The 59,501-nt window shown below is 34.1% G+C and overlaps 5 protein-coding genes across 6 annotated transcripts; 2 read left to right on the forward strand and 3 right to left on the reverse strand.

Annotated features, from left to right (window-relative positions):
* The first annotated feature begins 20,829 nt into the window (after nucleotides 1–20,829).
* Nucleotides 20,830–32,268, forward strand: LOC108781373 (uncharacterized). The gene is made up of 8 exons (XM_018549328.1): nucleotides 20,830–20,979; nucleotides 22,690–23,145; nucleotides 26,486–26,874; nucleotides 28,417–28,911; nucleotides 29,105–29,453; nucleotides 29,878–30,704; nucleotides 31,036–31,205; nucleotides 31,531–32,268. Exons 1-8 carry the CDS (start codon nucleotides 20,830–20,832, stop codon nucleotides 31,770–31,772), a joined length of 3,078 nt encoding a protein of 1,025 aa, XP_018404830.1. The 3' UTR covers nucleotides 31,773–32,268.
* Nucleotides 32,269–34,284: 2,016 nt separating this feature from the next.
* LOC108781374 (UPF0587 protein C1orf123 homolog) lies at nucleotides 34,285–37,955 on the reverse strand. 2 transcript variants are annotated; one of them, XR_001940940.1, is made up of 4 exons: nucleotides 37,775–37,955; nucleotides 37,463–37,690; nucleotides 35,746–36,371; nucleotides 34,285–35,382 (listed from the first exon to the last, which is right to left on the reverse strand). XR_001940940.1 is itself a non-coding variant. In XM_018549329.1 (3 exons), exon 3 carries the CDS (start codon nucleotides 36,341–36,343, stop codon nucleotides 35,858–35,860), a length of 486 nt encoding a protein of 161 aa, XP_018404831.1. In that variant the 5' UTR covers nucleotides 36,344–36,371; nucleotides 37,463–37,690; nucleotides 37,775–37,955; the 3' UTR covers nucleotides 35,530–35,857. The 2 variants fall into 2 exon arrangements, 1 of the variants encoding a protein (XP_018404831.1); XM_018549329.1 differs by lacking the exon at nucleotides 34,285–35,382 and having other exon boundaries at nucleotides 35,530–36,371.
* Nucleotides 37,956–38,063: 108 nt separating this feature from the next.
* On the forward strand, nucleotides 38,064–44,229 carry LOC108781375 (nodal modulator 3). Its single transcript, XM_018549330.1, has 14 exons — nucleotides 38,064–38,215; nucleotides 38,318–38,417; nucleotides 38,704–38,832; nucleotides 39,244–39,410; nucleotides 39,495–39,648; nucleotides 40,304–40,709; nucleotides 40,794–41,070; nucleotides 41,164–41,345; nucleotides 41,614–42,061; nucleotides 42,212–42,404; nucleotides 42,470–42,615; nucleotides 42,692–42,815; nucleotides 42,879–43,241; nucleotides 43,334–44,229. The coding sequence occupies exons 1-14, from the start codon at nucleotides 38,073–38,075 to the stop codon at nucleotides 44,042–44,044; spliced, it is 3,543 nt and encodes a 1,180-aa protein (XP_018404832.1). The 5' UTR covers nucleotides 38,064–38,072; the 3' UTR covers nucleotides 44,045–44,229.
* Nucleotides 44,230–44,547: 318 nt separating this feature from the next.
* On the reverse strand, nucleotides 44,548–46,117 carry Obp11 (odorant binding protein 11). Its single transcript, XM_018549332.1, has 6 exons — nucleotides 45,985–46,117; nucleotides 45,820–45,910; nucleotides 45,202–45,284; nucleotides 45,010–45,112; nucleotides 44,746–44,810; nucleotides 44,548–44,661 (listed from the first exon to the last, which is right to left on the reverse strand). The coding sequence occupies exons 1-6, from the start codon at nucleotides 46,060–46,062 to the stop codon at nucleotides 44,644–44,646; spliced, it is 438 nt and encodes a 145-aa protein (XP_018404834.1). The 5' UTR covers nucleotides 46,063–46,117; the 3' UTR covers nucleotides 44,548–44,643.
* A 2,701-nt stretch (nucleotides 46,118–48,818) lies between these two features.
* Obp10 (odorant binding protein 10) lies at nucleotides 48,819–52,299 on the reverse strand. Its single transcript, XM_018549331.1, has 6 exons — nucleotides 51,988–52,299; nucleotides 51,072–51,159; nucleotides 50,501–50,553; nucleotides 49,952–50,108; nucleotides 49,091–49,155; nucleotides 48,819–49,016 (listed from the first exon to the last, which is right to left on the reverse strand). Exons 1-6 carry the CDS (start codon nucleotides 52,045–52,047, stop codon nucleotides 48,999–49,001), a joined length of 441 nt encoding a protein of 146 aa, XP_018404833.1. The 5' UTR covers nucleotides 52,048–52,299; the 3' UTR covers nucleotides 48,819–48,998.
* Between the last annotated feature and the right edge of the window lie 7,202 nt (nucleotides 52,300–59,501).

Here is a 59,501-nt window from a genome sequence, read left to right on the forward strand (position 1 = left end):
ATATATATATATTAGAGAAATAATCATTCCTTCCTTCTGTGTATGCGAATACTAATATTTATATTTAAAAATATCTCCACGAAAACGAAATTCTTCTTTTTTTTATCATTATAATTTTATACCTGAAACTTAAAACTTACACTGAAAAAAAAATAGTTAAATTAAATTGAAATACGTACATAATAATCAGACTAGTGAAATATTAACGATTTATAATTTTGGTTAGAATAATCATACAAAATTAGTTGCATCAATTCTAATAAAATTCTAGTATAACATAAAACATTTAACTTTTAATTCAAATATCACATTATTTAATTATAATAACCAGACGTTCCTTTTTATTAATATTTTTTTAAGAATGTATAGTTTTTAGATGTATAGTCTCTCTCTCTCTCTCTCTCTCTCTCTCTCTCTCTCTCTCTCTCTCTCTTTCTACAAAAAATGACTGTAATTGGAAATTTATACCTTTCATATAAAAATGAATATTATATACAATACATATGAAAAAGTTCAATCAATATTTACATTCAACAATTACTTTTACATTTAAATAAAAATTTTCTGATATTTTATAATATCTTAATTATTTTTAAAAATGTCTTATTAAAATTATTTTTGTTTCAAGTTATAAATCGCCGTCAAACTTTCTGTATTACTTTCAAATGTACAATACAGAAAATTTGTAATTTCTACTTAATTTTTTCACTTTGTTAAAAAAAACATGTAATATGCATCCTTCACTACAAGAGAAAAAAACCTATAGGTACATATCATGTGTTACTCCAATTATGAGTGTGCTTTTTTTCTTATAGTCATAACAATAACCACACACACATAGTTACTTCAATATTATTTCTTACATACACACTAACCATACTCTAACCCATATCATACCTAAATATTCTAGTTGTATATAAATATTTGAGTAAGTATAATAACCGCGGCAACTCTGTTTACTTCTATTCTGTTTACTTCCCCTAAAATTTGCTTAACCATACATATCTTGTTAATTCAACCATGATTGTTTTTTCTCTGTGTAGAAACTAAAAGTAGGATTATGATAATAACCCTCTCCAAATAACTTAGTTTACATTTTCTAAAATTAACTGGTCGCGTGCATATGTATTCGTTCCATATATATTGATACAATTTGCATCGTCACGAGTTTTGCGAACGGCAACGCGATATCCTGGCAACGGGTGATAAATGCGTGGGGTTGCCCTGAAAATGGCGCGAAGGGATGGGCATGCGAAAAAGAATTCGCACCCTCCTTTCGTTTTAACGAAGCGCCATTTATGGAGGCGCGATGAAAAGTCTTCTCTCCTTCCACGGCGGCTGGCATGCTATTTTTTTTATTTATTGTCATGCTGAATCGTGTTCGTCGGCATTTAAGGCGCTTTGGTATATTCATGAGAGAACCTGGTTGTTCTATTATTCGACAACAATAATTCCACTATTGCACTTCTCCTTTTTCGCGCAATATCTTTCGCCTGCAATTGTGGCACGCTACGCGAGAGAGTGGACTCTATGAATTTTTCAAGGCAGCGCGGGGATCGCGGGGATGTCACTTTGCATTGCATGCCGTCCGTTTCCATATTGAATAACACTTCGGCAATCCTCCCTATCGTTACTTTTCATCGTTTACCTTTAAGACTTAGTTTCAGACATTGAGTATGGGGGGAGGACTTTTATGCATCATCGTCTCGACGCACCTGCGATAATCTTCCTCCGAAGAGGAAGTTCGCGTTTAAAGCTCGCGAGAGCTTCAACTTCCTCACATAAACGCATCCCATCCACCGTGATTCACATTATTTATGTAACGATTTAAATTTTTAATCACGCGCGTCATATTTAATGTTAAGCTCTACGTCGTTCTATTTCAAACTTTACATGTGTTTGACATGAAAATACAGCGTTATCTCGAACTAAAAGTCAGACCGTACTTAATGTTGAATATAAGTACGAGACTTTGTTTTTATAGTTCTATTTTCCTCCCCTTAGAAGGGGTCGGGTTTTCTGTCGTGAAATATTCACACGCGCGGTACAAACTGCGAAGATATGATTCCCGGGATCGCGTTTGGACCTTGTTTTCGCTGAGAGGCCGTAAAACGAAGGAAAATGCATACCCTGGGGAGCCGCCCTTCTACTGACTCTTTCTCTGGCACATCCCTTTTCGACCCTTTATGCAGATAGTTTCACTGGCTTTCAACCACGCAACTCGTGAAAGTCTACCGAGAGGCTTCGGCCGAATTTCCCGGCCTCGGATCTCGTGAGAAATTCAACATGCGCCTCTCGTGCGCCTCTCATGCGCGAGAGTTATACTTGTCGCGAGAGTATGAGAGCGCGGAAGTTGTTCGCCGAAGGCAGATACGATACCGTGACATAAAGGGAGGAATATAAGCAGCTACGAGAACGATGAAAGTTGGAATTGGCAGACGAAATTACGTGAGACCATTTCGAACGACTGCCGATGCGAGTTGAAATGTCTCCTCAAACGTTTATAGTCGCTTTAAAGGGAAACATTCCTTTGGAGTTCTTATTTGCATTCTCTTTTCTTCCCTTTAATCCAAAAGATCCAAAATTTCGTAGCACTGTTTTCTATGTAAAATTATTTTTTCTCTTCATAATATTACTTTTTTTATTTCAACTTTTTCTTAAGTTTTCTTTCTTTCTTTTCAATGCAAAACTTTAAAGTATCGTCTATATTATTAATTTTTTTTCTTAATAATTATATATATATATATTACTATTTTATTTAAATTTTCTCTTGAGATTTTTCATCTTGATGTATTTTGTAGTATGCTTGCATTACGTATTGCTTTATATTTTAATTTCGTTTTAGCATAGAGATTTTAAGATTATCATAACATCCTTTATTAATATACAAAAAATTTAATTTACTACTTAAAAAAGAATTTGAGATGACAAATGTATTCTGCTTTTCATCATTTAATAGCGATATGCACATAACAATGGTTTTATTAGATGCAGAAAATTAGGTACGCAGAAATATATCTGTGTCCCGAAATTCGCAAATTAAAATACCACAATAAGAAAGTTTTCAAACAATTAAATAAAAAAACGATTTGTAAATTTTTATTTTAAGCATAATTGTTTATAAAATAGAAGTTATACATATAAACTGTAAAAATGTTTGCAACTTATGTATTTAGCAAAGAGACGTTATTGCCGGAAAATCTCTCTAAAACGTGCGGCGCGGTCGGCAAGCAATTTTTGCGCGAATTCCACGCTTTCATTGCGACAGGGAAAAATGTCGCATCCCGGTGAAAGAAGCACAAATATTATTCTGCGATACGCTAGTTACATGACACTCTTTGTTTTCGAGTTACATCTCGCTGGAAACGTATACGACGCGGATTTCTCTATCGGATACCATGGGGACATATCGTGATGACGGAATAATAAAAGCGCGCAGAATTCCGAGATGATGGAAATGTAAATTTTGTGGTACCGCGAGGTCCTTCGGGGACTTATTCCGACTCTGGGATTCGCTTCCGATCGAGTATGCGTTTTACATTCCACTCTGTCATCCGCTTCGTGATAAATTGAACGATAAAAAATAGACGAGGTCCCGCGAACGGACAGCCGAGAGAACTCTGCAGCTTATATTAGAATTATCACGATCGATGTTGTTTAAATTAAAATTTATGGCTCTTGCATATTAGAATACATTCCCCCGTGCGAATAAGTGCTCTTTAATCATAGCTTTAGCGTAACGCCAATAGCAGCGGATGAGATTGAATTATAACAAAACGAATTGCTTTTGAATAATTAATTGCAACATTTGTGACACATGGAAACAACGATTTTGTTGAAATATCTAAAAATTTAGCGAGATTTAGGTCTGGAAATAATTTTGTGGACTATCAAAATATATGTAGGATGCACAAGCTGGTTTTATTAAACTTTAATTCTAATAAAACTTTAAATGTTCCACTCTACATTTTTTAATTAGTCCAACAAAATTAGTTTTAGAAGTTCAACAAAATTATTTTCTGATTTTATTTTATTTTTTAGGTTTTAGACTTGAGTGTTATTTAAAAGTTTTACAATGTGTGATGTATACACACACATTGAAAAAAAGATTTTACTGAAATATCTACAAGTTTAACTAGACAGAAATCTGAAAATAATTTTGTTCGACCATCAAAATATTTTTACAGAAAACTTAAATATGAACAGAAATTTTTATATTCTAGAAACCGCAGCTTACAAGCGTCCTCCATATAATAATTATTTTGATAGTTTAATAAAATTATTTTCTTATCTCCCCAGCTGAATTTTCAGCTACTTCAACAAAACTGTTTTTTTCCGAGTATTATTGTCGAATATTCCACCGTAGTCGATTTATAGAGTGTACAATCAAATTCGGAAGTATCGCTTTGACAGAACCGCGTGGTAACGCAAAGCTGCTATCCATTTGCTCTTAACGAGCGTTATTTGCTCGACCACCGTGGCAACGCTATTGGATCTTTGTGTACATTGGTCGTGTAACTGATAGATAATTATTTCATCGCCCACACATTTTGGGGCCCACGCATGTCCCGTATATATTTCTCCCGTAGTTTAATCCTCAACTATAGATCCTGTAGGATTTAGGTTGTCTCGGTATATTACAATGCCGCACCCCTCATATACGCACGCACATTTTCTACCCCGCCATTTTTCATCGCACCCAGCCGGGGAATCATCAGACGGATTCGTAATATCGGAATATAGGTCTTTCTCGACCACGTCATCGTTCACCCCTCATTATTACATAATTGTAGCTTTCCGATGCTCTTATCGTAATAAAAATTTCTTTACATAGCGAGCGCTTTGGGAGGATTTTATAGATTGATTCTGATTGATCAATATAAACCGATTGCTCTCTATGTTAAAAAGAAAATATAATGTTGAATGGAAATCGTCTCGAATATTAAATGAAAATTACTTTAAAAGGTTGAAGCGGTTGTGAAGAAAAGGACGAAATTATAAGACTATTTCCTTTACGTCGACATAGAAATGAGGCTGCTGAAATGAAAATATGATATCGAATAAAGATTGTCTGTATGGAACATTGATTGAAAATTAGTTTAAGGTAAAAGACGGAGTTATAAAGTATTCTCGAATTTTCTTTTTGCATCGATGTTAAAGATAAGATTGCTAAAAAAAATTAAAATAAAAATTTATTACTTCAGCTTATACTAAAATAAACTAGAAATATACTACTCAAGTTTACATTAACATAAAATTATAATATCGATTAAAAATTGTTTTGAATATTAATTGAAAGTTACTTTAAAGGATTAAACTTTAAAAAAAGAAATTGTAAGAGTATTCTCTCTGCATCGATCCGCAAAAATTGTTAAAATAAAAATATAATATAGAATATACAAATTATGAGCATTGAATGAATATTGATAGAAAATTATACTTTAAAGGACTCAAATGAAGACAGGAACAACGTTGTAAAGGTATTTTACCTTTACATCAACGCAGAAATGTCGCGTCAAATCACATCTCGCGTTAAGAGAGAAAGCAATGTGTCGCGTTGAAGGAAAGTTCACAGGAAAGAAAGCAGCTTTATCGTCGTCGAGGAGAATCCGCAGTGACGCTCGTCAGGAGAGAATCTCGCACTTCGCCCGACACGACGCGAACGAACAATTGTAATACTCGCCGAAAAAGGTGCCTCTCTCATTCCTCTCCTCTGCTCGTGGCAACACACTTACGCAACTCGTAACTCCCTGTGTCTCGCAAATTCGCGCCAACTAATTCGCTTCCCTTCGTTCCGTTGTTAACTCTTCTAGCTCGTAAGTATGGTAGGTAACTCACTTCTCACGGAAACTCCCCCGAAGCACTTCCCCGAAACTCCGGTCGAAGTTTTCGGACTCGTCGAAGTGCCGAACTACGCTACGGACTCGCCTCACTTTGAACTTGAATGCTTTTTAACGAGCATCATTAGTAACTTCGCGACCGAAGGATTCGCAGTTGCAATTAATTCGAGAAGCGCCGTTCGGATTCGCTCCTCCTGCATTCAGGCTCCGCCGACAAAGGGAAGTTTCCCCGATGAGCGAGGCGTGCTTTATTAGTCTTTAGATAATGTTGTTTTTAATTAACAAGTTTGTTTCGCTTGCAGTTAGCAGCACGGATCTGCTGCGGAGCGTAAACAGCAACGCTCACGAAATTTGTATGGGCAATCTTTGAGATTAACGTCAGTATTCAAGTTAACTGGCGAACTTCGTAATTTCTCTCATTCTATCATTCATTCGCAGTCAGTTTAATCTCCATTTTACATGCCCGTAGTATTTCTTGATCGGGGTATTTCCGATTGTTCTTCGGAAATGAAAGGAACACATCCGCGATGTCAAATCCGCAGATGGGAATCGTAATCCCTATGCGTATTTTAAAACGGCTTTCCAGCGAAACGCGTCGTCTCTACAAGATAAACATATGCGTCACTCGATCGTGTAGAGAAGTTAATAGCGTCGCGTTGCTTTCAACACGCAGATATGTCGTCGAAAAAAAAAAAAACAAATATACGTAACGTATTCATTTTTCCTAATTACTGTCGGCTATTTGTTCCCAGTAATTTTTCGAGCCTCTCCCTCGTGTCTGTCATCAGGGCGTCGATCCCCACGTATTTAATCGCAGATTTTATGATGGAACAACGTATGGAATCTAAATTGGGGCCACTTCGCTCCTCGTCGTTCGAGCTGACAAAAATTAAACGGAGTTTCTAATTAAAGCGTATTCCTCGCCGAGCGTGAGTCACGCCCCGCGCTATCCTCGGAGCGGATTTTTCGCATTGCCGCACCCGCGAGAGCCTGACGTGTCGTCATCGTCGGGGAATCACCCCCTGGGAAACGAAGGGATCTTCTCGTCGCGATGAAGTGTCAAAAGTGAGGACACTCGGTATCCCAAGCGCGCACCCAGGAAATTGCCGACGTTCTAATGATTTATTTTATAGGCCCCATAATTCTCTCTTGATAAGATTCTATATTGTATAATATTCTTTCAAACTTTCTTCATAAAAATTTATTTAAAAATGAAATATTTAGAAGGACGAAAAAGAATCAAGTTCTTGCTATAAAAGTATGTTTCTTATTTTCTACTTTAATTATTATAAAAACGAATTTTATTATTATAACAATATCAATTTTAATTGAATACAGATTTTGTATTATATTATATTTTATATCTATATTTATCTATAATATTAATTTTTGTCGAATAAAACTTTTGCTTATTAAATAAACAAGTAATATTAAATACTCGGTGATAATTACTTAATTTTTTATGTAAATGTATTTTTACATTTTATTTAAAATCATTATTATTATCAATATAATATGCATTATCGATTGCTTCCTGATTTTTATTGACATTTGAGAATATTATGGATATGAATTCACGATTTTCTGAAAAAAGTAGAAACCAAATAAATATTAAAATGGAATAAGCACGTTAAACAGTTTTATCACATATGATATGATGGTATATTTCTTAAAAAATAAAAATAAATTTTAAATAAAAAATAATCAAATTAAGAAAGAAAATATGTCCAAGCCAAAAAAAAACAATATCTATTTTACAATTCATATTTTCTCGGCGCTTGCAGTATAAAAACATTTCATGTGACTTTTTTGAATTAAACCAATTTTATTATTTATATTTTATTGTGTTTATATTCGTCTCCGCTTGACTTTAATCGAGAACAAGGATCAGTTGGCACCCGCAATCGTTGTTATATCATAAAATATCGTCCGGAGGTAATCCACCCTTCCCAAAAAGCCCCTCCTCTTATAAGGAATGTCTGTTGAATCGGCAGCATAGCTCCCTTGGGCTAAAGGGTGGTTCCTCGCGAACACTGGTACAACCAGAACGGAAGAATGTGTTTCGGCCGAGAGGAACTTTAAATCACATCGCAAACGTATAGTCAGCACCATTATTTCCAACTTCTTTCAACTCTCTTAAAGTTTGGCGAGCCTCTGCTGACAAAAGCCAGTTTCTCCGGTTTAAAGAAAAGACATGAATTATCTCTTTATCATTACGTAAATCTCCTTTTAGAAATGGACGTTTATTTTTAGTGCATAGCGATCGATAGTTGCACTGAAAGCTATTCCACACAGGCGTGTTCTCGCGTTACTTAATTAAGTAATTAAGTACGCGTGCCTTGACTACAACGCGCTCCGTTGTTGAGTGCTGCAAGAGCGATCCGTAACACAGAGAAAAAGTTATTTGATCATTATGCATGCATACATTCCAACTGCTGCAAGTAGGGATGGGCGATTTTTATCGATTAATCGAATACACCGATTATTTTTTTTTAATTTATCAACGAGTTGTGCAACTGCGCCCCTCGCTCGCGTGCGAGATGAAACGGCCGCGAAGACAGCTAGATTCTGAATTAACATGAATATTCCGTACATTCTCCTGACTGTGTGTTGCTTCGTTCCTACTTATGCATTCTCGGAATTTCGAGTTTCGCAAGCTCGAGATCAGCGAAATTCTGAACTTCGGATAGAATTTTTTCAATCTGCAAAATCTCGGATATTTTAGAACTTCTTTCGTACTCATTTCACGTATTATAGTTGCGATTGCGATCGTTTGTACATTAGATGACATTTAAAGCATTTTTCATTTCTAGTGTTTCGAACTTTTAGAAATATATGAACGTTGAATTTCAAGAATCGTCACACACGAAAAGAGAGAGAGAAGAGAGAATTTTACTGAAGTGAAGGAATCTCAAGCAATGCTGCAACAAGTTTTGGCATTCTAACAATCAGTTTGGTTGCTAGAATGCCTACTTAATTATTTTGATGTCCAAATTATTTTTAGATCTGTATCCAGCTGAATTTTTAGATACTTCAGCAAAGCCATCCTTTTCGTATAAATATTTTACATTTTTAATTTGTAAAATCGTGGATATCTTTATTTTTTTCGAATTTGCATTTCGTATCTTCATCTTCCAGTTGTGCACATTTGGTCTGCACTTAGAGATCTTCTGTAAGAATCTGAATATGATAAAGTCTCCTTTGATTGGTCCACCATTTTGAACGATTCTTGAGAGAGAAAGAGAGAGAGAAGAAAAAGATAGAATAGAAGGAAAAAGAGAAAGAAAGAGTAAATGTCCTCTCGCAGATATGAAGGCTACCTGGCAGATTTTTGTTGAAACTAGTATATCCTGCAAATGAAACTGTGGCTCGTGTCCAGACTTTTATTAAAGAGTCTCTAGTCTACCTTCTTCTATGGTTACGGAAAACACTTTTACAGCGGGCAAACGTTATCATCGTTTCGTTTCCCCCTCGGACCGAAAGAAGGGTGTCGGTCGTCGAATCCGTGCGGAACTCCGGCACATCAAGGGGTCGAGTTCCGTCCCGCCACACTGCAGTGTCAGTGAATTTAACCACTCCCTTCAGCCAGTAGCTTGGCACCTTTATTTCCGGCGACATGGGGTCCCGTGGGATGTCCGGGGAGGGAATCCCAGCGGCGCTGCCACCGCCATAATTTCCGTCCGCTTTTAATCCGTCGCACGTGCGTCCCGCAGGAAGAGTCGGCTGACTTCTCGCCGCCAGGAAGGTCTCGCAGAAGGAAGAAACGGAAATGCGACATGGCTGTAGAATCGGAGCCGTTATTTTTCCAATGATACCTCTCTCCGGAGACCGCGACTCAATCTTAAACGATGGTTTACGGAAAGAATGAGTTTACTGCAGTATAGCTGAAGTGTATCTAAAAATTTAGCTATATACTTAAAAATTTTGTTGGACCATCAAAAGAATTGTATAGGACGCTTGAGCTGTGGTTGCTAAAATATTAAATTTTTTTTGCAGCATTGCTCAAATTTTCTACATAATTATTTTGATAATCTAATAAAATTATTTTAGATCTATATATACAAATTTTTAATTATACTTCAGCCATGTTTCAGCAAAATCGTACTTTCTGTGTAAATAGTCTGTTAAATTTGTTTTGCTTATATGCGACGTGAATCTTTCAAAGATCTCTTCGTTCTAAATATCTTCAACATTACAGGTACTTAAAAGTACCATACAACTTTGATCATAAGTATAAAACATACATTAACGTAAACGTTTTATGTGTAACAGAAAATGAATTAAAAATAGTTTTATTAATTAAAAAATAAATACTTATTTTTAAAACAGTTTTAATATTCTATATATATTCCTTTGGCTTTTATCATTTACCGCTTTTTCCAAGAAAATGTAATAAATTGAGGATGCTTTATATTTATGGTTAAGACTGTATAAGGTTTTCTACTTTTCTACTTTTTAAGAGTTAAAAACTCGTAGACTTTAGCTTTAAAACTCGAATGTTCCCAAATTTCAAAGTTTTCCGACAGATTTAAAGTCACAAACTTGTGTTTTGAGGATCGCAATATCGGAGATCCAACATTTCTCAGTTCCACAAGTCCTCGATGACTTCTTCAAGAATGTTGAAGTAAGTTTTTCGAGAAAGATTCAATAAAATACTCAAGATTTAAATAGTCCAATTAGTCGATAACATCGAATTTTCTAGATTTTCATCATTTCCACTGTCTTATTTACGGAATTGGATTTCGAGAAATGTTTCTAAAAATCGTAGTAAACGTCGGCATAAATATTAATATTATTCAGCACGGTAGGAAATGAAATTTTCATACGCTCATGCGGACTTGATCGCGTGCGCGCGGATGTGTAATACGCGCAAAATCGTTGATCAAGATCCAACGAGAAATCTTGAGTTACCTTGCCTGTAATACCGCCGAAACGATGTTACACTAAGCCGTACACATGTACCAGGCGTGTACGTGTGTACCTGATAAGGGTGACATTTGCATATACACGATTAGCGTACAAGTCGTAGATCATACGACGCTTAAGTTATTTCCTCTTTATTACGGAAGCAATTTAGATGAAAAATCGCCTCACGCTAGCACATGTAGAAACGAATCCAGAAATGTTTTATGCACAATTTATCTTATGCGATATTATACTTTGATGGATAAAAGTTCAAATGAAGTTCAAGACGAACTGAAATTAAATTGCTAAAATCTTCTCTGTATAGCAAATTTATTAATAGCAAATTCGAATGGAGACACTAATACACATTAAAATTCTTGTATATTGATCTAATTTGAATGTAAAAGTGAAATATATATATAATACAAAAATATCTTAAATTAAATAATAAAACTTCTAATATATAATACATATTTTACGGAACAACATATAAAATGTATTGAGGATTTTAAGGTTTCATATACCTACCTATATTTATTTAAATGGAAAATATGCACTTTTATCAAAATTTATTATAAAATATATGTTAGATATGATTTGGTAAGAATTAGAAAAAATCGTATATTTTTAAGAGTTTTTCTCATTTAGTTGTACCTTTTTATCGATACAACTACTTCTACACAAAAAGAACGATTTTACCTGTGAGAGAGAGAGAGAGAGAGAGAGAGAGGGAGGGAGGGAGGGAAAGCTCAAACATAATGTGTGATGCTGCTATAGTTAAAAACAATGGTTTTACTGAAATATCTAAAAATTTAGTTAGATTTGGGAATAATTTTCTTGCATCATTAAAATAATTATGTAGAAAAATCAGTCATGTGATGAGCAACTTCTTTATTCTAGCAAAACTAGCTTAATTGTTTTATATGTATATTACTATATTATTGATAATCCGATAAAATTATTTTCAGATCTGTATTTAACTAAATTTTTATATAATAGATACTTCAGTAAAACTGTTGTTTTCACATTGCGTTGTCTGAATGCATAGAAGCAACATTTACATCTTCAATAATTTACAGTACCTCTTATACTAATTCTCAACGCTTAAATTATAAGAATTTAATCATATCTGACAAAGAATTTCCATTTTATACTTTTGACGTTTAGAATAATTAACAGCAATGAAAGTCAAGAATACTTACAGCGATTTACATCAAATTAATTTTATCTAATGTATTCACACACTTCTCAGGCTTTGTTATTTTTGCATTGAAAATGACTCGATCGGTGTCGAAACGTCTGTACATATATTCCTATTTTGTATATTAAACATTATTATCTGTACATTATTAGCTCTTTACCCTTCACTTGTTATATTTATTTTATTCTTATAGAACCTTATATAATTATTTATTATTGTATATTTATTTTTAATATTTTTAAAAATATTGTTTTTCACTTTCCTAATTTTATTAACAAGAATTGTTAACTCGATGCTTCGATGTTCTAAGCAAAGCAAAATAGGCTGCAGATTAGAGTTTGAGAATTTATCGTTAAAGTTAAGATAGGGAATACCGAGACACCCTGTACGTGTCTCATGCATATTAATCGACGCGACGAGACGTTGATCCGCCTTAACAAAGGCGAACCTTGGACCAAAGGACTGTCGAAAGGTACAAATCAGTCGATACAAATTTTACGACGACGTTTCTACATGCAAACGTTGATTATTACAGCCGTGAAACAGGCACTACTAATTACACGCACATGACCGATGTCACGTGTCGTGAATTAATTGTGTTCAGCGGGCACGCGATGTTACTGTCATTTACACAGCTTCTAAGAGTTGTTAAGTAAAGGGTCATAAATTTTCGTCGAATCGTGAATCCCGTCCTCGGATCGCTACTCTCAGTAATTAACGCGTCGTTGTATGTCGTTTGTTACAAGCCAGTGTCGGAATTCCCCGGGCATTTGTTAAATTAAAAAAAAAAGGCGGAAACGAGGAAAATCTCCCGCAGGCAGACAACACTCGCAAAAATTACATTTCGAAAGTGCTATAAATTTAAAAGATACAGTGTTCCAATAACATATCAATATTGTTTTTATACGCATTTTCCAATCTGAAAAGTTAATTAAAGATACATGTAAGATTTTTAGTATTAAATATAATGATTTAAGGGATCGATCAAGAATTTTGGGAAATATTATATGATTCTATGTAGAAGATGCAAAAACTTATTTTATTTTAAAGTGTATTTTTTTATTTACATATATTTTATTTTAAAAAAAAGAAGAAAGAAGGTTATAGAAACTTATTTTATGTTTTTTCTCTTTTTTGTTACATGTATTAAAAAATTTTATGATATTTTTAAAACATTTGATTAATTCCTTAAGAAAGTAAATGACTAGTTATTACACACATTTTCTAAATTAAACCGAGAAACCCGTGCTCCAGACGTTCGTTTAGATTAAAAAAAGGTATAAAAGGAGAAAGAGGCAAGGATCTGCAGGTGGCACCACCGCGAAAATAAAAGTTAAATTACGTAAGTGCGCACCATGTGTTCCAAAAAAAGGAAAGAGGCGGTTATAGCGTAATCAATTGGCACTTACAATTAATCTTTTTGTGTAAAAATTTAAGCAGAAATTTCTTAGCAGTTTTACGTATTTATTTATTTTAAGAATTAAGAAGAGAATTATATATATATTTATACTCTATATAAATTATTTAATTAGATTTAATCCGTGCATATAGTAAAAACATTTTTTGTGTTAGAAACAATTCTCCCAAGTTCTCCTTGTTAAAGTTTTTCATTAAATTTTTAACATAACCGAGTGTTAACTTAATATAATGTAATTAGATTAATTGAATAAAATGTGTTAATTTAACATATTATAAATTTAATGACAAAAATATCTAATTCTTACAAATTGTATCAGTATTGCATTTTTGTGTTAATTGTTTATATATTTAATATTTGTGTTATTTTTTAATATATTTATTTTGTTTGAATTAACACAGAAGTTTAAGTAAATTGTTTGAGACATGTATGAAATGTGTTAAATTTAATCAAATTTTTGTGTAAGGAAATATGCTTTAGCAATAAAGTACAGGGATATACTATTTCAAATCTCCCTATATACGAAGATATATTCCTCTCCTGAAATTTCGAATGCAGCTACATTTTGTGATATGGAAAATCACTAAGTTCCATACAAGTACTCTGAAATTCTATCCGTGTATACCGGGGAATACCGTACACGCATTAGGGCAATTTCCATTTCACCGAGGGGAAATGCTAGGCGACCACTCCGCAACGGGGTACGATGATTAATGGCCGATATGTTACGCCAAAAGTTCCTTAATATTCCGTGTATTCCCGGCATTTCGATTTACGTATCGTGAACGGCAACGTTAGCAATGGTAATTCCGCGTTCATTTTGACGCCCTTTAGCAGTAGCTTCTAAATTATTTCTCCATACTAAAGGAAGTTGCTCCTCGATATATTTGGATACGTAATACGTCTACATATTACATCTAATAAACTCCTTACTTTAAGACCTCTTAAGGCAGATTACATCTTAAATAACAGCTGCGAAGACCATTCTTCCCTAATACTTAATAGGTTAAGTATTATTTCAAGAGTACATCAGATATATACTGTACGATTTAGATAAGCGGATTACACTTCTGTGGTGACCCCCTCACGGTAATCTCGCGCTGACTCGACGAACTTTCGACGACCGCGAAAGAAGCAAAATATTTCCGCGAGAACCAGCATGTCTCTCCGGCCGGGCGATAAGCCTCGCTTTAATCAAGTCAGAAGTTACCCTGATATCATCGTTATTACACACCGGCTCGACCACGATAAATTATAGGGGCTGGCATTATATAGGGTACACAGGGGGTGCACTCACTTGAAACCCCCCTCCCCCTCCTTCCCCGTCGCAGGAACCGTCCGTTTGCCGGAACTCTAACGAGACTAACGAGCTCTTGTCTCTGACCATTCACCGATACTGCGATACTGCCGTACATCCTGGCCAAAGGAACCCTCGTTAACCCTGAAAACTACCTCTCGTTCGGCCTCCTCTAACTTCATCTCGACATTTCCATTGGAGTGTAACGATGTGTCATATATTAGTTTAATCCTTTGAGCCACCGGAGCACTTTCACCTTTGAAATAGAGAGTATATCGAATTAGTTTTAGCTGTCTTGACGATTGACATACTCGTATTGCGCATCAGTTGTACATAAAGCGCAAAATACATGAATTAATAATATATTAAATTGAAAAATTTGTATTAAGTTTTACTTCGAAGATAAAATAAATGTGTAAAGAAAGAGAAAATTATAGTAAAATGAGAAGAAATAGTAAGATGATGAAATATCAGACATATAATAAAATACTAATATTATACTAGATATATTATACACAAAAAAAATGGTTTTGTTGAAATATCTAAATTTAACTAGACGTATATTTGAAAATAATTTTATTAGACCATCGATTAATTGTTTAAACATCCTACAGAATGTTAAAACATTTGCTTTTAAAAATAATTATCCGGAAAATTCAAGCGTGATGAACAATGCATTAAAAAAAATCAATAAAACTATTTTCAGATTTTCATCTAGCTAAATTTTTAATTATATTTAAAGTATACTTTAGCAAAATGGTTTCTTCAATACTAATATAAAATATGAGAAAATGCTTAAAATTACACATTAATTGCATTTTATTTTCTAAAATAAATTTCTTAAATATTTAATTTTTATGGAGAATTCACTTTTTCCGACTGCGTGTACTTATTCAACAATCATCCTTCTGCATGTGGAGTCGTCATTTTCAGAAAAACAATAATTTAAAGGAATAATCAGTATCTCAATTGAATGATCGAGATATAGAGGTAGATGAAAAGAGATAGAGAAAGGGAGAGGGTTCAAACCACTCCGTAATTGTCAAACTGTACAAACTTCATGAATACATGCAAGTGGTTCAAAGTGAACCGCTTTGTTCGCGCAAAGTCAATATGACGGCGGCGTAGAGAAGAAGGGGGATGAAGTATGGGGACCGTGGTCCCAGACTAACGAGGATTCCTCTCCAGGTTCCGGGGGTTGGTTATCCTTCTAGATGTCCTTAAATTTCGCCGAAACATTATGGAAATGAAATCCCGGGACTTGGCGATGACGGCGAAGACGAGGGCGAGGGCAAGGACGAAGGACTAGGATGGCGAATTTAACTGCGTTATAACTTGCGCGTTAGCATACGCAATCGGATCATCACGACCGGCGGGCGAGCGAGCGACGTCTTAACGAGCGTCGCGATGCCAGATGCGATTAAGAGATCTAACGAATACTCGTTCGCGGCAGTTCGCAGCAAGTAGAGGGAAAGATATTCGACGTCACTTGATATAACGTCTTGAAAGCGCTTTTAATCAAGAAATTTCCCTCAAATGAGAGATAAACCCTCTGACAAATCTGAAATTTCGATATTATACATCGTCTTTAGCTAAATGATTTTTGCTCGACAGTTCGCTCTAGATATTAAATTACAATTCTATAATATCGTAATTATAAATGTATAATACCATAAATATAATTTAATTTAAATTGTAAAATCTACCGTAAAATGAAGTTATTTTCACTCACAATCAGTCGGAACTTTGACCTAAATTTAAAAAATTGCTTAGAATGCATAAAACATTCAAGACTTATGTTCCAATTTTAACGTGCATACGTCTTGCCTCTTTGGACATAATCAAAAAAGTTACTCTAGCTTACACACGGAAAGATTTTTCTGAAATAAGATAACAATTTATTCAGACACAGACAGGTTTGAAAATAATTTTGTTAAATTATCAAAATAATTGACACTCTAGTTGGTTGTTAGATTATTAAAATTGTTTACTCTTTATATTTGAGTTTTTTAGACATAAATAAATATTTTGGTAGTTTAACTAAATTATTTTCAGATCTGTATCTATAGTTCAATTTTTATAGATACTTCAGCACTCATTCGTTTTTTCTATGTGGAAGTAACTTTGTTAAACCATCAAAATAATTATATAAGACATTCAAATTAGTTACTAAAATATCGCAATTTTAAATGTTGGATAATTACTTTGATGATCTAATAAAATTATTTTCACACACAAATCTACACTGTAAAAAATAAAATGTTAATTTTAACTCAAAAACGTTGAGTATATTTTCTAAGACATGCAAAAATGTTAAAATTAACATTTTTGTGTTAATTTTAACATTTTTGCATGCTTAGAAAATATACTCAACGTCTTTGAGTTAAAATTAACATTTTATTTTTTACAGTGTATAGATTCAATTTTTAATACTATAGCAAAACCATTCTTTCCGTATGATATTAAAAAAATTCTTATCTTCTAATCTTTTAGTTGCAATTTTCTTTTTGAATATTTATTCGCCTTTGGAAATGATTTTTCTAGCCAAGATATAATTAACATTTTTTGAATAAGACTTGATTCTCTTCTTTACGCCGCGCCGTCTAGATAAGAGCCACGTACTTCCTTAGAGTCGAGCTATAGAAATCTTCGTCTTACAGGATATCAATGCTTTCGGTCGTTTTATGTTCGGGTTTTTAATCGTAGTTTTCCAAGCGAAGCTCGATTCATCCATTCTCCAGTCACGATGCCGCCATCCCCGCGGAAATTCGTCGCGTTCGATTCGAGGACGCCGTCGTTGTCGCCCGTCGTCATCATCGTCGTCAATTCGTCTTCCGGTTTCTGCTCACGTAGAACGAAACCTCCAAGTTGGAGGCAGACGAAAGATGCGCAGGACGATTCAATCGCGACGATGACGCGGGCGCGGTCGACGAAATATTTATTTCACGAAAAGCCCTTTCTGGTCTGAAGATTGATAAGCGCCGCGCCAAGATCGAGGAGTCTGGCTTTGTGAGTAAATATGCATTACGGCGAAACTTACATATATCCATCTACAACTCGCACATAGCGTACAACTTTTGCACATAGCATACGGTATACGTATACATATACGGGGAGGCATACGTGAGATGGTTTCCGGCTGAGAGAGGAATCATATCTTTTCTGTGGATGATGGGGATGAATAAAAAATGCGCAAGGAATAACGAAGTCGATTTGTGGATTTTAGGAGAAGATGGAAGGCGCAATAACTTGTAGAAATAGGAAAACCGATAATGATACGGCAAAAGCAGAAATGAAGAGGGAATTCTTTCGTATCACGTTTCTTCCGTAGGCAATTTGAACAAATATGGAATATAGTAAAAGCAAGAAGAGGCTTGTAACTTTTATGGCGGAACGTAAAACCAAGTAGCAGAATTGATCAGACGGATATATGCGAAAGTAACCGAAAGAGAAAGAAGAACAGGGACAAAATAACTGGCGTGAAAGTGGTACTAAATTATTAACAATAATATAAGCGGGCGAGATCGTATAAAAGTGGAAATATAAACGAAAGAGGAGTTTATGAATTATTGTAAGCCCTTTTAAGCCGGAAGGGCAAAAGCAGAGATTTGTGATTGTGTTACGCTCCGCCAACTTGCATTTAATGCCTCACAAAATTCTGTCAGCCGCACGGAGCTTAATTAACTCTGCTAATTCTGTATGTATAAATGAGATTATTACATCCGAAAGACTTCCGGCGTGCATGACAATTTCAAGTTGGCGGCCTGTTAAAAGATGATGCGTTCGACTCCATTTTCTTGCACCTGAGAAGTTTCGGGACGACGATGGAAAACCCTGATTAAAACTCGGTCGGCTGGACTAAAGCCATTTCGGTACTTCTTGAAAGTTGGCGAGACAGCGCCTATCCGCTTATTTCCATAAAGAGATCACTCTATCATCAGTTTTCTGGAATCTGCAGCCTCTGATCAGGTTTATGCAAATTTGTATCTCCTCGTCGAAGACATATAAATCAACGATAGCAAACAGGAGCCGCGACTTGTTCAACGTAATTGAATATTATAAGTATAGAAAGCTCTAAAAGACTCCTTAAAAGTACAGAAACCTTAAAAAGTAACTCTTCTAAAATTTAAATTCTATGATAGGAGAAACTTTAATATCGAAGTCTTCAAACTTCGCTTTCTTTGACGTTTAGGATCCTTTTCTGTAATCGTTAATAATTATTATTGATTGTCGTTAGTAAAAAATTCTGTAACAAAAAAAGTACCGATAATTTTATTCTAGACTCAATAATAGCTAGGAGATTTCTAATTTATAATGATTTTGTTACTATCTTGTTGATGAATGACATTATCATTTATAGAAATTTAATTCTATAATCCTTAACAATATTATTATCAAACGTTTGTATAGAGAAGGAAAAATGTTAATGAACAACTTTTTCTCTTCTACACATTTATTCGATAATAAGATTATTAAAAATTCCAGAATAGAGTGTTTAAAATCGTCTTATTTTTCATGCAATCTTGGAAATGGTTTAAATCCAGGGCAGTCTTTTCTCGAACACGTGGCGCATTAATTATTTGGTCCGTTAAATTGCTCGACCCCCCGGTGGTCGATTCCTAATTAAGTTTAGCCCGCTGATTACCACCCCCGACCGTAATGAGAACGGTCGAAGAGAATCAAGTGTCTGATTTGAAACTCAACGAACGCGAGTAGAAAATTTATCTCGCCGAAGTCCCCAAGATTTAAAGAATTAAAGATTAAATTCTGCATTCTATTAGAATAACAAATCGTGATCTTTAATAGAAATTTATTCTGAATTTGTTATGAAATCTTGAAACGATAAACTTCATGTATCTCCTGCAGATAGGTGTAAAAATCGTTATTGAAACGAGTTTGATATCGATACACGATATTTTTTCTCCACTGGCGTTCACATAAATCCATACGTTCCACGCTTCACGACACGGGAGTTTACACGAGGCCGCGCATATGTCTTCCATTACAGATTTATTGTCTCGCGAGATCAGGGAAGCTCGGGTTGATGGCCCGTCGTTCATCATCCACGTTAGAGACAGAAAAAATGGCGTAAAAGCGACAACGTGCCACTTAGTATGTTAATAAGAGCTCTCGTACGTGGTCGTGTGACGCAGACGATCCCGTGGAACGAGTCGTACGAAGAAGAGCGTGTGTAAATAGCGATGTAACGCGATGCTGTAATAATCGTCCCACGACAAGCGGCATACAGTGATCTACGAGGTAATCCGATCAAGAGAACTTGACACTGTCGATCGCGATGTCCGTTCACGTAATGATTAAATCTAATCGATAAATCAATTATGCCATGACTATAATAGTATATCGCGTTCCGCGAAACGTTCGTCTATGACTTCAAATGGAATTAGATTGCAATAACATACAGAACAAACAATTTGATTGAAGTATTTAAACATTTAGGCTGGATAAAGGTCTGAAAATGATTTTGTTAAAAATCATTAAAATAATTAGTATAGGAAATTAGAGTTTAATGAGCTGCAAAAAATTGATATTCCAGTTATTATAGTTTGAGTGTCCCACATAATTGTTTTGATAATTTAACAAAATTATTTTCAGATCTATATCTAACTATTTGATACTTCAGCAAAATCTGTTTCTATGCATAATACAAAATAAATCGAAATCTTGTCTCTGATAATACATAACAAAATAAATACCTAACAATTTTTATGAATTTCATACGTCTCATCTATACATCTTTATTTTTCTGAAATACACGTTGATTAATTATTATTATTCGATGTTGGAACATTTTGCATTAGAACTTCTTACACAGCGCAGATAAAATTTGATTCTAACAGAGATAAGTATATTTTTGACGTTTATATTCACCACGTAATCGTGTCGAACTTCTGTAGCACAGAAGCAGCACACTCGATCACTTCTCAATCGCGATTATCGCGATTCGTATAGCGAGATTGAACGAGCGAGTCTCTTCTCGTTGCAGAGGTCCTGTTTCACCGTGAAATGGAACGCTCAAGCAGTGGACGTGTGCGCAAATAACGCGATCGCAGCCGGTTCCGGTGGACGATAAACGTGGGAAGGAGTCTCCTCTATCCACTTGGGCATTTTCGACGAGGCGCCGCTCCGTTAGCCGACACTCGCGTGCAACATGTTCGGGACGAAATTGCGCACGTGGATGGAGGCACACATTGTGCGATCGAAAAAGAAGAAGGATCGGAAGAAGGGCGACAAGGGATTCGACTCGAACTGCAACTCCCCCAGGAGCCACAGCGCCAACCGATCGCCCGCTTTGCATCAGGTGAGCAACCTCATCGTAATTTCTCGCGGTCACTTTGCGAAACGATCCCAAATAAATCTTGAATGTTTCGCGATCCTCTCCCGTATCTCTGATTCCGTAATTTGATTTAAACTTTTAATTAAATGTAACTTCAATTACATTTTTAAATAGCCTTCTACAAAAATTTATTGTTACAATATGATTCCTCTCCTTTTGCGTAAAAGAAAAAAGCTTGATATTACAAATTTTTCTCCAAAGTCTCAAAGAAAGAACGTGCCTTTTCAGAAAGAATTTCTGATAACGAAGACAAGAATTTCTTGATCTTATTGCAGCTTTATGCAGTTTAAGAATAAAACAATATTAAGATTATACATCAATATTTTGGTGTATCTACAATATAACACTCAGCACAAATAAAATTAACTTCTCAGTGCAATTCCCAAAAGTTTGGCATTCTCTTTATCGTTTCGGCACTCGTTTTCGTACGTTGCGAGACTTTATATATGGGTCTAACGTTAATTGCTTTCACTCGCGATCGCTCACGAGTACTCGGCTCTGAAGTATCTCGAAAGGTGCATGCTCGTCGGATTCATCGTCATTATCGGCGAACTAGTTTGCGAAGTGCTTCCCCTATTTTCCTACTGCTTGCCAGCGTTTGCTCGTTACCCCCGTCCGTTTCTCCGCTAACAGACCCTTAGGTCGGCGTTTTCCGTGGAAGGAGTTGCCAGGGCACGTCGACGCTTATCGTTAAGGTGGATAGAAAAAGGGTTCAGTATTCTTTGCCCGACACACCCCGGCAGGCGACTAGTCCTGCGTTCTTTCACGCCATCCATTGCAGATCGCCGCAGTATCTTCGGCTTTTGTGCAGTCATCGGACGACTGCCTTATTGAAACCGTACATTACAGACTGCAGTATTAAATTTATCAATTTTCGCGTTGCATAATAGATTCTTTCTTTGTGTTGTGTCTTTTAGATTGATTATTATATAATACGTAAATTTTTGAAGATCATTAATATTTTTGACTGCCGAAAGCTGTTCCGAAAAACCTAAAAGATGTAATAAATTTTTTTAAGTAAGTGCCGCTTCATCTTTTTAAAACACATTTATTCTTTATGTGAATATTTATTACGTCACATTTATATTTTTTACATTAACATCCTGTACATCTTCGATTATTTTTTAGTAAAAATAATTTAACCTGTTTTGCAACTACCATATCATTCATATTATATATATCCGTTAATTATTTATTGATACTCAGTACATTATTTATGGTTTAATATAAACGTGCGGTCAACAATATTATGAAAAAATCTGTAAAACTTGTTCTGCAAAGAAAGAGTCTGCTGAAGTATCTAAAGATTTAGCTGGATATCGATCTAAAAATAATTTCATCAAACCATTAAAATAATTAACTAACATATTTAAACTAATTGTTCAAATATCAAAACTTATTAAACAATATTACTTATCATACTTGAAAATCTTACATAATTGTCTTTTAATCTATTAATTATTTTCAGATTGATATTTAGCTAAATTTTTAGATATTTAGCTACACTGTCCTTTCCGCGTAAAAATATTGTTATGATTGTTGTTATCAACTTATATCAAGTGGAATTATTTACTTCGTTTAGTGAAAGAGAACTAACCAAACAGAAATTAATAAAACAAATTTGGGATGAAATTCGCTAGTACGATTCAGAGGATCTCTTGATCTTCTCCCCAGGTACATCCAGTGGATTCGCCAACGAAGAACGTGGACGGTATCCGGTTGCACGGGGGCAACTACGGCGCAACAGTGACTACCTCGTCCGGCACTTCCGGCGGTACCGCCGGAAGTGTGAGCCTCTCCTCGCCGGAGAGCGCGTACTCGACCGGCTATTCAACCGACGGCACCTCGCCCGGCACCAGTTTCCCGCCCGAGTATTACATCAATATCAGGACCGGCACCCACTACTTTCAGAACAGCGGCAATAGCGGTACTGCCACCACCGCCAACAATAACAATAACAATAACAACAAGACTAGGGTGAAAAGGCCAGGGGATCACCTGCCTCCGGCTGGTAGTAGTGTTCTGTCAGGAAATGGAAGAGTCGAGGATAGGGGGCAGCCATCCGCGAGCACGACGAACATGACCAGAGACAACGGTCAGCCGGAAGTTCGAACAAGCACGCCACACAAGGTAAGTGCGGGTTGTCTATAACTTCTGAAACTTGAGACAGGTGATAACACTTCGAGGTTCTATCGAAACTATCAAAAGATGCATTCTCTCCTACAGAAATGCATTAACGAAGAAACTCTCTCGGTGTAACTTCAGCTATGATACCTTTCGATCTTCTCATACAACTGCTTAAAAAATTAATCAGAGTTATATCTTCGCTACTACAAAGATAAATTATAATTATAATCATAATATAAATTATGAATATTTTTTAATGGTTTAATTGTGGAGTTATACACGATTATTTTCAAAATAGATTTTTTGCTTTTATCTGCGAAAAATGTTTTTATCTATTCATTACAGCTGTCTTGAATTGTGACGAGAAAAATTTCTAAAGATTTTTGCATAACTATAATAAAATGTGAGCATTTTTTAGTAAAACAACATTTGCAATCGATAGAATATATTTATGATAATTCTACAATGTGCTCTTTATTTCCTGTTTCTTGCTGTTTGTCTCTTGCCTTTTGGACAAAAAAGCAAGAGTGGGCAAGAGACAAACAGCAAGAAACAGGAAACAAAGAGCGCATTATAGAATTACCATTATAGCATGTACCGAAAATCCTCTTTGTGTTTCGGTACATCTCAATAAATATATATATTTGAAATTGAAATTATGCACAAAGAGGAAACGAAACAAGCTATGTAATGGCTGTCAACGTGAGATAAATACATTTTACTCTGTTCCGAAATAAAAGGACAGTTTTCGATATATATTTTATAAATGTATTCTATCAAATGCAAATATTGTTTTTATTGAAAAATATTTCTATTTTAATATATTTTTGCAAGAATTTCAATTTGCTTTTTCTCGATTCTGACATCAATTTAAAAAATTGATTGTGATGAATAATCAAAAGCTTAAAGAGTGTTCTCAAATTAATTTATAAATTGTTATATTATTTTACTTAAATCAAACTCACTCTTCGTGTTCAACATTATATCAAGCACATATGGAAAAAAGTATGTTAAAGCAACTTAAAACTTGACTGATTCAGCAAATCTATAATAACATATGGACCGTCAGTTTTCTATATTAAAACGGCAAGTTTATATAATTGAATAAAATTAGCAATTATATAAATAATAATATTCGTTGTAATATATAAGAGAGAGAGAGATGTGTTACAGCAAAGATAACTTTCTACTAAAGTCAATTTAACATATAGATAAAAAAATTTTTAACAAAAATGTCAGCTAAGATGGTGTACTTTTGTTGCTGTAATAAAAAAGATTGTTACATTGATAATTTTTATTGTAGCAAACAATTAACTAAATTAACATACTAATAATTACTTACAGACATAATTTCTTCTTGGAATTATAAAATCTTCATAGTTATAGACATTAGACTCGCGCAGCAAGTTATAGCTTTACTGAATTATCCAATCTACTTTTTCCTATATATTAAATAATTTTAGTAACAATGCAAAATTTTTGAACACAAGACTCACAAAATTATTAAAAATCGAGAACTATCGCTTTCGTAGTTGTGTGAGAATTTTCTCAAACGAAACTTTAGTTCAGAGAAACGTCAGAAGTGTCCGTTATTGCAAAGTTTCGAGATACCTCGATATGATGTATTCACAAAAGGAAAGCACGACGCGGCTCTTCCGTCAAATGCGTCACACTCCATTCAGCCCTCAAATAGTTTATAGGCTGAAAGTAAATGCGCGTTTCGAGTCCGCCGTGCGAGATTGCTGTCGTTTCGCTGAAACGCACCCCCGCGGGCGCGACGTCTTGTGGGTGCTTATTCGCCGCAGGGTCTTTGAGGCCGCGAGTTCAACGACACCCGGCCTCTTTCGCCGAGCAGGAAGTATACATTCTGGTAGTAGCATTTATCGTCGTAGAATGTATTACGGGGGAGTATAGGTGAAAAAGAGCCAAAAGGGAAATAAGGCTTGCGAATCCCTCTTCTCGGTGGATCTCGCGGATGCTGAGGTTACCTGAGAAGCTGCGGCGTGATGATCCATTCCTTTTACCTTCGACGCACGTACCGCTATTTGTCGCGGGGGAAAAAAAATTTATTTGCCGCATCGTCACGCTCCTCTCGAAGCACGGAGGTGAAAAAGTCCGGAAACGTTACTTTGCTCTGCTCTTCCTCGGGATTCACTCGCGCGACTCGAGAGAGAGATATATATATATATTATTGTCGCAAAATGCGCGCCAGGATATCGAGCGTTAATGGGCGGCAGGAGTGAAAAATGAATCCTACCTCTTCGAGGACTGTGATCGATTGTATGTCGCGCGACTCCGTTTCTGCACAATGGAGAGGAACGATCGAGTTTGCGATTTGGTTGACGATAAGAACGAAAATACAGGGGACAGAATGATGAGTATGAAAAGCCGACTTTGAGGGGTTGAATGAATGAACGAATTAATTTTCATGCGTACTTTTTAACGGAACAATAAGGAAGATATATCTTATACTATACTTTAGAATAATTAATTGTGTATTATACAAATTAATTAATTAATTAATTCCGGCCATAATCGATCATGGAGTTTCATTTAAATAAAACAATGTAAATAATTTATAATATAATCTACAAATTTTTTTCTCAAAGAGAAACAAAAATACTTGAGAATAATCATAGTTACAGCTATAAACCATTCCTTTAATTATAATAAAAAAAGATATTTATAATTATACATATATTTATCTGTATATAATAGTAAAGTCCCCAAAGATATCTTACTATAAGAATAATTAATTTATATAAAAATAAATTCATTATTTATTAAGAATTAATTGATTAATTTATTTGTATAACATACAATTATAATTAATATTAACTTGACTATACATGCGGTAAATAGTATATCTTTTGAAAACTTTTTCTTTATTGCTACTTTAAAAATACGCATAAAATTAATTTTTTGTAATTAATTAATTTATTTATACATTATAATTTATAACAGAAAGAATTTTGCTACAGATATTTTATGTTTTGATAATCTTGTTTAACTTTAACCTTAGATGCAAATTATGCAATGAAATGATTTGCTCATCGGCAAGAATAGTCGCATGTGTTTCTTTTATAAGAATCACTATTATATTTTCATCCTCCTGACTAACGATCGCTAAAATGTTCATTATCTCATTAAAAAGAAACGAGGATTTCCTAATTTCATTGACGTTAGCTAATTTTAAGCGTTTGACCTATCTTCTGTTTCTTTTTACATCGCAGCACATTAATTATCATACACAAAAAGGAAAATATCAATCAACCATGATCGATAAAGCTAATGAAATAACTCCGTCTCTTCTTTTGTTTCTACATATTTCTATTTTCGGCAGAGTGCAGAGACATCGACGAATCACGGTCAAAGGCAGCATCAGCAAAGGCAACAGGAAAACTCTCATCGCAGAACGGAATCTTATTCTGCCGATTCAACGAGAAATAATTTGCCGGTACCATCATCGATACCACCACCGTTGGTCTCACCTCCGGTGCAGTCGCCTCGTGAACGCTCCCGCATCCGGACGAACCCATGGCTGTCGGCGAACTCTTCCGGATCTAGCACGAATGGCCTGAAATCGCGACTCGCCCTGGATGAGAGCAGCAGCAGTTCCGGCCTGAAGCTCACGGAATCCTCCGGCAGCGCCAGCGATGTCAATTTGAATGGCAGAGAGCCTCATGGCAGGAAAGAGCATCGCCAGGAGAGCCTCAGCGCAGGCCGAAGCCCGTAAGTAGTGCTGTCTAATGGTTCGACATCTAATTATCTCTCTCTCTCTCTCTCTCTCTCTCTCTCGTTGTAATAATCTAATTTTAGTGATTAGATTTTTTCACAAGTCTATTTAAATTTTTTTCAATCAAATGTAGCTTATTGATTCCCTAGCGGAAATGTTAAGATCAGAACGTTAGTCGAGAAAAGTGACAGAAGCATAAACGAAATTTCTAGGAGATAAAAATTGAGACAACAAAACATAAAAAAAGAGTAACGCCTCTTTTGTGTTTTGTTGTTTTAATTCTCCTCCCACATGTCACTCTCTCCTCGACTTACAATCCAATATTTTTGTTTTGTTCAAAAAAGATTTAACTCGAATTATAAAAGAAGAATCTAATAATTAAAATTAGATAATTACAATGATAATTAAGTAGAATCGGATTAGAAGATTATCTAGTTGAAAATAGATAGATGAAAATTAAAAATGAACTGTGGAGAAATAAAAATGTAGAAGCGAGAAAAGCGAGAAATGTAAGATGAAAGTATCCGATATATTTCTGTAGCAGTATCGTTGCTCTTTCGGAACTTATCCAATTTCTCATAGGAAAAACTTCTAATTGCGTAAGTTGCTGGCGGATGGCGTATCCTTTTTCGAAGAGTTTTTCTTTACTCCAAATCCGTCGGCTTTTCCAGTCTTTGGTCTGGAATTGACCGAAGCGAGGGCGGTACATTTAAAGGAGAAGCCAATGGTTAGAAAAGTTCCGCGAAGCAGAAAAGATCCGCGAAACTGTGCGCTTTATTGGCCGCCGACCAGCAATTATGGAAACGGGCTTTTCCCTTTTACGCCAGATTTAATTTTTAATTCGCAATTACAAACTGATTACACGTGCGATACCACCGCTCAACGTAATTTCTTTTGCAATTTGATCATCGTTGGTTTGCGAATTGCATGTGCTTTGGTTTGTAAATTGCATGTACATTTTTTACTGTATATATATTTATGTTACGTTTCAGTAAAATAAAATTTTGATTAAAAAAACTTTATAGACGTCACATTTATACAAATTTAATTTATAGATAGCTTTACAGTTTACACGATTGTTTTTAAAGAAAAAGTTAAATCAAGAATTAAAAAAGAAAAAATTTGAAAGCTTAATTAAGAATGGAATAGAAGAAATTTAAATAAATTTTTATTTATTTAATTCATTATATATACTTTTATACATATATCTTTTTCTCTTTAAATTGAATTCTCTTTTACTTGCATTTGCAATTGACATATTTTAGATTAATGTTTAATTAATATTTTTATATCCATGTTAGTTCATTGAATTTAAATCAAGATTTTTTGTTATAAATGAAATTCAAACCGATAAAAGTAAATTAAATAAAAGGAAGAATCCTATTTTCAATTACATATATAAATAGAAATTAAGTCAATGATGATAAATCAATTAAGACAGATAACTCTATTATTTGTTAAAGTGGATCTTGCTTAATATTCATATGTAAACTTTGCAAATACACTTTTGAAGAATTTTTGTGATATGTCTTGCATAGGATTAATCAAAACTGGAGGATCACATCAGGCATAGATCTCCGACCGAAGATCTCTTTGGCCCTGCAACGACGAGCCAGCAGCAGCAGCAGCTCGTCAGCGTCCTCGGTGACGCGCAGTGTGCGCTCATCAGAGGACGACATTACACTGAACGAGATGATGGGCAAGTTCGACGAGAGCTACGTATACGAAAAAGAGACGGACATTCTGTCGGACAGTGACCCGACTGACTGCGAGGATTACATTGACTCGCTATCAGACATCGACACCGGGCAGGATGGCGGTGACGAGAACGACCCGTTCGAAAACGACGAGCTTGATTACATCGATAATGGCTCGTTCCTCGATCTGGACAGTCTCGAATGCGGTGGCGCCGGCCACTTTCCCAATACCGGTCACTGCACCTACTTCACTTTTACCAGCGAACTAAGCCGGCGCGGCAGCAGACTCCGGGAGTCCTTCCTCAAGCGCAGGACCAAGGACGAGATCTCTCAGAGGTGAGCTCCTAGAAACTTGGCTTAAATTGGCCAAGGACTTATTATATACATTTTTGAACCTACTTGGAATTAATGACGTCACATGCTCCAAAATTGGTAGAACATACAACGTCATTAATTCAACCCAGACCGATTCAAACCCGAATTGTAGTCGAAAACGCTAATAGTTTATTTATTTCTGTTACATTGCTAGAAACATAAATGCGAGAACCAGCACGAAGAGACAGAGTTCGCGACATAGAAAAATGGATGATAAGCAAAGCGAGAAGCGCAAGAAGAGGATATCACAGCGTCGCAAACCGAATCTAGACCGATGTGACGACGAGACGGCGAACCTGAATCGTGTGCTGGTCGAAAGGATGCTCCTGAAGAATTCAGGATTCAATCAGGGCAGCAGGAGCGTGGGCGGCACGCCGATGTGCTTGCGACGCAGGAAGCACGACGTGAATAAGAATCTCTCACCGATGAGACTGAATGGCAATCCGTCGGCTATCAGACCCGCCGTGATGGAGAACGAGATCGTGAAAAGACGGTCGAACTCGGTGAGATCCTAATCTGTTCGATCGCGCTTATTTGCTACAATGACCTAACTAAAAAATGTTTTGTTGTCGTTTTTTAGTTATTTGTAAAAAAAGTGGATGTATATAAAGTATAAAGAAAATATTTATTTAAAAAATACACTTTTATTCCTTTATATAATTAATTATTACGTTAAAATTACATTTCAAAATTAATATTTTACAAATTTTAATAATTTAAAATATTAAAAATTATTTTTATTTAAACTTATTTTTTTAGAATAGTTTTTAAATTGTATCGTTATTATAGAAAAAATGAACGACACGGTTTACTCTCAATCATATATTTCAACTAAAAACCGATTATTTTATTAGCTTCGTTCATTCTTGTTTTTTTATCTCCAGCGCGCTCTTGAGATGACATTATTATACTTTGTTTCCCTTCAAGGTAAGTTATGTGAACGGCAACATAGTGCGACGCCACGTGGCCGGCAACACATACATGACCACATTCGCGTCGGAGATCGCGCTGATTGAGGCGGACAAGGAGGCCGATCGCAAATATCGCGAGCTTATCCTGGAAGCGGAGAATATTTTGGTGAGCATGCAAAAGTACCAGAGTCCTTCGCCGTGTGTGCCATCGCCGTCGCGCAAGCTACATAACGGTTTGGCGAACAAACGCGTCGAACTCATCAAAAACACGGAGCTGAATATTGAATTGGCACTGTCCAAGAGCCGTAATTCCCAGCCGGAATTACAAAGCGGCAGTATTCGTGATCTGGAGCACACCAGTCCCAAACGGCAGTTCGCTCAGCCGTGTTCTCCAATTCATCGATTTATGGAAAGAAATTCCCCAGCCAATTTCATTTCAAAAGAGCCTCCGCCTGCCTTTCGGCAGCACGAGCTGTCCAAGTGTCCGGACTCGCCGGCGATGACGCGTAGAACGACGCCCCAGAGCTCACCCAGCAGGAGTTTGATGCACCAGCAGGTGCATCGAGCGCGTAACAGCGAACCAGAAATCAAGGACAGCAACAGATCATCTCGGATTGCTTTGAATTGTAACGGCGGGATGAAACCAGAAACCGGCGTGAATGCGAATAGTTCTCTTGGGGAGAAGATACACGCGAACGGGATGATGCAAGGTTCTCTCGGTGGAGGTAGAAAGGAATTTCGCTCCGCGAGAGAAACGACCAAGGAGGAGGGAGTGACGTCCAGCTCGTCGGATTCCGAGGAAAAGTGCGATATGAGACGGAGGGCTCCATTGATGACTTTCAGGTGTTGTGTTTGATAAACAAAATCTTACATAATTTCTAGATTGCAATTTAATGCAAAACTTGAAACATTAATCTCTTTATATTAAAAATTTCTTGTTACATCTTTTGAGAAATTGATTTAAAAACTAGCTTTTGTCTCTTTGTTATATTATCAATTATTTTATTTGTAACATTGTAATATCTTATCAGGAGAACCGAGATTTGAAATTAATGTATAGCAAGTTTGCTATACATATTTGATATTAATGATAATTATAATATTATAATTCCAATCTAATGTCGTTACTGAACGTGCAGTCGCTGAATTATTTATAACAGAAAAATGTCTTTAGATCAGTCGATATGGGTCCCATCAAAGAAGGTTCTTCCTACTGTCCGCAAAGCGAGCCAGTTAAAAGAAAAGTATACGCCGGAAGCGCGACATATGGCAGAATACAAAAGACATTGGGCGAACATGTTATGCTGAGAAATTCTGACGGCGATACAGCAACCGATGATACTGGTGTGTTTTTTTTCGTACTTCTTTTATAAAATTTCTTTTATAAACATTTCTCTGGTAATTCTAACTGTATCAATCCCGATGACACAAATATGAGATATATATTTCAATACATATAATTTTTATCTCTCAATAATTAATTATATGATTCAGTAAAATATCTAATATTTAATATCCTGCATATATTATTATAAAATATTTTTAATTCAGTTTTAAAATCGCGTTGACTGTTTCATTCTAATTTTAATAGAACGTCTTAATTGCATAGATTTAATTAAATCTTGCAGTCACTATATATTCGTTTATCAATATTATTTTGTATATGCAGATGACTCGAGGAGATCTCTAAAGGAAAAGGTAGCGCAATTGCGACAGGAGCGATTAGCCGCCGAGGCGAACGCGAACAACATTCAGGACTCGCAGTTCTTTCAGCACCAGCTATCCCAGCTACGACGGCAGATGCTGATGCAGACAATCGAGGGCTTGAAGCGTAGTCTCGAAGATCAGTCGGCCACCCTGAAGCAAACTTGCTTGGAACCGACGAGCCTGTTGACCGACGAGCTGCCTTGAATCCGACCGGCTGACTCGTTTCCGGTCTATTGTGCTGCTCGATCACGACTAACAGCGTCCACGACATCGCCCTGTGTTCCTTGCGAGGGGAACAGGCTCGCCGGACGGACAAGATCGAAGTTACCAGTCCCTGTCCTCGGCGAATCCGCGATTGGTCGAGCCGCCGCGCGCTGCGAGAAGTATTGATTAAGCGCAGCGTTTATTCCATGCGCATACCGAATTACGATGACGCGATCCTCCTCGGGCTCGATGATATCAGGGTCAGCTGAGTGCGAACACGCACGTCAAATCTCTATTTTTCTGTCCGTTTACGTGATATGAGAGAAAGAGAACGAGAGTGAGAGAGAAAGGGAAAGAAAGAGAGAGAGAGTCGAAATTGAGTGTGTCGCGTATCCTCGCTGGGCATTGTTCCGCTCTATTGTTCGTTTCGCGTAATAACGTTTCTCACGAACTCTTTTTTTTTTTTCGTCGCTTTTAATTTGCAACTTCGCGCGAGTAGGCCAACTTTCATTTATTGCTTTAGATTAGCCTTTTCCTTAGCTAGACTCTCATCGTTCGATCTATCTATCATCGCGACGCTCGTTCCGAAATTTCTTTCCGAGATGACGGCAGACGAGAAATTCTTGCAGATCGTCGAATTACAATAGATTAGTCCTAAAACGCTAACGTGGAGTTATTAATAATCGATATATTATTATCAAACAATTATAATAGAATAATTAATATAATTAATCACTATATTAATATTACTATATTTAACATTTTTTCAAATATACATAGTGCAAAGTGTAATATTATCGATCGTTAGTATGTTGTATACGGAATTTGCAATAGGAAACAAGGAGAAAGAGATAATAATACGCACTAGGTTGAGATTGTACTAGGTCCTTGACAGAATCCCCGTTAGCGTTCTAGGATTGAACTTACTATTAAACATCTAACGGGCCTATTCACGGGTGTCTGTCTTCGATATGCTTTAGAAAAAAACAAGGAAACATAGCGAAAAATCCTAGAAAGAAGGGTCAAAAGTAAGTCATGCGAATGAGTATAACAGTATCAAAAAGCATAGATATTTAGTATATATCCATCTAACGGATTTAGAAAACCACGAATTTAGCCGAATACACTAGCAGATAGGCGATTCAAAACGTATATAATCGATTTAGACATTAGAAAAACATTAAATGATATGTGCCCAAGGAATACGGCCCAATATTGATTGAGATAGATTGGGGAAGGATAATGCTGATTGACGCAGTCGTAATCACACTATCAACGCTACTACATACGATATCGTAAAATTTCTCAAAGATATCAGAGTCAAACAGAACAGTTTTGATAAAGAAATAATTAACAATTGGCTTCGTACGATTTCCAACAAATGTCCCACATTTCCTGCTTTTCGTGTCGCTAGTACAGCGGCTACAGAAAATCTAAAAACATATACAAAGGAAGAGAATCACGATGATACCTCTTACTATTTTGAGCAAGACATTTGGTCTTATTAGATAAAGAATCGTTGCCAGTTTATATTTGAGAGATTTTTGATGATCTGTGGTGATTAATGTTGAGAAATGTTTTATTGACCGTTTGAGCCTCATTAAGACAAATAAAACCTACATATGTAAGCTCCTTAAGCAAGATATGTATCTAATCACTTTTGTGGATATAACTAATTTTTATAAGCTCTTTGTGAAAAATAAAAAATTGGGGCTGAAACAGTTAAATAAATAATAAACCAAGCAGACAGAGACAAGTCGTATGTGGAAATTATATATTATCTGCATATAATAATGCAGATTGTAATAAAGACGGAAAAGTTTAACACCAAATGCAGGTGTAAGTCACGGCTTTTACCTTCCCCAGCAGTCTCGATCCTCCAACTTGATCTGTTGCAGAATAATGATGTTTATGGCATGTGCACCTTTTCCACTTCGAAGTAAATTGGACGCGATGCAAGAGACAATTGCAAAATAGAGCTTTCCATTTCCAGAAAGCGATAATTTCGCTTCTCGCGTTCGCGTCTGATTCATCAGCAAGCACCACTTATTTTTCACACAGAGGACGAGGATTACTGATAATCGTTCCTCACCGTGAGACATAATGGGGACGCCATAACCAGCTAGCTTACACATATTACTCGTAATGTTCCTATTTCCATGCGATATTCGTATCCCCGGAAGCAAGATCTTTCCTTGTGAACAATCACCCTTCTGTTTCTCTGGATAAAGTAAGCATCTCCCAGATTAGTATACCAAAGACGATAGCTTAGCTAGATAGTAGACTAGAGCTGTTTAATCGATCAAAAAGCGCACAGCGATGCATATTCGTAATATTAGAGCATCATGGTTAAAGCGTTTTTAGAAACCTCAATTTGCTAGTAGGATAATTGTTCGAGTTACGTCAAGCGGATTACAAATCTTCCATGTGAGCCAGAGTCTAGTATTTCATTCCAGCATTCACAACAAATTTATGGGGTTTGCTAAGTTACATTTTTAAGCGATTTAAAAAGACACGTAGTTAATATATCTACTTTATAAAGAGTATATTTGTTTAAAGATTTTAAAGGTTTGTGTTATTTATGTTATTTATTAAATTTTAATCGATTTCATAATTTTGGACTCTGGTTGTATCGTCGACACGGTATGTTCGGTCATAGTGATATTTTTGTGAGAATAGACTGATAGCGTTATCGATTGTTAGATTAAAAATTTTTAGCGGTTACTTACATGTGATTCAATACGTTAAAGATTCTCCGGGAACGGTGGATTGTAATGCGCACGCGATATATTTATTTGTGTTAGATATTAGAAAGCATAGTAAACGAAAGCATTAGACAAATGTAGCGTAGCATTAGTGCATTAGGCAATCATCAAGTAAACGAAGTCACATATTGTTTCTTCCTTTCTTCGTTTCTTTTGAATTTATTGTGATTTATTATCATAAATATTGTCTCTATGATTTCTTTTCGATCGTAATTCATCGTGATTTTTTCGTTTGTAGCTTATTGTGGAGACAGAACTGCGAGAGTTACTCCGATCGAAAGTCTTTGCGCGATACGCCGAGTATCGTTAAGTGGGAAGTTGTTCGAGAGTTTTATACGTGAAAAAAAAAAAGAAGACACTGTATATAACATAATTTTTTAATCAAGGAATATTTTAATTTTTTATAATCGTAAGGCGGGATTAGTGCGTCGTTGTCATAAGTTCGATGATTTTTATGCGATCGCATCGACATTCCAAGAATGCAGTTTGCGTTGGTGATGGAGGACAGGCAAGTTGTCCGAATTGATTCACAAATTGGTAAACCGCATGGCTTTCCGAGCATCGCCCTTGCCGCAAAACGACACTAGTCACTCGATTATTCACGCAGGGTATGAATCGGCAACTCCGAACGTGCTAGGAGGCAAAGTGGAATTATTGTTGCAAACGACATCTCTTGTGTACCAAGCCATTTATGAAATAAAATGGTTTTTTTATATGATTATGAATAAATTATATTATGTCGTTGGACTGGTACTGCTTTTACTCTTTGCCTTGACGAGAGAGGACCTCGAAGAATGTTTCTGTGTGCGCAATTATTACTTCATTGTCCAAGGACATATATTTCTCTATACAAAGAAGAGATATTTCAAATTACAAAATGATTAGATGTTTATTACAAAGCAATAATTCTTTCATATTGTAAGTTGTGCTTCTTTACACAAACATATTGGATCACTTGTGTCAAACAAGTGTACGTGTGTAACAATATTTTCTTAAACTTTAAGTACAAGTAAGATATTTTTTCATGAGGTCTAACAAAACAAAACTATTGTTAACTATCATACGAATGAAATCTGAGTTAAATTGTCCTTCTGATAAGAAATCTAACAATCCTGTATAGTTTTATATATTAACAATCTGTGCACAAGAAGTGAAAGAGGCATGGAGACTGTAATGCATATCTTTACATATTTACACATAACACTTACAATCAGACATGTGTCGCTTTGCTTCGTTAACCCTCCTGGAAAATCCATTATCTGTTATAAAATTCTGATGACCGAAATGCGCATTAGGTAGGTATATTTTCCAAACACGATTTCACTTCATCTTCTGGAACCTATGCTGAAACTCGTATATTCCAACGGGTTCCATGATCTTGTCGCAATAGTCCTCCCATTCGCCCTCATCCAAATCCACATCATTGAATTCCTTGCCACCATTCGCAGCCTTGGCCACCCATCCTTCCCCTGCGGAAAAGTTATCTGGTTCTATACCCCGACAGTCAAACACGACAATCGTTTTGAATTTTCCCTCGTCGTCCTTGGTGAACGACTTAATCGAATCCTCGATTATCGTCACGGAGTTCTCTCGGGAGCAGAACTTGCACTTGCATATAAAATGACAGACCCCGTTACCCCGTTGCAACGGCATCGACTCGTCCAAAGAGAGATAGTTCCACTTCTCTGATTTATTGGAGCAGTTGCAACAAATGAATTTGAGGCACCATCTGAACTCAGGCCCCGATGGCTTCAGTTCCTCGATGTTGTCGAGTCTACATGTAACGCACAGCGCTACTTTCACCATTTTCAATCGTGGGATACCAGTATCCTTTCTGTAAGGAATAGTCGATCAATTAGTAGCAGCTACACATATGCGAAAAGCAAATGTTTGTATTTAGGATTCCTAGGATCTTAATTTTTGAAAAATATTGCATACGAAAATTCTGTAGTGTAAGTTATTACATATACTATACATTTTTATATGCGATATAACTCAGTATAAAAAAATACCATCTAATAGTTAATATAATTATTAATATAATTTCTCATCCAAAAACATAATTATAACACAACACAGGTGTTACAGCTATATTGTTGAATGGGAAATTATTAACTTCCCAGCAAGCAACACAGTTTGACACAATGATCGTATCATCTTCGTTTAATATTGGCAAACAACAAGGATGTAATGATTCACTGTGTTACATTGTGTCATCTGCATCTTTTGCTGGAAAGCATTTTATAAATTATATTTCTGTTAATTGATATTTTCTGTAAAGGTTCTTTTTACCTAAACTTTTTTATACAGTTCATATTTTCTGTTTTTTTCCAACATAAAAAAATTAGCAAATACTAACAGTAATATAACTTATAATTATTTAACTTATTATAAAGTAAATATTAATAGGATTTCATGGTTTTTATTATAAAGTGTTGTCAAAGTACAAGTTTATTCTATTTTTCTTCAACGTGAAAAAAAAAAGAAAACCAATGAACTGTGCAAGAAATTCAACTAAAAAGTAAGGCAGTTACTTTTGACAATTTTAAAGATTTGAAGCTTTAAAATAAGTACCTTAAACTTTGAAGGTTCATAAAGTAAATGTCCCAGTGACTGGACATGTACCTATTTATTATTAATTAACATAAATATAATATATTATAATTTAACTGTATTTAAAAATTATTTTAAAAAGCATTTGAGATTAATAATATAAACAAATAAAGTTTTGTATATATCATATGTTCGGATATAGGTACGATATTACTAGATGTATATCTTATTGTTAATTAACTTCGAAAATTCTTTCAAAGCTTCAAATTTTTGAAATTTTCAAAAGTATAACAGCCTTACAGTAAAAAGAACAAGTCTGTAAAAACCGGTCCATTAACGAATGGGTCTTCAAGTCGATCCCCTTATACTTACGAGACTTCTTTGATGAAATGAAAATGTCAGCTCGTATAAGTTTACAAAAGAATTCTCGTGCGGTATTGCGCGGTATTGCGTTTGCTTTGCAAATGGCGAGCTTATCACTTGGGCGAATATTCGATTAATCCGATTAGCCGTCCGCAGCAGACAGTAGCAGGTAAACAAAGCGACCAGTTCTCAATGAGCGAATAAAATTGCCAGTTTTCAACGTGTATTATTGTCTCCCTAATTGAAATGCATTTTAAAATTAGAGATACAGCGAACATGTATCGAATAATAATCACAAAAGGAATCCAACTTCGATATTACCTCTCGGAAATAAATGCGTGTCCACTCACTCCGTTCCACACTTGCTCCAAATTTGAAGACGAGCCGGCCCGAAACTTGAAACTTCTTTACTCGACTTTTGTTGCAGAATTGAGATAGGAGGTCGATACGGCACGGCGACAATACAGTATATGGCAGCTGCGGGCTGCGGCCAGCCGCCAGAAACTCGAGACTGAAAAGCCGATATTTACCAGACGAATTCGCGCGCGCATGCGCACCGTGATCTGTAACTTCACCGGCTGACGATCTCAGCAAACAGCCGACACAGGCGACAAGTAATATGGATTTGATCGAACGATGTCTTTTTTTCTTCGCTTGCCTAGCAGGTCTCATCGCCAGCTCTATCACCCAAGATATCCTGGGATGCGGCGGCTTCCTGAAAAGTCATGCCGACATCGACTTCACGAAGGTACAAGTGAAGCTGTGAGTATTTAACTGGATGAGAGGTTATCTGACTGCTGCATTAGCTGCATGTCTCAATAAATGCTAATTGAATGTCAGAATTTTATGAGATAAATTTATTAGGTACACGAAGACTGGTAGTTTGAAGGATCAGACCGAATGCGCGCCTAACACTGGTTACTATTTTCTACCTCTGTATGATAAAGGCGAATACATTTTAAAGGTAAGCTGGAAAGATGCACCATCATCATTGCTAGTAATTAAATATTATAATAAACGACACTTTATATACAAAAAATTTTATAAAATTTGTTTATTACATGTAATGTGAATGTATAAGTTTATTTTTAAAAGTCTTGTTTTGAAAAGGAATAAAGTTGTCATTTTTTATTAATTTATCAAATTTATAAAATTATTAGCTTTTCTTTGAATTGGCATTATGGAAAAGTTTCTAAAATTTTGTAAAAAAAAATTTTTGAAATATCTTTTAATTAAATTTAATGTATCAGATAGATCCTCCCAGAGGCTGGAGTTTCGAGCCCACAGAGGTAACATTAAACGTAGATGGTGACATGGATGACTGTAGTCAGGGAAAAGATATTAACTTTACGTTTAAAGGATTTGGTATTACAGGACGTGTAAGTAATAAATTTTTTCCTGTTACAAGTAAATATATAAAATATATTATGTGAAAATAATTTGTCTATATAAATTATTATGACTTATAGGTCAATACTAAACAGAATTGTAAAGCTCATAACTTATAAAACTTACAAGAACTTATGATTAGAATACTTATTATGCAATATCTTTGTAGATAGTCTTTTTACTAGTTGTTAGATTACATTATAAGATATTTACGAATAACTGTAATTTATGGTATGCATAGAATCACCCTTAGCCTAGTTCTTATAAGAACAAGTTACGAGCCTTACAATCCTGCTTAAAGTTGACCTATTCACCTATAATTTATAACAGTAAAATTTTTATTAATTTAAGTGATATATGTTTTTAATGTGAGTTATTTAATTAATATGAATTATTTTCAGGTGATTAGTTTAGGTACTGACTCTGGTCCTAAAGGAGTTACTGTCTCCTTATACACAGACAACAATAAACAAGATCCCATTAAATCAATGTTAACAGCAGAAGGTGGCATATTTTACTTTACTCCTATTCAGCCTGGAAAGTACATTCTTGTTGCACATCACTTCAAGTAAGCGTACAGTCTGACCTTTGATGAATTTATTTTATGATACAAAAGGTACAACGTGGCATCGATATCAATTACCTTTTTTAGGTGGTTGATAAAAGAAAATAAAATTGAAGTAACAGTACAAGAAGGAAACACAGAACTCGCAGACGGCAGCTTGGTAGTATTAGGATATGATGTTAGTGGCAAAGTTACTAGCGAAAATGAACCAGTAGCTGGTGTATCCTTCATTCTTTTTGGCGTAAGGTTTATTTTATTATTTTTGTATTACTAGTATATTTTAACACTTTAATTACCTGTATTCAGTTGGATACATATCTACATATATATGAGTTTATATATATATATAAAAATCATATTTAAATACTAAATCTTAGGGCTGTACATGTGAGAAACACAACCAATGAGAGATTGCCTTTAACGATCAAGCTAGATCATAGGTCAAAAAGACTACATACGTAATATATAAATTCACACGAAATTATAATAGCACCTAAGATCCAGCTCGACCGTTAAAGGCAATTTCTCAATGATTATGTATATAAACTCACTCCACATACACACATATAGGGCATCACTGTATCTCAGTTTTAGTATTGAATACATTTGCTACTCACTACCATCATGAATCAAAAATACTTTGTATTCATTTTATATGATATATTGTGAATACTGAATTCTAAAGAAGTCTATTGACTTTATCAAAGACTTATTAAAAAATATTTTAATGTATATGAAAATTTACTTGAAACTACATTATATAAAGAATAATAGTATGGTGTCAGAATACAAATTTATATGACAGTCAAAGTATTAATAGATTGATATTTTTCTAAATTCTAAAGTATTCTTTAATAGAAGTTTTCACAGAATAAATAATTTTGTATACTTTACAGAATGGTATCGCCGAAAAGTGTGAGACTACTCCTGTGAATAAGAATTTTGAATCCAAGAAACCACTTTGTCACGTGACTTCAGACAATACTGGTAGATTTATATTCCCTAGTTTATCGCCTGGCAATTATAAACTTATACCTCATTATGCCGGCATTCAGACAAAATTCGACGTTCAGCCACCGGAATTGTCTTTTAAAGTGAGTCACAACAGCGCAGTTCTTACTCCAGATTTTAAAGTAACCGGCTTTACGGTCGGTGGTTTAGTACATAGCTCCACGAACGGAAATCCGTTGCAAGGAGCAAAGATAATCTTGTCAAATAAAGAAGTTGCCATCACAGATAAGAATGGAAAATACGTATTAGATAATATGAAAGCCGGCCAATATACACTTAAAGCAGAATCTGGTACGAGAAATTTTACAAAATTTTATTTAAATTAAATTGTTTGCTGAACTTCTATGGAATTATTTGTATAACTATTTGTTCCAGCAAATGTACAATTTAGCGAGAGGACAGTTAAAATATCTCCCACTTCGCCTGAACTTCCAATACTGGTACCTTCGGCGTACAAAGTTTCGGGAAAAGTAACCTTATCAGCGAAGGGAACGCTGCATTTTCGCCGAATATCCATTCAAAATACAGCTGCTACGTTCTATGAGGAGTTCGACACCAATGAGAAAACGGGAGAGTACTCTGTATACCTTGCACCGGATAAATATCAACTGAGTGTAATTGTGAGCACAGAAGAAAAAACTAAGGGTTTACAGTAAGTAACGAATGTAAAAATAAATCAGTAGATATTTATGAAATAATATGTGTAAAATAGTTATGAATTATAAAAACTTTATTATATTTCTAGATTCTATCCACTGCAACAAACGATTGACGTGACGTCTCAACCAATTACTAATGTCAATTTCTTACAATTAAAAGCCACGTTAACAGGAACAGTGCATTGTTTACCAGGGACAGATTGCAGTCAGGCTTCAGTTACTTTGAAAATACTCGATGGAGTCACGATAAAAACAGTACAAGCTAAAGGTATGTTGACATAAATACTAATTAATCTTATTATAATGGTGGTTTCAGTGATATAGTATAATTTGAGCTGCAATAACAAATATGGTAATATAAGATAAAAATGTTTTTCCGATTTTCTAAATCTTGTGTTTCTAATAAACTTGAAAGTTAATTTGATTTCCAACAACAAATGTAAAATACTTTATACCTATTTGTTATTGCAGTAATACCTGTTTAATTCGATACGATACTATCTCCTCTGTCTGTGAAGTCGTTTTTCATTACTTAGATGGTCAGTATCAGTTTACGGACGTTCTACCTGGTCATTATGAGATTTTCATCGACAACGACGTGTTTTGCTGGGAAAATCCCAGTTATAGAATCTCGATAACGTCGGAACGCGCCGAAGTACCACCGTTCAAACAAACCGGCTTCTCTATCACTTTTATATCATCTCACGATACAATCGTGGAATATTTCGAGCCTAATAACACAAAACTAATAACTCTACCTTTGAATAAAGGTAGCATGAGGCATTGTGTGCCTAAATTTGGAGCATACACTTTTACTCCAAAAGGTTGCCATATATACGAAAATTCTTCCTACACTTGGGACACGAGTAATCTTTCTCCAATCTTGCTGCATTCCACCGAACACACTCATAAAGGCAATATTATAAGTTCAAGCGTGCAAAACGATCTTAAAGTAAAAATTGAAGACGCAAACAACAGTGTTACGTAAGTTACATACATCTTGAAAAAAATTTTGTATATATTTTTTTATATTTGTACTCGAGTAATATTATTATTTTTATTAATTTCTTTAAGATATGTAAAATATATATACTTAAAAATATGTATTTTTATTTATTAATATATTTTTGATAGGATTGGTCCACTAAAATATGTAAAAAAAGATGGCGTATACAAGTATGAATTTGACTTTAAGGCGAAAACGGATAACATGTATACTATCATTCCGTTATCAGACATTCTACTTTTCAATCCAACGTCTCTGAAAGTTTTCGGCGTGAATGACTGTCATAATGACATTGCAAGTTTTGCCGGCGATTTGGGAAAGGTAGATGATAACTATCACTGTATTAAACATATAGAATTCATAGTTCAAGCGAGACTATTATTTAGATTATAGCCGGCCAAATTTCTCCACCATTGGAAGGTGTAACTATACGAATAATTAGGAAAAATGATGAGTCCCCAATTCATACTATAATTACACAAAAAGACGGTATTTACAACGTTGGACCTTTGGATGGAAAAATTGAATATAGGTATGTTGGCAATAATTTTTTTTTATTATTATTACAGTAATTAATTGTCATAAGATTAATAATTGTTTGCTTATAGAGTGACAGCTGAAAAGGAAGGCTTTGTAATCACAGGGCCTGATGCTAAAGGAATGTTCTTGGCGCACAAATTAGCCGAGATTATTGTGCAAGTTTCTGATCACGCTGACAGTTCTTCATTGCAGGTAACTTTATTAGTAGCGTATTAATAGAAAAAAAAGAGAATATAATATTGTATTATTTTTCAGGGTGTGCTCCTTTCTTTGTCTGGCGGTCAAAGTTACCGCAAGAACAGCATAACTAGTGAAGACGGAAAATTTACATTTAATTCCTTGTCACCTGGTGAATATTATTTACGACCTATGATGAAGGAATACCGCTTTGATCCGCCATCAAAGATGATTAATGTTGTGGAAGGAGCGACCGTCAATGTGAATTTATTCGGTAATAGAGTTGCCTATAGCGCTTACGGTTCCATTACATCTTTGAATGGGGAACCGGAAGTCGGCTTACTGGTCGAAGTTCAAGGTCAAGGAAACTGTTCCAGTCTCCAAGAAGAGGCCACGACTGAAGAGAATGGTAACTTCAGGATTCGCGGTCTCCAGCCTAAGGTGAATATTTATATTAATAATATAATTTGCACAAAATAATCTTATATCTTATCGATCTAATTTTTATTTGTAACAATTTATTAATTTTATAGTGCATCTACGCGTTCCGTCTGAAGCCGAACGCAGAGAGCAACGCTCATATAGAGCGCACGAGCCCTAGTTCTCAGTTGGTACAGCCAATGCAGGACATCCACGGTTTGCGACTGATCGCCTTTCATCCGATCTCGCGCACGGACGTCTCAGTACATGTCACATCTACCCAACCGGAATACTATCGTACGATCAAGGTGAAATTATGCCGGGAAAACGTTCCCGATTCTCCGGTGCATATTTCCAAGTTGGACGTGCAGCAATCCACGAGCAAGAACACCAACGCTTACAACGCCGGTTTTTTGGTGCATTTCCCACCATTACAAGCCGATGGCAGGAAATACTTCGTTCAATTGGAGTCATCGCTATCGCAGACAGTGCACAAGTACCGCACTATTCCGGTCTACTTTGAGGCAAACTCGTCATTTAAATACGTCAAGTTAACGTTCAACGCGGAGCGGAAAGTCGATCAGGGCGAGATGAATCAGACATCTGTTATAGCGCTGCCATTCATTATGTTGGTGGCCTTGGCGTTTTTCAATCGCGAAAAACTGTGGGTCTGGTTAAACGCGCTACTAGAGAGACGTTCCAAACCAGTGCCGAGTTCCAGAACGCCTGTCCAAGCCATTCCCATCGATTCCAGAGCGGATGATATTATAGTCGAGCAAATAATGAATATTAACAAGAGGAAGGCGAAACCACGGAAAGTATAGATTCAGCATCGTATTGTTATCACCATTTTCATTTATACAGCGAGATTCATTTGTAATGATCTGGAGAGATTGATCGAAGATGTAAAGATCTTACATCTCGTTTGTTATTTTATACGTCTGATTGTAATTTGTTTACAATATCTGTCGTGACAGTCGTATGTGTCAAAAACTAAACAAAGACTCGATACACGTAACATGTATATAAATTTGTTAATGTTTATACGTACGAACAATAATAAGAAAATTGTATTTGATCGGAGATGTATATAATGTGCATGAATTGTTTGTATGTATATCAAGAAACTTTATCACTGTAACAGTTTAATGTGAGAGACATAGAAATACGTAAACTATGATACATTTAATAAATCGTGATATAACCGTTATTTAAAGTAAGATGATACAAAAATTGCTGTTGTTATATTCATGGGATTTTTATTATAAATGTTCTTACTTGCAAATAATGTATGCAATTTTTTCTCTCTTTTAAAGATACTTTATTCCATAAATTAATATAAAAACGAGAAGTATAGGATAAATGTTTAAAGTATTTTATTTAGTGAAATATTACGAACTCAAATTTACACATCTACTTATATCTAAATAACGAAGAACGCCTGAAAAAAAAATGCAAAAGACATGTATAGCATGATGCATTAGAATCATTGTATGATATTAATTATTAATCATTACATACGTACCACAGGATTTGCGGTGTACATGCATTTGTTAAAGTTTAAGGCTACAGTGCACTTGTCAGTACCCTCTGAAAGTCATAGACAATCATGTATAAGACGCATAATGAAACGTAATTTTAATTACGTTTTTTACGTGCGCGAAGATTATTATTTATAATACAGCTTTATTAATAATAGAATAAGTTATTCTGAACAATAGTTGCATTTTTACTTTAAAATATTTTTTTAATTAGATGATGTAATTTATCTCAACAAACTAATACTTGCCTATATTACGACACTGATCAATCATTTCCAATCCAATACTTTTATATGCCTGCGGAATCAATTTTGACAAGATCTTATAGTTTATTTTGCCGTCTTTCTTCATCTAATCAAAAGAAGTTCAAGCTTTAGTGATTCAATTTTAATAATTATATTATACGTCTCTCTGTTTTTATAAAAAAAAAAAAACTTTACCGCTCCCCCTTTTTCCATTACACATTTAAAATAACACGCTAATGTTTGTGGAAATTCGCCTAATTCTGCCCCATCTAAAAGCTCTGTAATTAAAATCGTTAAAATTATCAGCTGATTTAATACGTAATGATAGATGTAGGAATAAGAAAATAGTGTAAATTATTTTTGGCTACACACAAAAAAACATTAAACAATTCGATTATTTTTCTCTTACAAGAGGAAGTCTAAATATACATATTTCTTTCTCAACTTTAAATGTATTTTAGTACTTACCCTCATGTTTAATTTATAGACAAATTGCACGATGCAATATTTAAAGTATTTGCGAGAAATTGAATAGAAAAATTATTTTATAACATTAACGTACTTTTAACGTTAGCAACTATATGAACAATATTGGTTCATAACTCGATAAAGAATTCAAAAATTTTATTGTAAATTTTTCGCGAATACTTAAATATCGAGCGTCGTGCAACTTGTTCATGAATTAGTGGATAAATATACTAAAACATTTAAATAAGTTAGACGAAATTTATGTATACACACTACTTGACTCTCCTTTTATTAGTGATAAATATCGAGGCCCATTAATTAAATGCTGATATTCTGAGAACATACCGATTGTCGCGCCGGTTTCACCCATACACTTTTTTCGTAAGCCTCCAGCCAATTTCCTCAACTCATCGTGAACAGTAGCCCAATCTATATCCTATATATATAATTATTATATTGGCGATATCATAAAGATCTCTCTCGTACGTTTAAAATCATGTTCGTACTCACTTTTTCGTCACAACTCACAATAACAAGTTGCGTGAGAATCATAGAAGCGCAAATGAGAATTAAGCTTTCTTTTGCCATTTTTCGTATTTGACACTTGCAATAAATACGGATTTAGATACGAAAAAATGTTTATTCGCCCATCTAGGATTACCAAGTGCGCGATTGCGCTGAATCGTCGAGAATTTATGCAAATTCCGGCGACGAAGTGGGAGATAATAATTAGCTATGAAAAGTAAAAATCAGTTATCAGTAAATTACACGAATATGTATATCGCATCAAAATAATCAAAAAATTAACTAAAACATCAGATTTAGAGCACAATTTTTGTTAATTCCAATCATACGCGTATTTTCGAAAATATTTTCCGGAAGTATTTCAAAAAGATTTTTACTCACAGATTTATTTGTTAGTTTCTTTACTGTATGATATGTAAAATAATTAGCAACAAATGATGATATTAAAAATACGGTATTGAACAAGCAACAGAAAATGACAATATTTATCAAATTATTCCATAAATTTAAAAATGGGAAACGTTTCGACTTTTACATAAGTCCTTTTCAATCTCATTGATATGATATATACAATAATATAAATTGTAACATTAAAACGAATTGGCTTACGAAACAATTTTCATACTTTTTACTTCTGACTTGATGAACAATAATTTGACTGATTAACCATATTATTTCGTTTTAATGTTACAATTTATATTATTGTGTATATCATATCATGAGATCGAAAAGGACTTATGTAAAAGTCGAAACGTTTCTCATTTTTAAATTTATGGAATAATTTGATAGATATTGTCATCTTTTTTGTTGCTTGTTCAATACCGTATTTTTAATATCATTTGTTGTTTTTTTTAAATATAACAAGCGTTATCTTTGTATTTATAAAATAATTGGTATCTCGTACGCAGAAACTATCTCCTGTAAGCAAAAAAAATTCGAAAAGGGCAAACTTGAAAGAATTCAGAATTATTTCAGAATACAGGGGAAAAAATGTGCAATTTGTAACTTTGTATAAGTGCGGTTATAAGCGAGGAGCATGACGCTAAACAAAACATGTAATAGTAATTTAAGAATCATTACAATGTATCCAGTTTGTTTTCTAAGTAACAATCGTACGATAATCTCTTCCTGATCACGCGGCCTGTAATTTCATTCAGTACATAGCTTGAAAATGATACCCGACGTCAAGCACTATTTGTATACTGTCTGACAAATGAAATGTTTTAGTCTTTTAATTATAACTCGCGGTAATCCTGTGCGTTGTATAACTACGCGTTATGAAATTATATGCAACCGCGGTCTTACAGTCAAATCATCTTACTATTGTAAGATTTGTAAATCGCCCGTAAAATTTCTTTTTTTTAAGTCTAATCTAAATCTATACTCTAAAAAATAGGCATGAATTTATAATAATAATACCATGCGGTATTTAAATACATATAATTTTCACCGTGTGTTGGTTTTGATGTAAACATCAAAACTTAATGTAGATTTAACACTACAGTTTAAAACTCATGGTTAAATCTACTTAATTTTAACACATAATTAATATTTATAATGATTATTTTATTGAGATATGCAACAAATAAAAACGAAAACAGCGGCAGTATAAAATGCAATAAAAAGAAGAACATTACTGAGCGAACAATAATTATACTGTTTAAAAACCCGAACTCGGAATTAAAAAAAAATTGAAATTAAAATGTAAATTTTATATTAATACCAATACATGATGAGATTTGTGTTTTAGACCTATGGTGTTAACCACTATAACAAAAATTGCACACATATATGCAAATTTAAAAATTATCTGTTAAAATTATTTAATTCTATTGACATCATCTAGGATATAATATATATACTGTAAAAATGGTTAATTTAAAAAAAATTAATAGTAGATATAAATCACTTAAAATGCGCATGGATTTAGTTAAAAAAACTTTTTATCATAGTTCGAATAAAATCAGGTCCGAAAGGGTTAATAAATCCACAGTCTTACATTTTTTAGAGTGTAATAATCATGACCTAAATTTATAATAATTACTATTTTTATTCTTTCTCGTATTCATCGCAAGAGTTGCATTGCGTTATATCGTAATGCTCTTCCACTTGCCGCACGCACACAATCCGCGGCGCAATTTCTGTTCTCATTGTCACAAAGGACTCGTTTGCGAATGAACGTTTCAAGTGTGTCATAGTTGTAAACCTCTCCTTCCGTTGTGTTCGATCATCAAGTATGACCTCAAGCGGCAATTGAAGCGTTTCACTGCCGCAATCTGCGATATGAAACTCGATCTTGCCAAACGAGAGCGCCATCAATTTATCAAGTCTGACAATCAATCCGATAAAGACACTTTATACGAATCGTAGGTCTTCCTAGAAAAAAAGAATCTCTGACGTCGTAATTCGTACAAGAGCTATGTTTGCACTTCAAAAGTGAGATATAGTTGTACGTGATGTGCAGTGAAGGTACATCCCTTATAGAAATTTAACTATAGAAGGTAGTGCTTATAATTACTTAGTTCGAATATTAAAAGCACTGTCGTTAAATGCTTTCAATACTCAAATAAGTTTTAGATGTTAAATTGGCTAGTAATAAATTTCTGAAAATAATCCCCTTTTAAGCGAAGGTACAGCCCTTACAGAAACTTAACTAGAAGATAGTGCTTAATTATACTTATTATTTTGAATATTAAAAACACTATCGTTAAATGCTTTTAATACTCAAATAAGTTTTCGATATTAAATTGGCCAGTAATAAATTTCTGAAAATAATCCCCTTTTAAGGGAGGAAGTAGGATATAGTCGAAGATTATTGATTAGATCGCTAAATTCTTTATTTCATCGACACATATTCGTATACGGTTTACGCAATACAACATGTACAGCGGTTACATGATAAAGTGGGAAATGATTTAAACGTAAAAACATCTCGACACGGAATTGTATCTTGAGCATTTTGTTCTTGGTCTTCTTACGCGTCGCCTTCGCCTCGCTCATTAGAACAGATAGTAAGTCTGAAATGGACATTGCGAGATCACTCGTGAGATGAGGATAATACATTGCGATTAAACAATTAGAAATCACTTACCCTAGGAGATAGCTCCGCGTAGCATTTATTGAACGCGTACGCATATTCACAATTATCGCCCTTCGCTGCAAACAGAGAAGTAATAATAGTTATTAATTGCTTTACGTAACGTGACACGAAGGATCGTGTGTAATCGAAAATAAAATGAAACAACTAAAGTATCGGAGAATTTAAAAAACATAAATGTAGAAGGATTAAAGTTCAAAGTGTTCGATACTGAGGAGACTTTTAATAATTTCGTAATTAAGAGATACAAAGATATATATTTAAAGGAGAATATTTTGATTCGCAATTTCTGTTTTATTATTGTCAACATAATTTCGATTGAGATGTGCCATTAAAAACATTATATCTCTTCTTATTTGACCATTAATTTCATCTCTTACAGAAATTTAATACTAAAAGTGTGATGAATTAATGGTTATAATAATTTTAAGTATTAAAATTGTTCAGCATTGAAAACAACAGTCTTTTTAATACTTAAATTAAATACAATGAAAAAAAAGTTTGCTATAGTAACCATTTATTTTGTTGGTATATGACTCACAAAAATTTTCTTACTTTTTATTAAAAAATTGCTCTAATAAATTTGATTTTTTAGAATATTTTTGTAAGTCACATAAAATATGTAGTTATTTATATATCAAACATTTCTCTTAATGTAATTTCCAGTATTAAATTGGATTTCTGTAAGAAACTCTTACCAGCTTCATTGAATTTTAAAGCAAATCGCTATTAAGTAATATGAATCTTAATTTCAGTAATATTTTTAACAGGATTACTTTCAGCGCTATTTCATAAGTTTCGAGCACACGCAATCGATCGGCGGGACGAACGAAAAAGAAAAAAGACAGTAAATACCCAAATAGTTACCAATCCCCTTGCACTCGCTGATCGCTTTCTCGACTTCGGCTCTATAAGCGGGTATTCTCTGGAAAAACGTCAGCATCCCGTTTAGACTTAGCTCTCTCTTGTCGTCAACCAAACCGAATTGTTCCCAGAGGCAATACATGTAGCACTGCGAGAAATTAGATCGGACAGTCTTTAATTCCTGCGAGTCTTACATATCTTCGTATTTCGTCGATCACGCGTTGTTGCATAGAAAGAACGGTTTTACTGAAGTATCTAAAAATTTAACTACAGAAACAGAGATCCGAAAATCATTTTATTGAATTATCAAAATAATTATGTATTTAGAGTTAGCTCAAACTGATTGTTAGAATGTTACAATTTTTTGCGGCATTGCTCACGCTTGAATTTCCTACATAATTACTTTGAAGTAACAAAATTATTTTTGGATTTATATCTAGCTAAATTTTTAGATATTTTAGCAAATTCTTTTCGTTCTTTCTTTAAAGAATAACTTTTTTGCTAGACGTAAATAGCAATTCGCGCGCCTCGCATACTCACCTTCAGTTGACGTGTTTCCGGCCATTGACCATTTCTTACCGCTTCTATGTCGGCTAAAAAAAAAAAGACGTATTTTGTATATATTAATGTACATTCAATATATCCATTAATATATTTTACAAATAATTTTTACGTCATTAATTAGTTTCTTAAAATTGGAAATGAATATATTGAACGCAGTATTTTAGCAAATTAAATAAATCCACCATTCATCTTTTTAACATGTGAGACATTTTAAAGGTTGTTTTAATTTTAACTTTCTTCCCTGCATTTTTTAAAGCTAGATAAAAATTAAACAAATTGAAAATATCAAGCACAAAGAAAATCAATAATGCGTTATTGAGCGCGCCATAATTCATTCCCGACCGTTCAGAATCGATAGTATTGAGAAAAACCACTTGTACCCTTCCGAATCTCTGTGAAATAGTTTTATCGATTTAATTCGAAACAAGATAGTCATAGTTTCGCGAGCATCAGCTGTATAACTTTATGCGCCGTCGCAATAATTAAAAATGCGATCGATAATTTCATTCACGTTGGGGTGAACGAACTCTCTCGTTGAATAACATACCTGTGGCAACTCCCGTTTGCGTTTGGCAGGCGTTCACGACACTAGCTGCGGTCGCGATCATCTGATCGGAAACGAAGCTGGGTCTTGTCTGTAAAATAGATCGGTGTTATTGAGAATAATAGATAGTAGTTGAGAGATAGGTAATGAGAAACGAGAGAGAGGGAACGCTCTAGCGGCAGTTGCATTGGTGGACTATGATATATTTTTTATACACAGCATGTTATGTTTATTTCTGTCAATGTAGAATTAACTTTCATCTCGGTTTAATTTACTTTCTTCTAATTTTTATTTAGAACTAGAAAAATGAGCAGTAAGTTAAACAGAGATTAAAGTTAATCTACATTAGTAGAAACTGGCATTAGAAAAGGAAATATCTGTGTATAATTATCTCTCTCTCTCTCTCTCTTTCTATTAATTTTTCCAATATCTAGTTAGTTTTCGGATTATTTTAATATCAATTTTATATTTTTTTTCTGTAAATTGATAACATTATACCACAAAACAAAAAGAGAAAAAATACTATACCTTCTTGATTTAAAACATTTCCTTACAAGGAGAATTTTTATTTTCTCCGTTATTTTGATATTAAATAAATAAAAAAAACAATGCAAATCGCAATTTAAAATATCAAGCCAAAAGAAAGCGTCGCACAAATTATTGAACGTATAATAAATTAATCCCTGATTGCTCGAAATCGAGAAAAACCACTCCCGATTGCCAAGTTTCTATCAAGTTCTTGCCAAGTTTCGTTGAAAAAAGCTCCGACGAAATTAAACCCCTTTAATTCTCTCTCTCTCTAGATAAAAGTTATTTTTTAAATATTGAACTTTCTCATATATTTTTAATTTTGTTTTCGAAGGAGTATAATTTTTCTTCGAGCTCCCCAGATTCGCCTATGCACCGTTTTGCCACGTACCCCACAGGACACGATCCACGCCTGAAGAAGGAAGCCCAGGGCGACCGCGAGGAGCCTCATCCTTGGTATCTCTCAAATGTATTCGTATTCCTTATCACTTTTACAGAGCCTTCCTTCTCGCTAACTGCTATCGGTGGTGCGAGCGTATCTTTGCTCGCGGTAATCCCGTTTCCGACGCGTGTCAATGTGCGAAAACGTACAGAGTACGCGCCGTCCGCGATGCGAGGGTGCGACTGAACGTCGGAGTCGGGAGGCCGAGTGGCGACACGGGTAGCCGAACGTGGGTCGGGATGAGAGATGAGGCACGGGGTCCAGAAGCCGAGAGAGTGACAGAGGTGGAAGCTGCAAGCTCTGCCGCGCGTCCTGGAAGCTGATTCGAGAGCAGGTCGCAAGCTGTTATCCTTCTCTTTCTTGTTCTCTCGTTCTCGCGCACCGCCCTTGCGCTGTTTTCACGTAAAACGTGTTCGATAATAGAAGCTTCTAACATCAGGATTTTTTTAATTCGATATTTATTAACCCTTCATCACCCTGCGTGGAGTGTCTAACAGGACACTTAAGTCTTTACAAAAATACAATACGTACTGGCTAATTTAATACTGAAAGATAGTGACTGATTACTTATTTTAAATAATAAAAGCAAACCCAAACAACAGTACTTTTAATAAAAAATATTTTCCCTTTTCCAAGACTGGCTCGATTTTTATTCTTTAAAGTGATATTTTACTCCAAAGAATTTAGAAGGTAACTATACTTTCTAAATTCTTTGGAATAAAATATCACTTTAGAGAATGAAAATTGAACCAATCTTGGAAAAGTAAAAATGTTTAAGATCGAGATTTCACTTCAGAATGAGATTTACTTTAAAAAAATTCGGAAAGAAATTATTTCCAGTATCAAATTTGCTTTTCAGTATTAAATTTAACCTTCCAGTATTAAATTTTTATAAAGGAATTTAATAAAACCACTTATACACATTTCTATGGTTAGCTCAAATAAAAAATTTTTTGCATTTATCTTTATCTCTAAAAGATTCATAGAATATTATCAATTTTTATTTATTTTGTTATTTTATTATTTTAAATTTATAGATTTTTTTGTCGACATTCACACTACTGTAATGCTTTCAATAAGATAATTTAACTTTTTGGACTCTACGATTTAACAGGACAACCTTTACAAGAACATTAGCTAAAGACTATTACTATTTTAAAAATGACAACTTTGTTGCAAGTTTTTAGCAAATCACACATATATGACATTACATTATACATGTTTTTTTATATAATGATCCGTTTCTAATATTGAAATTTTAAATTTTTGTTAACATTGAAAATGATCCGATCAGTGTCGAAATGTCTGTTATTTACAATATCATGTTTATAATTTGTTGAATATATTTTCTTTGTTTCATATTTCCGGCTCGTTATCCTGTTATTTATTTAAATTTTTATTTAACTGTAAATTATTCCAAAAAGAGAACAATAAAAATTAAGATATAATGTTGGAGTGTCACAAACACCCCACGCGAATAATTACGTTAAAGAAGACTATATGAATAATGTAGGGTTAATCTCAAACAAATCTCGAGATATTTCGAGTATGAGGAATAAAAAAGAGTGAATATTTTTTACTTATCTATTATAACTCGGATGAAACAATCAGACGGATATTTCCTAGATGAATATTTGATCCTTTCAACATTCCGTTAATTATACATTTTTTATGTTAATGAAAATTAATCTTTTCACAATTATATAGAAAGCATTTTAATTCTAGCAACAAATTTCTCAACAGTTTCTTTTCTTAAAAAAATGTTTAAAAGTTTCTAAAGGATATTACAAAGAAAAATTATAAAGGAATATTTAATCCTTAATTTTTTGTCCAATTTCTAGCGGTGCATCCCAGCCTTGTAAAGTCTTTCTCTAATTGTACCCAAGCTGCACTTAAGAGAATAGGTGCTCCATATAGCTTTTTTTTTTTAAACAATAATAAACTAGAAGAAGAAGCCTATAACGGTCGAAGCTAGATCAACGTGCTTATAATAATTGTGTGAAATTTTATATACTGCGTATGTAGTCCCCCCCGCGACGCTGATAGATTTTCAGCATTGACGCATACATATTCACTACCGCAGTAATATCACTAAGTTAAATTAACAAGCAATTTAACAAATTTGATGCCATAGCATCTTATAGATCTTAATACTATGTTGAAAGACATATATTAAAATTTAACGATTTTTATTATTAATTTAATGTAAATTAAATTAATAATAAATCAAATTCCGTGAAAAATAAGATTGCGAAGAATATAACAAGTTGGCGTTTCGTCCCGGCTTCCACTACTGGACTCATCAGTAAGGTAATGTAATTTTTTTTTTAATAGAATTCTTTTTTTATCAATGCACTTAATCGACAGTGCGATCAAAACGTCCCACGTCATATTAACGCGATATAGTGCGCTCTTTTCATCATGCAAAGATAAATTACCGTCTCCTCGATATAGAAGAGCTTTCGATTCTAGGCCAGGTCACACACATAGACGGATTTGATTGGCGGATGTTACCAGTTTACGATCCGACCCTAGGTAATATCTCCTCTATCCTATGCGACGTCGACATAAATATGATTCCTATGTCCTTCTCTGTTCCTCAATCTTCATCTTCGCGTACGCAATTTTATGCTGTATCAAATTATCTTGTCGAAATACTTTATAATATCTTTATTTTGGTTCTAATTACTAGATATCCGAAGATAAATAAATGTTATTCTTAATAATAATATTGTACATGGATTAAACGAGAATCTTAAATTAAATTTATAGAAAAGGCGAATTACACTGTGCAGACTGATTAAATTTATGGAAAAAGCAAGGAGAGAAATTTTCTTGCAGTGAATACTATTAATTATTCTCTTAATTTTTAACTTTTTTTTTCTTCAAAAAATATGGAAGATAGTAGATTAGTTACATATTTTGAACACAAAAATACACAGAACACAGAATTATCCAGTGCTTTTAGTATTCAAGATGAGAATAATTAATTTCTATCTTTCTATTAAATTTCGTTAAGAATTAACAATCCTTTTAATCAATTTATTTACTTCACAATGTTTTATAGTGACTAACATAAAAGTAACAACTTTGAAAAATTTGCAGTTAAAAAAATTACATCTTTCATCTACATATAAATATGTATATATTTATTCCAATGCTGTCTGACTGATGTAACCTAGTTATTCTTCTTTGTACAGATAAAACGACATAGAATTGTACAGAAATGAATTTCACATTCTACATATTTTATATTCCAATAGTAAATAATTAAGGATAATTCGATTAAACTTCATGCAATTAACATAATCAGTGATTAATGTAACTGTTGGGTGTGTGTCTACGTGTATATTATGGCTGCGTTCAGCAATCATATTAAAAAATTTTGCAACAGTTGCAAAGCTGCTTTCTCTGCTGTGTCCCAGAACGACCGCGAAAAATTACATGCGCAGGTAAAGCGGACTTAACTAGTTTGAAAAGTCACGTACCATTTTGCGATTTGAGCAACAGTTAACGAGATATTAATTCTTAAAGATTGCCGAATACGCGCGTTCGTTCGGTTTGCCACTGCCATCATAGTGTACAGGGTGTTTCCGCAATCTACACATCAGTATGTCGGGTTGCCTATCTGCCTATGAGCAGGGACATGCTTTACTGGTAATTCAGAATAAGGTTAGATCGCAAGTCCAGCGGGAAATGGGACAAGAGAAATCCAATTTTACATTCTGGTATAATGTAAAATTCAATAATATGATATAAGATATGTATTTAATAATACAAATAATATCAGACTTAATCTAAAATAAATGGAATTTAATAAATGTTACAAAATAAAATTAAACATAAACATAAAATTAAAAATAAGCATACCTGTATTATTAACATACCTTTTCTATATTACTGAACTACACCTGAATAAATTACCGATTTCTCTTACCTCGTTCAAAGTTGGACTGCAAACAATGTTGCGCTTAAATATAATAATTAAAAATTACCTAGATACAGATAAGATAAATAACATAAAACTATATTTAGATAAGATGAAGATGATTAATTTTACATTAATCTAGAAGTTGAAATTAAAAAAGATGAAATTAACTGATAAAAGGTACATTTTTTATTGATATATGTATAGTATTAGCCGTTATTTACTAACAATAAGTAGTGAATTTCTTTTGTCTACTAGAATTTTAAATTTTAACGAAATTTATACGATGGACACTATATATTTTTTCTACTTTTATTTAATTGACGCAACAGACACAAAAAAGAAGATATATAGGAATAGATAACGAATTCTCTGCTTTTATATAATGTAACAGATAACAAATTTTTGTATTATTATTAATGTATTTCATAACGATTTGTATTAATTTGTAACATTGAGAATGATCCGATTGGCGTCGAAACATATAATTTTGTTTCTCGTTATTTTATATTATTATTACAACATTTAAATTAAAGTGGTTATAATGTAATATCAAAAAATTGTATTATTTAATTCAACACAAATGTACAATATTTTCTAATAGATGTATAAAATAATAAAATTGCCTTAAATACAAACATTATTATACATTATCCTTAAAAACCATTGTTGAAATACATCCTTTAAAAATAAAATCGAAAAATACAAAAGATAAAATCCAATTCTATTGTATTATACATATATATATATATATATAAACAATTAATTGTTAAAAACCTAAAATCAGTACATATCTATTTTTTTTTTAAATTTCCTTATTTCTAGTGATGTATATTTTTCTATTTCTAACTTTCAATTATTTAATATGATTCTATACATTTAGTGTGTGCTTCTTCCTTACGCTCATCCGCGGTAAGCATCGTTTCACGTATCTTTCATGCAGCAATACAGAAATTGATATCGTAATAAAAAAGTCACATTACACGGCCACAAAACAAAAAATTGTGTAATTCAGCCAAATAAACAAAAGAAAACATACATTCAGTTCCTTATCTTGTAATATATGATTTGTAATATGATATTATATGATTCAGTTATCTAAAATTCTATTAACATACAAAGTAATTAACATACAAAGTAACACGATGTAAGGTAATTATTTGCAATACTATTTAATTTTTTAATCAAGTCATTTTCAAAAATATCGTAATATTTTGGAGCAACCCCTTACGTGGGATTAACTAACAATAATTACATGATACCGACATGTAACTCTGTGACGTTACCTTTTCAGTAAGAATCTATCAGATATTAAAAAAGAACAAATAATGCTTACAGCGTCATAAGCGCGAGTACGGTACATATTTTTAATGTCGTATACTCGCAATAATATCATTAAGTATTTTAGCCCTCCGTGGATCGGTTACGATACCTTCACATACCATTTTCGCCACTGATAAAAAACCGTTGTTTGCACACGTACATACCCGCTGATGCACACGCGGAAGAAACGAACATAGATAGATTCAGCCTAACGCAACTCATTGCTATTCCATCGATTCACAAAATACAATGTTGACAATTGTTTATGGAAATTGAATCATTCTCACGATTTCATCTCATCTTAATCAAAAATTTGAAAATCGTAAGACAATTTTTCATAATCACAGTTTCACGTTTCATCATTGCAATTTCGTTTCTAATTAAAAAAAAATATCGATGACAATTTGAGCCCTACAAATAAAATCGCGACAACTTCATGAACTTTAGATACACACATATAAAAAGTCACACGTATAAAAGCACAACGCCTAATTGCTGACGTCTCAACACTGAAGCGTCACTGTCACAGTAACTGCAAAATCAGGTCAGCGTCTTTTAGTACAATGTATCGCTTCAATTTCAAGAAAATCATATAGCCTTTAATTCGCAAAAGTGTATTACATTAAATCAATCTATGACGTAAATGCAAGAATCAATTGTGATGCTGTTTTCATATCTTTTCCTTAATAATACATCGCCGAAATATTACTATAACATACATTACAAACATTTTTATATTACTGCAATTTGTATTCACGATATAGTAATATAGTAGAATTAGAGAATTCTTTGTTTCCGAATTTTTTTGGTTGTCCAGAGCGAGGCTTGTCTTCAATGCTGAAATCTCCATCATTGAAATGTCAAAATCATTCCCTACATGATTTATCAGTTGGAGCAGTGTCACCATAAACTTCCGTGACATTCGATGGGGCTTCAGCTGCACTTTTCTTCCAATTAAAGCAGAAAATTAAATCTCCCGCAAATACTGCTTGGTTAACACAAAATTCGATATTTCAAACACAGTAAAAATCAAGGTTTTTGTATGAAACTCAAATATAAACTGAAAATTATTAGCAGATCTAACCTCTGTGAAACCGCCAAAATCAACAGTCACTGTGAATCATTTACAACGACTATTCTAAAAAATATATATACCAAGTAGTATATTATTATTAAATTAAAGTATAATAACATATTAAGTATAATGTATTCTATTTAATTAACCAATAAGTATAAAATATATTCTTCACGTACAGTGGAGTCATATATCGGAAAATTTTCGCGAATAATGAAATTTTGAGTAATACCAATTTTATTTATTAGATAGTTCTAACCATCAAAATGAGTTTACAGATGATTGTTGCACGATTCGTTGATCGGAAGGCATTTGTTATTTAATGTTTATGCAACTTTTGACAATAAGATTACAATATTTGTAGGACCGTTGGAATTTCAAACAATACTTGAATAAAGGCCTAATGACGGTCAAGCAAGATTTAGGTTGCTACAATAATGTGTGAATTTTATTTACCACGTATGTAGTCTTCTTTAATCGCGCGCCGAAATATTTTCTGTCTTTTACAAACGCAACTCTAAATAACTACCGTAGTAATATCACTAGTTAAATTGACACTCAATCTAACAATATTTGATGCTTATAGCATCTGATTGGATCTTAATAATATGTTAAAAGACATATATTAAATTTTAATAATTTGTTATTAATTAATGTAAATTATATCTCAACAAAATTACTTTTTTAAAAAAAAGGAAAAAAGGCGCCAAGTGTGTTAGCCTCACAAAATAAAATGAAATCTTTTTAAATTGCGCCAATTATGAAAGGAATATATTTTCTTGACACATATATAACATACTTTATTTCAAAAAGTAAAAGTACAAAAAACTTGGCGCTGCTAGACCTCAAAATATACAATAATAAGATGGTTATTAAATAATTCCAAATATGAAAAATAATAATAAATTAATAGAAAAAGAAATAAGGACTCGTTATATAAAAATAAACAATATGAAGAGACAAGGGCGATATAAAAAAATAATGTCTCTCTCTCTCTCTCTCTCTCTCTCTCTCTCTCTCTCTCTCTCTCTCTCTCTCTCTCTAGCAGCGCCAAGTTTTTTGTACTTTTACTTTTTGAAATAAAGTATGTTATACAGGGTGTAACTAAATTATCGCACTTGGAGTATACCATGAGAT

The sequence above is a fragment of the Cyphomyrmex costatus genome, unplaced genomic scaffold, assembly GCF_001594065.2.
Source record: "Cyphomyrmex costatus isolate MS0001 unplaced genomic scaffold, Ccosl1.0 scaffold80, whole genome shotgun sequence".
Classification (NCBI taxonomy): Eukaryota; Metazoa; Arthropoda; class Insecta; order Hymenoptera; family Formicidae; genus Cyphomyrmex; species Cyphomyrmex costatus.

Excerpts from the sequence above, each read along its gene's own strand:
- Obp11 (XM_018549332.1), bottom strand. The coding sequence starts at position 46,062 with ATGGCAAAAGAAAGCTTAATTCTCATTTGCGCTTCTATGATTCTCACG. Across the intron at positions 45,911-45,984 it reads TTGTGAGTTGTGACGAAAAA|GATATAGATTGGGCTACTGT; the intron begins GTGAGTACGAAC and ends TTATATATATAG. Across the intron at positions 45,285-45,819 it reads TGAAACCGGCGCGACAATCG|AGCTTTTAGATGGGGCAGAA; the intron begins GTATGTTCTCAG and ends TTTTAATTACAG.
- LOC108781374 (XM_018549329.1), bottom strand. The coding sequence starts at position 36,343 with ATGGTGAAAGTAGCGCTGTGCGTTACATGTAGACTCGACAACATCGAG.
- LOC108781375 (XM_018549330.1), top strand. The coding sequence starts at position 38,073 with ATGGATTTGATCGAACGATGTCTTTTTTTCTTCGCTTGCCTAGCAGGT. Across the intron at positions 39,649-40,303 it reads TATCCTTCATTCTTTTTGGC|AATGGTATCGCCGAAAAGTG; the intron begins GTAAGGTTTATT and ends TATACTTTACAG. Across the intron at positions 42,816-42,878 it reads CTGACAGTTCTTCATTGCAG|GGTGTGCTCCTTTCTTTGTC; the intron begins GTAACTTTATTA and ends ATTATTTTTCAG.
- Obp10 (XM_018549331.1), bottom strand. The coding sequence starts at position 52,047 with ATGAGGCTCCTCGCGGTCGCCCTGGGCTTCCTTCTTCAGGCGTGGATC. Across the intron at positions 51,160-51,987 it reads CGTGGATCGTGTCCTGTGGG|ACAAGACCCAGCTTCGTTTC; the intron begins GTACGTGGCAAA and ends TCTATTTTACAG. Across the intron at positions 49,156-49,951 it reads GGGGATTGGTAACTATTTGG|CGAAGGGCGATAATTGTGAA; the intron begins GTATTTACTGTC and ends CTCTGTTTGCAG.
- LOC108781373 (XM_018549328.1), top strand. The coding sequence starts at position 20,830 with ATGTTCGGGACGAAATTGCGCACGTGGATGGAGGCACACATTGTGCGA. Across the intron at positions 23,146-26,485 it reads GAACAAGCACGCCACACAAG|AGTGCAGAGACATCGACGAA; the intron begins GTAAGTGCGGGT and ends TATTTTCGGCAG. Across the intron at positions 28,912-29,104 it reads AAGGACGAGATCTCTCAGAG|AAACATAAATGCGAGAACCA; the intron begins GTGAGCTCCTAG and ends TTACATTGCTAG.